This window comes from Zea mays, chromosome 5, assembly GCF_902167145.1.
Source record: "Zea mays cultivar B73 chromosome 5, Zm-B73-REFERENCE-NAM-5.0, whole genome shotgun sequence".
In the NCBI taxonomy this organism is placed as follows: domain Eukaryota; kingdom Viridiplantae; phylum Streptophyta; class Magnoliopsida; order Poales; family Poaceae; genus Zea; species Zea mays.
The window spans coordinates 210,078,230-210,148,178 of NC_050100.1; the positions used below are offsets into that span (position 1 = coordinate 210,078,230).

The 69,949-nt window shown below is 48.3% G+C and overlaps 5 protein-coding genes across 23 annotated transcripts; 3 read left to right on the forward strand and 2 right to left on the reverse strand.

Moving 5' to 3' along the window:
• Positions 1-12,423: 12,423 nt before the first annotated feature.
• On the forward strand, positions 12,424-20,958 carry LOC100279899 (Heat shock 70 kDa protein 17). Its single transcript, NM_001152851.1, is given in 14 exon segments — positions 12,424-13,305; positions 13,510-13,742; positions 14,762-14,921; positions 15,658-15,903; positions 16,010-16,146; positions 16,400-16,730; positions 16,807-16,968; positions 18,387-18,461; positions 18,549-18,649; positions 18,726-18,795; positions 19,976-20,032; positions 20,119-20,180; positions 20,255-20,327; positions 20,415-20,958. Coding segments are annotated over 14 exon segments (2,694 nt in total). The 5' UTR covers positions 12,424-12,540; the 3' UTR covers positions 20,637-20,958.
• Positions 20,959-21,510: 552 nt separating this feature from the next.
• LOC100279898 (uncharacterized) lies at positions 21,511-26,988 on the reverse strand. Of its 9 annotated transcripts, none has more exons than XM_008645268.3 (10): positions 26,587-26,988; positions 25,317-25,456; positions 24,906-25,192; positions 24,593-24,826; positions 24,364-24,507; positions 24,151-24,278; positions 23,964-24,061; positions 23,754-23,845; positions 22,876-23,012; positions 21,511-21,828 (listed from the first exon to the last, which is right to left on the reverse strand). In XM_008645268.3, the coding sequence occupies exons 2-10, from the start codon at positions 25,432-25,434 to the stop codon at positions 21,759-21,761; spliced, it is 1,308 nt and encodes a 435-aa protein (XP_008643490.1). In that variant the 5' UTR covers positions 25,435-25,456; positions 26,587-26,988; the 3' UTR covers positions 21,511-21,758. The 9 variants fall into 9 exon arrangements, 7 of the variants coding, with proteins under 7 accessions (XP_008643490.1, XP_008643491.1, XP_008643495.1 ...); XM_008645269.3 differs by having other exon boundaries at positions 26,620-26,987; XM_008645273.2 differs by having other exon boundaries at positions 25,369-25,456; positions 26,587-26,982.
• Positions 26,989-43,343: 16,355 nt separating this feature from the next.
• On the reverse strand, positions 43,344-45,340 carry LOC100277643 (uncharacterized). The gene has a single exon (NM_001151153.2). It carries the CDS (start codon positions 45,276-45,278, stop codon positions 43,800-43,802), a length of 1,479 nt encoding a protein of 492 aa, NP_001144625.2. The 5' UTR covers positions 45,279-45,340; the 3' UTR covers positions 43,344-43,799.
• On the forward strand, positions 44,479-54,457 carry LOC100278165 (P-loop containing nucleoside triphosphate hydrolase superfamily protein). Of its 11 annotated transcripts, none has more exons than XM_008647930.4 (7): positions 44,479-45,798; positions 46,188-46,331; positions 46,434-46,508; positions 46,584-46,771; positions 46,877-47,042; positions 47,123-47,524; positions 53,973-54,457. In XM_008647930.4, exons 1-7 carry the CDS (start codon positions 45,766-45,768, stop codon positions 54,102-54,104), a joined length of 1,140 nt encoding a protein of 379 aa, XP_008646152.1. In that variant the 5' UTR covers positions 44,479-45,765; the 3' UTR covers positions 54,105-54,457. The 11 variants fall into 11 exon arrangements, 10 of the variants coding, with proteins under 10 accessions (XP_008646152.1, XP_008646150.1, XP_035815153.1 ...); XR_004849695.1 differs by having other exon boundaries at positions 44,481-45,648; positions 46,873-47,042; positions 53,973-54,455; XM_008647928.4 differs by having other exon boundaries at positions 45,334-45,648; positions 53,973-54,455.
• Positions 54,458-55,577: 1,120 nt separating this feature from the next.
• On the forward strand, positions 55,578-56,264 carry LOC100285269 (17.4 kDa class I heat shock protein 3). Its single transcript, NM_001158163.2, has one exon. The coding sequence runs from the start codon at positions 55,618-55,620 to the stop codon at positions 56,089-56,091; it is 474 nt and encodes a 157-aa protein (NP_001151635.2). The 5' UTR covers positions 55,578-55,617; the 3' UTR covers positions 56,092-56,264.
• The last annotated feature ends 13,685 nt before the right edge of the window (positions 56,265-69,949 follow it).

The following is a 69,949-nucleotide window of genomic DNA, read 5'->3' on the forward strand; positions in this document are numbered from 1 at the left end:
CAAGTATTATCGCTATATCAACTCCCTCTGCAGGATGACCCTCATTCCAAAAGGGGGAAATCAGATGAACATCCTTGGGGAGAGCAAGGTCTTGCTCTCTTTTATGAAACCAAACAGCTCAGAAAGGATTAATGTCTTTGACATGATTTGGCAGGAGATTATTCATGCAGCCTGCTTTCCTTTGAAGGGGTGTCTTCATGCCCCATTCATTATGAAGATGATTGAGGTCGTGACCCAATTCAGATTTGAGAAAGGCACCCGACATCAGTCATACACTCCCTTCTGGATTGATCCCAACAATCCAGCTGGGCGTCTCAGGAAAGCTCCCTCCAGTTCTCGTGGTCCTACATCTGCTGGTCCGTCTGCCGGTGCTGGTGCTGCGGCTGCTGCTGCTGGTGCCTCGCGCCCTTCCCCTGGCCGCGGATCTCCCACACCACGTGGTCGTGGTCGTGGTCGAGGTCATGGACGTGGGATGGGTGCCCGCCTGGCCCACGGATTTGCGTCCTTCTTCTCCATGTGCCGAAATATTGCTGCAGATGTCCATGAGGTGGCTCGACGTCAGCGGGAGACCGACGACAACCTTCGTCGTCAAGCTTCTGCTTTGGGTACTCCCTTCGCCCCTCGCTCTCCTGATGTACCTCTTCACCCTCCTCCTCCAGATGTCAACGAGTGGTACCAGCAGGCGTATGGGGTACCTTTTTCTACAGCTGATGACGTCGAAGAGGAAGAAACTTACTTTGATGATCCGGAGCAGTTTGACCCACCCCCATATCGCGGGGATCCGGGTCAATCGTCCTCTTACCCTCCGCCCCAGGACCCGTCTGGCAGTGCTCCTCCTCCAGCCCAGTCTGGAGAGGAACATTTTGCCTACGACCTGGCGCAACACCTCTTTGCTCCTCATCAACCTCCTCCCCACTGGTGATCCTTGGCTTGACGCGTCTCTCTCTCTCTCTTTTTGGTTCTTGGTGCCAAAAAGGGGGAGAACGTTTATTATTCAGCACTTTATTTTTGTAATGAACACTTGGTCTGTAATAACTATTGGCTGCATGCATGGCTTGAAAGCCATAAACACTTGATGATGTGATGAGACGAGCTCTCATTATTGTAATAGCTGTAGAACTTTTTCATATCATATGCTATGCGATGATGAGCTTGAATGTGCTTTTACTCTTTATATTCAATTATGTTTCATATCTCATCATTTTTGTGTATTGTGTTGATTGTTCTCTCTCTAAATATGTTGCAAATTGACATATCAAGTCAATGTTAATATCGCAAAACTCATGCACATATTTAGGGGGAGCTACACATACACAAAAGACTTTTATCACAAGTATTTGTAACTTTTAATTATTATTTCCATTCTAGTTTGTTTTGGCATCAATCACCAAAAAGGGGGAGATTGTAAGTGCAATCAACCCTAATTGAGGGTTTTGGTGATTATTGACAAAACAAACTATGATTCTAACAAGTTTGCTCCTAGTATGTACACAGTATTTCTACAGACAGGAGAAGCACAGATCCTACGAGAATAAAAGTATAAAGCACAGCGGATTTAAAATTCCACATCAAATGGCGTGCTCCAAGTGCTATGAAACAAAGGCGGTGCTAAGTTTATAATTCTTGAGTCATAGGAATCGCCGTACAATTAAGAGGGATCCGAGACGGTTAAGTAAGTTGTGAAACGAGCCAAGTTCAATTCTTTTGCAAACTCCTTTGAGATCATTTTTTCCCAGATCATGAATGCTCTTGAGAAAAACAAATTTCACTTCCCACAAAGTCTCCACCTATGTTCTCTTCAAAATTCTCAAAGATTGGTTTTGGCCCCCAAAACCGGTTCAACCGGTCCTGAAACCGGTTCAACCGGTTTTGGTACTGTTCACCCTGCCACCTCTGCTCTGACCTGTCTGACAGTCAGAGCTGTCAGAAAAGTCGCAGCAGATATTTTTCTGAAACCGGTTGAGCCGAATTTTGACCCTACTCAGCCGGTTTTGAAACCGGTCCAGTGTCCGGCTGAGTAGACCAGTGGACCGGGATCCCCCTGGTAGAAACCGGTTCAACCGGTTTGAAAACCGGTTCAACCGGTTTTTGCCCACTTTCTCCCAACGGCTGCCAGCTTTTGGGGGATCCTTTATATACCCCCTCACACTCTCTCTCTCATTTACTTCTGCCTCTCCCACGAATCTTTGGCTGACCAACCCTCAAACAAGAGCATTCACTTCACCTCTCACACCCGCAATCGCATCTCCTTCAATCATTTGAAGGACCCTTGGTGTGAGGTGAACTCGATCGAACTCGCTGTCAATTTCATCTCGAATCTCCCATTCTTTTGTTCTTGAGCTCGTTGCAAACTTAACCGTGTGCGGATTTGTTACTCTTGGAACCTCGTGTTCCTTGACGGTTAGAGGTTGCTTGGGAGTCTCCAAATTTGTGGACGACCCCAAGAAGTTTGTATCACCCGCTCCTTGAGCAGATTTGAGAAGAGATTGCCTTGACCTTTGTGGTCGGCTTGTGGAGGATTAGGGTTGGAAAAGACCCGGCCCTTTGTGGGTTCCTCAACGAGGAGTAGGACACCTTTGTGGTGGTTGCCGAACCTCGGGTTATATCGCGTGTTCTTGTGTGTTCTTGTTAAGCACTTCATATTCGGTGGTTGGTTCATATTATTCATTTAAGTAGTTCTTGTGTAGGGCAAATCTTTAGCTATTTTCTTTACTACTTCGCATTTGTTCAATAGATTATTAAATTTAAGTTGAGTGGGTTCAAACTTGTTCAGTTGTGATTAAAATCGACTGAACCGGTTTGCACCTGTGCAACTTTAATTTAACCTATTTCGAAGTTTTTAGTGAAAATTTTCAGGTGTAGCCTATTCACCCCCCTCTAGGCTACTTTCAGCCATCGACAAATTCTCCAAGTGGATCGAGGTCCGGCCTCTGAACAGCATCAGGTCCGAGCAGGCGGTGGCGTTCTTCACCAACATCATCCATCGCTTTGGGGTCCCGAACTCCATCATCACCGACAACGGCACCCAGTTCACCGGCAGAAAATTCTTGGACTTCTTTGAGGATCACCACATCCGGGTGGACTGGGCCGCCGTGGCTCATCCCATGTCGAATGGGCAAGTAGAGCGTGCCAACGGCATGATTCTACGAGGGCTCAAGCCTCGGATTTACAACGACCTCAACAAGTTCGGCAAGCGATGGATGAAGGAACTCCCCTCGGTGGTCTGGAGCCTGAGAACAACGCCGAGCCGAGCCACGGGTTTCACGTCGTTCTTCCTGGTCTACAGGGCCGAGGCCGTCTTGCCCACTGACCTGGAATACGGCTCCCCGAGGACGAGGGCCTACAGCGATCAAAGCAACCAAGTTAGCCGAGAAGACTCGCTGGACCAGCTGGAAGAAGCTCGGGACAAGGCCTTACTACACTCGGCGCGGTACCAGCAGTCCATGCGACGCTACCACGCCCGAGGGGTCTAGCCCCGAGACCTCCAGGTGGGCGACCTGGTGCTTCGGCTGCGGCAAGACGCCCGAGGGAGGCACAAGCTCACGCCCCCCTGGGAGGGGCCTTTCGTCATCGCCAAAGTTCTGAAGCCCGGAACGTACAAGCTGGCCAACAGTCAAGGCGAGGTCTACGGCAACGCTTGGAACATCCAACAGCTACGTCGTTTCTACCCTTAAGATGTTTTCAAGTTGTTCATATACCTCGCACCCACGCAAAGTTTAGTCATCAAGGAAGGGTCGGCCTCGCCTCGGCAAAGCCCGACCCTCCCTCGGGGGCTAAAAGGGGGGGGACCCCCTCTGCGTTGAAATTTTCCTCGAAAAAAGATCTCTTCTGCCAGAATGTCTTTCGTGCTTTCTGACTACTTCGAAAAGTGGATCCTGAAAACGACGGAGTACACGTAAGCAGCCAAGGCTGACCGAGCCGAGGGACTCCTACGCCTCTGGGATACGGATACCTCACTCATCACCTTCTGCGATAAGTAACTCGCGTTCAGATAAAGTGATTCCGCGGACCGAACAAGTCTTTACGTTCGGAAGCTCTTCTGCCGAAGCGATCCTTCGAGCCTTCTCGACTGAGTCGGTGACAGGGCCTCATGGACGGGTGAAAGTACGTGTAAGCGGCAAGGCCGACCGAGCCGAGGGACTCCCACGCCTCCGGGATACGGATACCTCACTCATCACCTTCCGCGAGAAGCAACTCTTGCTCGCACAAACATCCCTGTTACCGACGAAAAAATCCAGATACTCGAAACAAGAGGAAAAGAGACGCAGCTTTACAACGCAGCGAGGGTGTGTGTTCTGGCCTCGGCGGCCGCAGAAGGCACACGCTACAAGACAATCTGATCCTGCAGGCTCAGGTCTTGACGCTGGAAGGGGGCAGCAGCACCCTCGGCATCGACGACAACTTCGGCGAGGTTCGACCTAGCCTCGGATGGTGACGCGGTCCGAAGACCTCCACTCCGAAGGACGACGTCATCACCACGCCCGGGCCATTGCTGCCAGGGTCTTCTCCGGGAATCCAGCCCGGGCAGGTGGCTCGGCCGGTCACCTCTGGGCCTCGGCCGACCATCTTCCAAGGGCGCCAGCCCGACCCGAGGCCTCGGCTGGTCAACTCCGGCGTCGGTCCCGCTAACGGACAACCCGGCTAGGCTCCGGCCAACCAGGTTTTCATTTTCGAGCCAACTCCGCCTCTGTTCGTGCTGATATGGCTACCCCTAGCCTCGGCTCGTCGAAGAGCGGCCAAGGGGTCCCTTTAACTAAGCTAGAGGAGCCTCAGACAACAAGGCCGACCGAGCCGAGGGACTCCTACGCCTCCGGGATACGGATACCTCACTCGTCACCTTGACACGGGGCGACTCATGCTTGGTGAAGCGGTTCAGATAATCAACAGGCGAGTCTTAGTGCTCGAAAATGAGGAAAAAACAAGGCTCCGTGCCAAAATTACATACATGTTCAGGCCTCGACAGCCATAATGAACAAAAACACTGGCATTCAAAGTGCCCTTACAAACGGAACTCCGGTTCCCCCTCCGCAGGTACGAACAACCCCACTCCATGGGGGAGGGCCTGCGGAGCAACAGAAGACTGACGAGCGGCTCGCCGCCGCCCGCTCTGACTACGACGACAACGACCCCCGCTCCGGGTGGCTGAACTACCGCAGCGCAGGCCTCAGGGTGGGCGCTGCTGCAATCTTGTCCTCGCCCACGCCGACGCTCGAGGGGCGAGGACAAGTACAAAGAGCCGGAGGCCCGAAGCGCGGATGGTGGCGGTGATCCCGTCGGCGACGGGGACTTCTCGAACCGTCGCCGCCTCAGCACCGACAGCAGGGGCCATCAGCCCTCCGGCAGATCCCCACTCAAATCCTCCCGGACGAGTGGGGCACCGGCCTCCGCGTGCAGATGCCACGCCGGTGCAAAGGCAGGACCACCGCAGAACACGAACGCCGCCCTAGCAGCGCGCGGCGTCTGGGGTGGCCCTCCCGTGCACACGGTGAGGCAGCCGCCCTCCGGCAGGAGGAGCCGCCGGGAGCCCAGCCGACGAGCCCGACACGCTGGAGGTGACGACGCCCGCCGTCGACCAGCCCCGCTTTGTCGAAGTCCGGGCCGCCCGCGGGGCCAGTGAGCGCCCTATCCCTCGAACGCCGCGGGAGAGGGTGACTCACGAACCCGCGCGGGAGGTAGAGCGCCGGCTCAGCCCGGCCCCCACCCCAGCGAGGATGATGAACATCCTTGAAGCTGAGGGTGGGACCAAGATCGCAGCCCGGCTTGCTTCTCCCCACCCAGGAACTGGTGGTCACCGTCTTGGGTGTCCGCCGGCGGGGGAGTACAGTCGGGCTGGCTGATGAAAATCCTTGAAGCCGAGCGATGGCTGAAAGGTACCAACTCCCACGGAGTTGCATTCCTCCAACGATGAGGCGAAAAGACGGCGGGTATCCCCCATCCGGGGGCTTGGAAGGTGGGAAGACGCGATGCATAAGGGAGCGAGAAGACATGGTCGCCTTCCGAAAGGGGTCGCCCTCCTTTTAAAGGCAACTCTCCCTGCTTACGCCCCCAACCGTCACGGGCTGAGTCTTCTCCAACACGCTCTAAGGCCCTCCCCTGCGGCGCGGGGGCTGGGTCCCGCATGTCATGCAAGCCGGCTCGGGGCAGAAGAAGCCAAACCGCCGCACGTGGTGCACTCAACCGCCCAGCGGTTGCAAGTGACCCTCCACTTCTGCCCAGACCAACGGGCGAGAGAGGCGGGCAGCCATGCAGGCGGCATGCAACTGCGCCAAGTGGACACGCTTCTCCGACTCCCAACGCGCCCAGCCTGGAGGCCCAGGCCCACGCGTCACGCAACCGGCGCGCCGGATGCTGCATGCAAGCAATCGCACCGCCACTTGCGCCACCACCACGCCTCTTCGGTTGCGGAACTAATACCGCGACTCGAGGCGACCCAGCGCACGACCCAGCAGCGCCAGCCTAGCGCGACGGTCAATGCAGCCGAAAGTGGGACGGCAGTAATGACGGTGGCAGGCGGGCGGGAGCAGCGGTCACGTCGTCAGCCAAGCTCACGTCCCATCCAGGGGCAGCAGGAGAACCCCCTCTCACGGCGTGAAGACGACGCGCCCGTGATCCGTTACTCGAACGGCTCGCGCACGCGCGACGACCGCCCCGCCAACCACTCGCCCCGTCGCATTAACTCCGCGGCGGGACAGGCGGCGCTTCTGGCAGGAGAAGCGGGCGACGCTTCGCCTTCGCCGTAATAACCGCGCCAAAAAAGGTACGCCACGTCGTTCGATTTCGTATCCTTTTCCTTTTTTCCTCTTTCTCTACCTCTTGCAACAGGGACCGAGAAAGGGGGATACCCCGAAAAGGATCCTTCCCCGTGAAGGAACCGGGCTCCGAGCCCCCTACTGATCAGAGGTTCGAAGGCTGGCCCCCCGAAGGGTTCAACAGCCGCCTCAGATCGCGTGGGCCCTACACCCACTACTGGTCAGAGGTTCGAAGGCCGGCCCCCCGAAGGGTTCCACGGCCGCCTCAGGCTACTCGGGCTCCGCGCCCATTACTGATCAGGGGTTCGAAGGCTGGCCCCCGAAGGGTTCACAGTCGCCTCAGACGCCGAGCGAGGGATGACCAGGGGTACGTTCGATACATAACCAAGGCTCGGGCTACGCTCCCGAGGTACCCTAGGACATTTCCGAGACCAGCGGGAGCGATCTTGTAACGGAATCCCATCAGAGGGAGGCATCGAGCCCTTGGACCCCGTCGCCAGGGGACCGGGTCCGGCAGATCACCCGTAGGTACTTTTGGGCGTGCCTCTGGGGACCGGGTCCGGCAGAACACTCCCTTCGAGGCTCGGGGGCTACTGTCGGGGACCATAATTAGGGGTACCCTCAAGACGCCTAATTCTCAGCTGGTAACCCCCATCAGCATAAAGCTGCAAAGGCCTGATGGGTGCGATTAAGTCAGGGATCAGTCCGTATGAGCGACTCGATCGTGCCTCGCCCGAGCCTAGCCTCGGACAAGGGCAGCCGACCCCGGAGGATTTCCGTCTCGCCCGAGGCCCCCCTCCAACGGCGGACACATCTCCGGCTCGCCCGAGGCCCTGCCTTCGCTAAGAAGCAACCCTGACTAAATCGCCGCACCGACCGACCGAATCGCAGGAGCAATTAACGCAAAGGTGGCCTGACACCTTTATCCTGACGCGCGCCCCCCGGCAGAGCCGAAGTGACCGCCGTCACTTCGCCGCTCCACTGACCGGCCTGACAGAAGGACAGCGCCGCCTGCGCCACTCCGACTGCAGTGCCCCTTGACAGAGTGAGACTGACAGGCAGTCAGGCCCTGCCAAAGGCACCACGGGAAACTCCGCTCCGCCCGACCCAGGGCTCGGACTCAGGCTCTGCCCCGGAAGACGACGAACTCCGCTCCGCCCGACCCAGGGCTCGGACTCGGGCTAAGTCCCGGAAGACGACGAACTCCGCTCCGCCCAACCCAGGGCTCGGACTCGGGCTAAGTCCCGGAAGACGGCGAACTCCGCTCCGCCCGACCCAGGGCTCGGACTCGAGCTAAGCCCCGGAAGACGGCGAACTCCGCTCCGCACGACCCAGGGCTCGGACTCGGGCTCCGCCCCAGAAGACGACGAACTCCGCTTCGCCCGACCCTAGGGCTCGGACTCCGCCCTGGCCTCTGCCGAACGACCTCCGCCTCGCCCTACCCAGGGGCTCGGACTCGGCCTCGGCCATGGAAGACAGACTCGACCTCGGCTTCGGAGGAGCCTCCACATCGCCCGACTTAGGGCGTAGGCCAGCCACGTCAACAGGAAGCGCCATCATCACCCTACCCCGAGCCGACTCGGGCCGCAGAGAACAAGACCGGTGTCCCATCTGGCTAGCTCCGCCAGATAGGCAATGATGGCGCCCCGCAAGCCCTGTGACGACGGCGGCTCTCAGCTCTCTTACGAAAGCAGGAGGGCGTCAGCAAGGACTCAACCGCTCCGACAGCTATCCCTCCGCCAGGCTCCGTTGCTCCTCCGACGGCCACGACATCACACCAGCTGAGTGCCAAGATCTCTCCGGCTGCCACATCGGCATGTACTTAGGGCGCTAGCTCTCCCCCGCTAGACACGTAGCACTCCACTACACCCCCATTGTACACCTGGATCCTCTCCTTACGCCTATAAAAGGAAGGACCAGGGCCCTCTTAGAGAAGGTTGGCCGCGCGGGGACGAGGACGGGACAGGCGCTCTCTTGGGGCCGCTCGCTGCCCTCACCCGCGTAGACGCTTGTAACCCCCTACTGCAAGCGCACCCGACCTGGGCGCGGGACGAACACGAAGGCCGCGGGATTTCCACCTCTCTCACGCCCGTCTCCGGCCACCTCGCTTCCCCCCTTCGCGCTCGCCCACGCGCTCGACCCATCTGGGCTGGGGCACGCAGCGACATTCACTCGTCGGCTTAGGGACCCCCCGGTCTCGAAACGCCGACAATATGATTCATGATTATGTTTTATTATTGTTACTATATTATTTATTGTTCATGATAAGATTATGATGTTAATTGGAACATGGAGATTAACTTGAGATATCAGTGCTACCAGAAGGGTGGAATATGACGCCCTTGACAGACTAATTAGGAAAGCTAATGTGAGTTAATCCTTTACCGAAAGATACAAGCAGGGTGGAGGAGTGTAGTTGTAGGGAGTTCCTCGGTTCGGACTGTCTTTTTAGCTTTTCGGGTGAGGGATTCCTATATCGCCTTCGGCTCGAAATCCGTAGTGGGTTCTCTCCGCTAGTGGAACTTTGTAAAGGTCTCGTAGTGCTACCCTATCTCGTCTCATCGGTAGATATGAATGGGATTCGAGACCCCTTGACAAATAGGTAACATGGCTTGTGGGTAAAGATGTGCTACCTCTGCAGAGTGTAAAACTGGTATACCAGTCGTGCTCGCGGTTAAGAGCGACTTAGGACTCTCGCATGATTAACTTATGTAATTAAACTTAATCTGTCATATACATTGCATTGTGTGATTCATTAGCAATGGTGATCTCTTATTTTATTGGGATTGTATACACTTATACTTAGTAACTGCTAATAAATTTTTGACCAACTTATTAAAAGCAATGCTCAACCTTAACCATTATTTGTTGATCATCCTTACACTACACATGAGCCCCCACCGTAAGTGAGTTCATGCACATTATTAATCACACTTGTTGAGAGATGAACATCTGTGAGCTCACCCTTGCAATAATCCCCCCAGTTGAAGAGCAGGTACCACCGAAGTAGGACTATTATGATGAGTTCGACGAGATCTAGGTGTCGTCTCACAGTCAGCCGTTGGTGCCAAAGAATAATTATCTTAGTTCAATTTATTTATTATCAGTTATTTTGTAATATATTTTTGTTACGTAATAAAGATTAAGACATTTGAGTCTATACACTGAGTTATTGTATGTATTAATCTTGTTTGGCGCATATATGATATGCACCCTGGTTTTCCCTTAAAATCGGGTGTGACAAGGATATTGATAAAAAATATTAGAAATAGATTTAAAGTAGGGTAGATGAAGTGGCACCAATCATATGATATTCTATATGACAAGAGTGTACCACAAAAGCTAATATAGCAAGTTTTATAGGACAATGATTGGACCTACTATGTTGTACAGTGCAAAATATTGGCCTATAAAAATACGATATATTCACCATATAATTGTTGAGAAATGTAAATGATGTGTTGATTTATGACCATATAAGAAGGGATCGAATCTGGAATGATGTACATGATAAACTATAGATAGCACCGATTTGAATCAAAGCGTGTTCAGATAAACTATAGATAGCACCGATTGAATCAAAGCGTGTTCAACAATTGTTTAGATAATCTGGACATGTTCAAACGAGACGTCCAGAGACTTAGGTGTATAGTAAGTTTCTAAGGTTGATAGCAATGTAAAGAAAGGCAATAGAAGATCAAAGTTGATATGTAAGAGCTATTTATCTTTTTATAAATATTACATTTTTATATGTTGCATCTCATTCAAAGAGACTATCTATTTAGAGCATCTGCAAGAGACTCCTCATTTTAGCTCTATATCTGACTATCTATTTAACTTTTCATAAAGATTACACTCTATATGTAGCATCTCACTCCAACAGACTATCTATCTAGTTTGGCTAGTGAGAGAGTCAATTTAAAGAGCCGGATAGCTTGGCGAGTCAGATAGCTAATCTGTTGGAGAGTTATTTTGCTATTGAGTAGTCAAAATTTGGCTTGACGAGTTATTTAGCTAGTCTCTTGGAGATGCTCTTAGTTTGATTAGTCAGAGTGGCTATCCAAATTTGGCTAGTGGAGGAGCCAATTTGAAGAGTCGAATAGCTTGGTGAGTCATATAGCTAGTGTTGGGGACTTGTTCTCAAATGCTATGAATTAAGAACAAGGCAACACAAAGTGTTAAATGTAGATGCCCTTCGTCCAATGAAGCATTATTCCCTTAAGGACTAATGAACTTTGGACGAAGGTTAAAGGCAATACAATTACGAAGGTTAAATCTTCGTAAAAGATTGAATAATGTAATATAGAATACGAAGCGTCAAAGGTGAATAAATTACAAATGAACAACATTACTTTCATATTAAATTGATTTAATATATTTAAGCATTGAATACAATTATACCTTTGCCTTGACAAAGATTGATTCCCGAATGATGCGGTTGCAATTACAGGAATTCGTGAACAGTAAAGGAATACTGTTCACTATTTATAGGCATGGGATACAGCCTGTGAGGAATTACAATTATGTCCCTCATAAGGAATTACAACAGCGACTCAAACATTTATGAACTAAAACATCATTCTACTCCTAAGTCGGTTTGTAATCCCGAAGCTTCATACAGAGGAACCCTCGGTCATCACATGCGGACAGCTTCAGCCGAAGCTGTTTCTCCCTACAAGACCTTCGGCGACGAAGCATAGTCCCAACAGTTAGTTTGTTGGGGAGTTATTTTGGTGTTGGATAGCCAAAATTTGGCTCGATGAGCCATTTACCTAGTCTATTGGAAATGCTATATGGAGACGGTAAAAAGAAACATGAAAGAATATAATAATATACTCTAAAATTTAGTCTTAAACACGAGTGTATGAAAAATAACTATACTATATGTGGCTGAATTTTTTCATGTGGTTCAATTTTATTGTTGTTGTTTTTAAAATTCGGCAATTTCAGGTGCAAATCGCACTTTACACTCATGGTTTATATCGTCTATCCATATTTCAATTTTTTAATCTCTAACAGGCAATGAGTCTAATTATATGAAAAATATAAAATTCATTTAAATATGTTTGGCATTAATTAGTCTTATCGTATGAGAAATTTATTATTATACTACAAAAGCGGTAACATTGGATTTCTACTTAGATATACAAAATTAGCGACGAAAGTTGTACTTAAAATACAAAATTGGTGATAAAATATAATTTTGAAGATCACACAAGCACTTTTTATTTTAAGATAGAGAGTATGTTTCATTTCATCAATCTTAAACTTTGATTGGTCGAATTTTCTCTGTCTTAAAGCCATTTATAACCGTTTTTCAGTAAAAAATAGAGAAAACCCGGGAGAAAATCTTCCAAACACACTTTTTAGAGCCTTGGAGGCTCCAGAACAGGCATGGTCGACTTGTCAGTTTCGAGGAGCCGTACTGAAAGTAGCACGGCGGTTGTCTCGCGCGTCCAACGCACCGCGCTCGCCGTGAAACGCCACGTGGATGTCTTGCCACGTGGCCTGTTTTCATTGGATTGATGACTCAATTCGCGCCGGTCCTGCTCGGTCCGTAACCAAAATCAGTAATTGCAATAAATAAAGGACAATGAAAAAGAAAAAGAAAAATCGGAACCCGAAATATAGCAGGAGCACGCCCTCTTCACCTCCTTCCCGTCCTCGAGATCGTTCTGAGTTTCTGACCTCCTTCCCCCGCGTGCTCCTCCAGCCACTCCGCACCCCAGATCTCCGAACCCTAACCCCTTGCACATGTTATTGCACTGAACGCAGCTGGTAGCCACAAGCCATGTCGCAGCCCCGCAGTTACGGAATCCTCGTCGCCGTCCTTGTCGCGGCGGCCGTCGCCGTCCCGCCGGCGACCGCGGCGGTGGCGAGCATCGACCTCGGCTCAGAGTGGCTCAAGGTCGCTGCTGTGCATCTTGCCCCAGGCCGTGCTCCAATCGCTGTTGCCATCAACGAGATGTCCAAGCGTAAGTCCCCGGCACTCGCCTCGCTCGCCGACGGCAACCGTCTCTCTGGGGAGGAGGCGGCAGGCATCACGGCGCGGCACCCGTCCAAGGTGTTCGCCCGCGCGCGGGACCTCTTGGCCAAGCCCTTGTCCTACGTGCAGTCCGTCACGGACTCGCTCTTCCTCCCCTACGATCTCGTCCCCGACGCGCGCGGCGCCGCCGCGGTTCGCGCTGATGACGGGCAGGTATACTCCCTCGAGGAGATCGTCGCCATGGTGCTCCACTACGCCGCGGGGCTCGCCGATGCGCACGTTGGGGCGCCCGTGCGGGACGCGGTGATCGCCGTGCCGCCCTACTTTGGGCAGGCCGAGCGCCGGGCGTTGACGCAGGCTGCGCAGCTGGCTGGAATCAACGTGCTTTCTCTCATCAACGAGCACGCTGGGGCCGCGCTTCAGTACGGGATTGACAAGGACTTCTCCAATGCGTCGCGGCATGTCATCTTTTACGACATGGGCGCTGGTAGCACTTACGCTGCATTAGTGTACTACTCTGCATACAACGCCAAGGAGTTCGGAAAGACAGTGTCCGTTAACCAGTTCCAGGTGAAATCCCTCTCTTGACATTTCTGGTAGTTGTTCAATTGCGCCTCTCTCAGATGTCTGATGGCAATCTTAGATGTGGGTATTTCTCATGCCTAGTATGATAGATCTGGTGAAAATATCCTTCTCTTTTCTTGAGCCGTGCTGCTATGTGATATGATGAGTGACAACTCCAGAATACTATATTGATAACACTAATCTCTGCAGGTTAAGGACGTAAGATGGAACTCTGAGCTTGGAGGCGTTCAAATGGAAATGCGTCTGGTCAACTATTTTGCTGCCCAATTCAATAAGCAGCTCGGTGATGGGGTTGATATCCGTCAGTCTCCCAAGGCAATGGCTAAGTTGAAAAAGCAAGTCAAGCGCACCAAAGAAATTCTTAGTGCAAACACTGCAGCTCCAATTTCAGTAGAATCTCTGTATAATGATGTTGATTTCAGGTGCATCTCTACTCTATCTTATATACTGTAAACACATAACTATTGCTCAAGAAATATGGATGCAGCATGTAAAAAGGTCAAGAATCAAGATCAATGAAAATGCACCCAACATTGCAAAATTTACTGTCAAACCTTATTTGTCAGCTTAAAATTGTTCTGGAAAGAAAAGAATTACAACACATTAATTAAAGGTGTCCTGGAAGCAGACCTGCTAGGTTTGGAGTTTGCATGGATGAAATATATCTTATTTGTCCAAGTGTCTTGACATGTACTCCCTCCATTTTTTTATTTGACGTTTTGCAGTTCATTTTTGCACTATTTGACGTCAAATAAAAAAAGGATTGAGGTAGTGTCAGATTAAAATTTGATTATTTTTCCCTTTTGAAGTACATCGATGCAATCTCATCTAAATAAAGGTTACTAGAATTGCAAACAAAGGTTGTGTATTAGTTCTGGATCACTTGGGCCACTTCTTAATTGGTTGTTAAAGCTTTTTATATGGAGACTGTGTTCTATATAATAATCGGGCCAATTATCCTTTAGCTGAGTTGGTTAGGTGGTCTGAGTAGCACTCCTTAGGTCCTGAGTTCGAATTCCATTGGGAGCGAATTTCAGGCTAAGGTTAAAAAAGGTCATTCGCTGGTTCCCCTGGTTGTGTGCACATGAGATGGACTGACCTATGGGAGCGGATCCTCATGTAGGAGCTGGGAGGGCTCAAAGCACGAGTAAAGATCCGTCCTATAGGGGACGGACCCTCATACTGCACGGGGGCTAGCTTTCGTGACCTTTCTCGGCCGGGACTCTGATTGGGCTTCTTCTTAATATAATACCGTGGGGGCGGTATTTCGCCTACCGACCGAGTTTTTTAATCGCTGAGTTTATCGTTTTTTCCCTAGTTTTTGTTTTCAGCTTCTCTTGGTTTAGACCTTATACATATTGAGCTTGTGGCCTTAAATAATGGTTGGGGCAATTTTCATTGTGTTACCTACTGAGCTTATGCACTATCTTTTTTGTTACAGGAGTACCATAACACGTGAGAAATTTGAAGAGCTGTGTGAGGATTTATGGGAGCAAGCTCTAACTCCAGTTAAAGAAGTGCTGACACATTCTGGCATGAAGATCGATGACATCTATGCTGTAGAACTAATAGGAGGAGCTACCCGGGTTCCAAAACTGCAGGTTAATAAATTTGGTTGTCTTTTTAGATTATTACTTAAACTCTGTCATTGCAGTGCTTTCCAAAACCACTTATATATCTATTAGCTAGAAGTATCTTCGTAGCGTCTGTAATAGATTTTTTTTGTAGAATACGCAAGAGAGCTGCGTATCATTGCATTGAGAAGGAGAAACCAAATAAATTACACACTCACCACGCTCACACAAACACACACTCTTACAAACTTGTACCAGAAACAAACATAATCTTACTGAAGCTAGTAATTATTCCGTTAGCAGACTAGATTTTTGCAGAACCAGCAGAGCAGCCACACACTTTTCCTTAATTCTATTAGCTGTCATGGCATTCAACAAACAAAATACTTGGATTATTTAGTCTTTTGAGCATTTTCTCTGAACTGCTTCTTGCTTATAGAAATTAATCTAGTATTATAACATGGGTACATGCATTGAGGTGACATGTGTTACTGTTTGCTTTATACGTTTTTCCTTCTATTTAACCAATACCTTTTGTTATAACTTTGCATTTGCACTAATCCCTTTTTATGTGATCTTAAAGGATTGTAAACTGTTTCTGGTCACACATATAGAGTTTCATGCCTAATATGTTTGGGGATTTTGTTTTTATACAATATTCAAAATACAAACTATCATTCCTAATTTGGTTACCTTTTCAAATGGGGTATGATCTACAGTTTTTTTACATTTTTGGCTCACTTGCAACAATATTGTTCTGCAGGCTAAGCTGCAGGAATTTCTGGGTAGGCGTGGCCTGGATAAACATCTTGATGCTGATGAAGCAATTGTTCTCGGAGCTTCACTTCATGCTGCTAACCTGAGTGACGGGATTAAGTTGAACCGTAAGTTGGGAATGATTGATGGCTCTACTTATGCTTTTGTACTTGAGATAGATGGCCTAGATTATGTCAAGGATGAAAGTATTGACCAAATTTTGGTTCCAAGAATGAAGAAAATGCCAATAAAGGTTAGTAAAGTCGTTTTCCTGTTGTCTTCAAATTGTGGGTGAACTCTTCATCGTGTATCTGCAAGGATGCATCTAAAATAGCTCAATACCCATTTGTTATCTACAGATGTTTAGATCCATCAGACATACAAAGGACTTCGATGTCTCTCTCAACTATGACAAAGCTTATGAACTGCCTCCAGGCATTCCATCACACAAGTTTGCAGAGTATTCCGTATCAGGACTGACAGATGCCAGTGAAAAGTAAGTGACCATACTTCTTTCTGTATTTTCAAGTTCAAGTCTTGATCATAAGAAACTAAAGTACTAAACATTCTTATTGTAATTCATCCTTTTAAACATATATGGTATTGCCATGCTGGTAACCATTCAAACTAAAGTGCTCAACCTTATAATGAATTAATTGATATTGGTCAATGTTTTTATTGCTATTCTGTTCTTTGTACCCAATACTTATTTTTATTGCATAAACTAAGCATATTCCTTTCTCAACCAGGTATGCAAACCGTAATTTATCTGCACCCATCAAAGCAAATCTACATTTTTCTTTGAGTAGAAGTGGAATTATTGCTCTTGATAGAGCAGAAGCAGTAATTGAGATAACTGAATGGGTTGAAGTTCCAAAGAAGATATTGACTCTAGAGAGTAACATCACCAATCAGAATTCTTCTTCTGAAGTAGGAGCAGCTAATAGCACAACAGATAGTAAGGAAAATCTGAGTTCTGGCAGTAATACTAATTCGAGCACTCCCATTGATGAGAGTAATGCTCAAGAAATTATTACAGAGAAGGTGCTAAAGAAAAGAACTTTTAGGGTTCCATTGAAGGTAAGCTATAGTTGCTCTAGTAATTTGGCGGTAATATTGGCACGTGTAGTTCATTTAGAATGTTAATTATTTATAGGTTGTGGAAAAAACAACTGGTGCTGGAACAATTCTTTCGAAGGAGTTGTATTCTGAAGCAAAAAATAGGTTAGAGGCACTCGATAAGAAGGATGCAGAACGGAGGAAAACTGCTGAACTTAAGAATAACCTAGAGTCATACATATATTCTATGAAGGAGAAGGTATATTTTCGTTTATGCTTTCTTTGTTGACACTTTGCTAAGATGTTTTGGTTTTTAACCTTTCATTTCAGCATTAATGTACATCATGTATTTTTGTCATTATACCCCAAATATTGGGTGATCTATCTACCATTTGTATATGATGGAACAATATAGGGAACAAAAAGACTTAACACATGGTTTTATTGACTTGGAGAAGCCTTATAACAAATATCAAGGAATATTATATGGTAGGCTTTAGACAAACATAAAGTTCCAATGAAGTATGTTGGACTCATTAAGGACATGTACACTGTGACTAGTGTTTGAACAAGTGATAGGGACACGGATGATTTCTTAATTAGAACATGGCTACATTAAGGATCAGCTTTGAGTTTTTAACTTTTTGCCATAGTGTTGAATGAGGTCACAATGGACATAATAAGGGGATATCCCTCGGTGTATGTTTTTTGCGGATGATGTAGTGCTAGTTAATAAAAGTTGAGCATGACTCATGGAACTAAATCTAAATATATGAGATATGAGACACTACTACACATGAGGAAGGAATGTTAGTTTGGAAGGTCAAGTAGTGCTTAGGAAGGACACTTTTAGGTATTTAGGATCAATGTTATAAAGAGACGTGGATATTGATGATGATGTTAATCATAGAATTAAAACAGGATGGATGAAATGGCGTCAGGCCTCTGATGTTCTATATGACAAGAGAGTATCACATAAGCTAAAAGTTAAGTTTTTTAGGATGATGATTAGACCTGCTATGTTGTATGTTTCATAATATTGGTCTACAAAAATACGACATGTCCATCAAATGGGTGTTGCTAAAAATACATATGTTGCATTGGATTTGTGGCCATACAAGAAGAGATTGAGTCCGGAATGATGATATACATGATAGGCTAGGGATAACATCAATTGAAGAAAAACTTATCTCTCATCAGTTGAGATGGTTTAGATATCTCCAACGGAGACCTCTAGAGGCACTAGTACGTAGTGGGATTCTATGACTCAATAGCAATTGGAAGAGAGGAGGACCGAAGTTGACATGAGAAGAGACTTTAGAATATACCCAAAGATTTAGCCTTTATTAGAAGTGAATGGAAAACAGCTATCCACGTGTCCAAAGCATAACTTGTGGGTTCTATTAGGTTTTTAACTCTACCCTACCCTAACTTGCTTGGATCGAAAAGGTTGTGTTGTATTTGTTGTTGTTGTTGTTGTTGATTTTTCACTGAAACTCAATGCTACCCTGATAATCTTTATATGTTGATTTTCACTGAAACTCAATGCTGTCCTGATAATCTTGTTATCTAGATAAACTTGGAAATGCAACAAAGTTGATTGCGATGGTTACTCTTCATTATACATCTTATTTGTATAATATTGACTGCCTGCTGCTGCCATTTAATATATAACAGCTGGAAGAAAGCGCAGATATTTTGACTGTCTCAACTGAACAGGAGAGGGAATCCTTTGCTGAGAAACTTAGTGAGGTTGTTTAAAACTTATCTTGCTCTTAGTCTCAGTTGATGATTAAGTCTTCCGCTGAAGTAGTGAGGTTGTTTGTATGACAATTGCAGGTGCAGGATTGGTTATATATGGACGGTGAAGATGCTCAAGCTAATGAATTCAAAGAGCGTCTTGACCAACTTAAAGCCATTGGTGACCCAATTCTTTTCAGGTAACTAACTGTTTATATTATACCCTTTAGTTCATATGAGTCAATGACTGAGATTGTATTGTTTTCCTTTACCCAGATTGAATGAATTAAAAACCCGACCAACGGCCTGTGAAAATGCTCGATTGTATCTTGATGAGCTGCAAAAGGTATCAATAAGAGAACCTAATAACTATTTTTAATTACAGTAGTTTAAGTTGTTTAGTGCATTTGGAGAACTCCCATAAGAAACAAAATAATCCAATCTCACTCGTATCTAAAGCAAAAACCTTTGGAAGAATGGTGCAATAAACAGAGCTTTGCCACAGTAGCGCAACTTGACACTGCGATTATCTAAACAAAATTCTTTTGTTGAATGTTTTTTGTTTTCTTTTGGAACAGTCTTACTTGATTCTGTCCGGCTATAATTGTTCTAAAGCTATATGTGCAGCCATGCTTCTCCAGCATGGGCTCCTACATGCTTGTCTTATATCGCAAAATTAATTAATCAATAATTTTGTGGAAGCAGGAAAAAGGCTAAATTTACTATACACTGAATTCCACAGCAGGGAACAAATCCGACGCATTACATCCATTGTATCCATGAACGTGTCTCTAGCTCAATCAGGTAGCCAGCCTAAATATTTTGATTCACCGTAAGAGTGAATTTTAGGTTGGAGTTAAAAGAATCCTCTCACCGTACCTCCCTATTTGGAAGCACCCCAGCCTGGGGTAACGGTGCATGTTAAAGTGTAGAAGTGGATTGCCTGCCTTCTTCCAACAGCTTGAGCTTTTGAGTTGAAATGGTTATAGTGTGCACTCTAACATGGTATCAGAGCTAGATATCTCGAGTTCGCATCATTTATGTCTCCACCCATTTATTTCCACATTTATGTCTTTTTCTTTTGTTGCACATGAGTAGGGATGATAAGTGTATAAGTGGATTGCCTACCTTCTCTCAACAACTTAATCTTTTGGGCTGAATTGGTTAGTGCGTCTACTTTAACTATGCGGCCTAGCCTGCTTCTCCCAACGACTTAATCTTTTGGGTTGAACTGGTTAGTGTGTCCATTCTAATTGTGCGGCCGAACCTGGGGTTGTGGAGGACTGGTAGTGATTGTCAGTCCAGGTTATGATCTGCTCCATGGGTGAGGCCTATGTTCAGGGGATTTCTCAGTCAGTGTACCGAGATCTTGTGAAATACTATGGGGCCGTCTTACCCACTGGCCGAGTTTTTTTTACATCCATTTTATCTATGTTGTGGAGTTGCTCAGTATAACAGTTCAACTGATGTAATGCGTGGTTGATGTGTTATTCTGTCCTCAAATCAGTGCACGTTTGATTTTTCAGATTGTTAAGAACTGGGAGACAAACAAACCATGGCTCCCCCAAAAGAGAGTAGATGAGGTAAACCTGTGAGCTTGATGAAATTGACTTGTTTTGAGATTGTGTGTAATGCTCATTTTGTTGGCCGTGTAATGCTCTGCTTCTAGGTTGTAAGTGAAGCAGAGAAAGTGAAAGCTTGGCTGAAGGAGAAGGAAAACCTGCAGAAAAAGTATACTTTTGAGCCAGCTTACTTTTTTTTATTGTCTTGTAAAAGGTGGCTAACTCCCATTGAGCATTTTGCAGTACCCCTGTCTTTAACCCACCAGTTTTCACATCTGAAGAAGTTTCTGAGAAAGTTCTGGACTTACAAGATAAGGTTAGTAATTTGGTAGAAACACCCTATAAAAAATCCCGAGACTGCTCGTGAAAGTAATTACAATGTATATACTCTTTCATTGCGCAGGTCTCAAGTGTCAATAGGATTCCAAAACCAAAACCGAAGGTCGAGAAGAAAACAGCAAAGGAGGAAGAACCTGCTAGCAAGGAGAAAACCACCTATACGGAATCTGCACCCGACGAGGGTGAATACACCGAAACGTCTCAGAAATCTAAGGCTCAAGAAGAGGATCAGTCTGCATCAGCCAACACTAGTGATTCAGAACCTGAACCTCATGACGAGTTGTGAGAAGCAGAATCCATAGGAACAGGTCGGGACGACGCATTACGCATGTACTACAAGAAGGCAGTTTGAGGATAAATTTTGGTTGCTCATTTTTTTCCAAAATTTTATTTGACGACCGAAAGACGAGGCTATGTAGGTGTTGAGGAACACTAGATGCTGTAGGGCCAAAAATATTTTATCGGTAGTTTCTGATTGCTGTATAGCAGCCTCATCGTTGTGTAAGTTACTCGCCTCGAAGGCGTAGTTCAGGATCTAGAATCGCTTTGTTATACTGAACTCATTTCATTTTTTAATGAAGAATGCTATATAGGATTTTACGTCAGTAAGGTATTGTTGTACTGAGCTGATTTGATTTTTTAAATAAATAATTTCATAGATTGTACGTCAATCCTTGCTGTGTTTAAATATATAATTAGATCTATACCCGTCGGTGGAGCAAGAGTTTAATATATAATTAGATGTATACCCGCATAGGTTCAAACTTCCATTTGGCTACATCTGCCCTTTACCTAGATAAATGATTCTTGATTTTTTCCCCATTCATTAAACTTTATATGGAAATGAAAGGAATCCAGAATAACAAATGAAAAAAATAAAAATATATATCACTAGTTTAAAGCCCAGGCCCCGCCTGTTGACATAAGTTTTACATTCTTGCTATTGTTGTAGCAAGTGGGCATAAGTGCTCAGCAATTTCTGATTGTAGAACAAACAGGATAGACCGATAGACACTGCGAATTCACCCACATTATTAGGCTACCAGCCATTCTTGCGGTTGCAATTAAGTAGACATCAACATATGTTGAGGTGGATTGGGATGTAATTTAAACTAAGTTACATATCGATCCACCTCAACACATGTGGATTGGAATCAACATTAGAGAATCCGAACTAGGCCTCAGTAACTTGTGATTGTAAAACAGAAGAGAGACTGCAAGTACATCAGCATTAGGCTATCAGGAACGGTTATGCTTGCGGTCTGCCTATAGCTTTGCAGCCAGTACACTTGTGATTACAAAACAAACAGAATAGACCCTGCGAGTACATCAACATTAAACTGTCAGCAACGGTTATGCTGGCGGTCTGCCTCTAGCTTTGCAGCTAGCACAGAAATATCTCCGAGTATCAAGTCCGGTGGTGGTGCGAGAAGTAGGTGCAAATAATCACATGCTCTTCTTGTATTTTAACTTCCTTCCTGTCAAGGCAATGCAGCAATCTTCTCAACTTTCATGTTACTTGGATAAGCCATGCAAAAAGCCAGATCATATTGTAGCACAAACAAGACTATGGTCATGTTTGGTTTCAATTAGTCCTAGGACTAAACTTTAGTCCCTACATGTTTGGTTCTAGGGACTAAACAGATTCTAAAGTCATTAAATACATTGTCCAAAGACTCAAATGCCCTTAGAATATACTCATAATATTAGTTATCTATAAAAAAGGTAAGGGCAACATGATAATTATGGCCTTTTAGTCTCTTTTAGCATCTATGTGAAGGACTAAAAACTAAATCATTTTAGTCCATATTTTAGTCCTAGTGTTTGGCAAAAAAGGGACTAAATGAGACTAAAAACTAGAGACTAATCTTTAATCCCTCTAGCCAAACACCCCCTACGTTGCTCAAGTTGAATATTTTCCTTGGTATACCTGAATGACTAGGTACTATGTGGTCAAGCCTGACATTTTTTAAAGAGTAAAATCCATGAGCAGTCCCTAAAAACGCACAACGGCCTCATCCGGGTCCCTATTTTGGTATCTGGATCTCCACAATTGTCACAAGCGCTAGCATTGGGACTGAGCATGTCACGCTGATCGTTTGTTGACGCAGACTTGACATGTGGACGTAACATGCCAAGTCAACACCTAGTCAGCATGCCATATCAATGCATGAGCAGGTGCCTGTTTTGACCAGTGCCAACAAAATATCAAAATTCAATATAAGGTCAGGGGCCTAGACATTAAAATTCGATAGTTGGGATTCATGCAAGTTTAGAGACCGCTCATTTGTTATTTTAAACTAATGGTCAATGAGTATGCCCCACAATATTTCTACTTGTAGTACTCTATAAAATCATTTTCATCCCTGCCACTTCGATTCATGATGTCGACTTTTCTTGTTTTTTGAACTTAATTGGTAAAAGTTCAATCTAGCATTAGGTATACATGCCTCTTTGGAACCCAAAAAAGGAGTATAGAACAGAAGCAGGGAAACAAAACACATAAACGAATTAGAGAATCATACCATGGTGGGAAGATATGAATTATGTTTCCAACCAGAAGATCTACATTGTTACATATCTTTGGACTGAAGATAATAGTCCTCCTAGTTCTGCTTTCATCCATGGTGCCGTCTGCTGAGGCATTACTTATAGTGGCATCCTGCATGAAACATAAGTTCCATGAAAACATAACTGTTGCAGAATGCCGGTAAAACATGTCCACATAAGAGCCAGTTAATTAGAAGTTGGTCTAATGTCTACAACAAAGGACATCTTTTGTCTGATCATCTACATGCAGCATAATAACTTTCAAATTTAATTTTGTAGCATTGCATAATTGGGCAATTCAAAAGGGACTTGAAGGAATAGAATATCCCAATAGGCATCATAAGACGAGACAATAATGTGAAGTGAGGTAGAGGACGGCCAAACTTGACATGAGAGAAGACAATCAAAAGGGACTTGAAGGAATGAAATATCCCAATAGAGTTATGTTTGGATAGAAGTGCTTAGAAAAAAGCTATCCACGTGCCCGAACCGTGATTAGGCTTTTTCCCTTTTAGTGCTCTTAAAAGCTTTTTCCCCTCCCGTTTCTCTCGCTTTCTCTTTTTGGTGACATCTTGTTGGGTTTCAACTCTAGCCTACCCCAACTTGCTTGGGAATAAAAGGCTATGTTGTTGTTGTTGCATAATTGGGCAATTCAGTCATTACTTTTCTAAAGAGAACGCTGTTCTGGATAAGCAACTGACAGGCAATCATCTTGAAACATTATTGTTTTTTCTTTTTCCAAAATGTTTGTTCAACTCAGCAGCATGAGAAGCAAAATAATACTCAATTTAAGAAGATTACTGCCACATGAGTAGATAGGAGTTTTTGGAAGATGGAGACATGGATCACAGACATTGCCCTTTTCCTGGAACATGCAGCTGCAGACTGTTAGCTTTCCTTCCAATGACCTTGACATAATCTGAACAGTAGTTCCCTTTAAATCACCTACGAATTTGAACTGTCACTATCTCTGAAATCCATGTATAGTTGTATACAAACAGACAACTGCCTAATCCAAAGCAAAAAGCATTTAAGTTATACCAACTGCTACCAACAGCACCACCTGAATAACTGTGCTCTCTGCTATACTGCCTCGAGAATTCCACATGCCAATCTTTCTCCATGTGCATAATCTGTTGCATTCTTCCATAGTTACCAGCTCTGCCACAGAGCAAGGCTAATAAATAATCAGAATTCCAGTGCAAATGGTCATTTCAATAAGAACTGGCAAGAATTCGAGATTATTATACCCTGTTGATCTCATTGATTTCATGGCACCATCCATGTTTGTTGGATTAAAAACTTCTTGAAATAGGTCAGCCATAGTTTGCTGGTTCTCATCTTTGTTCACCAAACTCAAGTGGTTTTGAGTAGCATCCTATTCCAGGATAAAAGAAAAATCTGTTGAGTATTTCAATTTTCAAGTGAACAATGACTAATATAAAGTGTTTGTGTTACCATACTTCCTCCTCGCTAGATGTTCCGTCAATTACATGCTCCAAGGGGTCCTCACTGTCAATACTCCTGTCTCCTAGAATAGCTATTGTTTTCTTCTCGGAAGAAAGGAACTTTGGCTTCCAATGTTTAGCTCTGGTGTGTTGGTGTGACTGCAATAAAAATTTTACAATATTCAGAGGCAAGCTATCTTGTCTCAGAACCCCAAATCATGAAATGACATCACAAGAAACAAACCAAAGATGCTGTCTCAACATAAGAACCACTTCTACCCTGTAGGTCTTCTAGAAGTTCTGCAACTGAAAATTTTGGTCTCTTGATCGAGCAGGGGAGCTCTGATGGCAACTCTTCAGTTTGTCCATTGTCATTTTCAAACGGTTCATCCATCAAAGCTTGTGAAGCTTTAGTTGGTGGCACTCCGGATGAAACTTCCTGCTCCCTGATTGATATGCTTGGAGCATGTTGGTGCAACTAGATTAAAATATTCAGAAGTAATATAAGTGTTATGTAAGAACTCCAATATGAAAAAATAATGCAAGACAACACACACCAAAGATGGTGTCCTGACAAAAGAACCACCCCTACGCTGTAAATTATCTAGCAGCTCAGAAACTAAAGTATTTGCTTTGGGTGGAAGGGCAAACTCTGGTGCCAAATCTTCAGTTTGTTCCTCAACGTTTTCCAACCGTTCAGCCACCATGGTTTGTGAAGCTTTAGTTGATGGCACTGCAGAAGAACCATCTTGCTCCCCAATGCACAAGTTATCAGTCTTAACATCTAATGGAACAAAATCATATCCTCGTAATGAGAATCTAGGCTTCTTTACACTTTTGCCCCCTGCAGTATGGAAACAGAGGACACGCATTAGATTGTCCACCTGGTATAGTTTAACAAAACAAAGTCCTCCTTTGCTCACAACATTCTCTCTAAGAGGAGAGATGCTGGAAATGAGATAACATACTTCTGCTTGTTCCATAAGAAAGGTACGATGTGCTAATAGGATATTTGCATACACTCGCTAACTCATCTTCTTCTTCCAGAACTTCATCCCACCCATCCAATTTTCCATGGTTCTCCATTTTGCTGCTCTACTCTTTTTGTCTGGAAGTTGACATGCTAATCAGGATCTTGTTGATGCTAGAACATCTTGTTGACACAGACACAGAAACAAAGACACATGTTCAACAAGCATCTGTATGATTCTACAAAGCACGCATACCTCCTACTATTATAACTGCCTACAACAATAAATCGATACAAAGAACAAAGTGAGGTCAATAATCTAGGGGACATGGAGGATCCTCAGAAACCCCAAAAAAACTGAATAAGAGCAATTCCATACCAATAGTGCTCCCCCAAGAAGTTGTTCTATGGGAAGCACCTTAAAACTTTTCCAGCACTTTAGGGTGACACTACCAATGATCCCTTCCCCTATATTTCATTTTCTTATATCTATCTACACTTGTGCACATACTGTATTATAAATCATTTTTCACATCATAATAATTCAAAGTTTATGGGTCCTGCATGTAATTCAACAACATTTGAATTCATAATTTTAAATTCAAGCATACACAAGATTCCAATGCACCAAAAAATGCTTTGTGGTCACTAGGCAAACTCCTACACTTTTTCATTTAATTATAAAGTTTAATTGGGGGAGGGGGTAGTACAAAACATGGTGTATTTGCAACTGATTGCAGGTATGGAACCAGGAGCAGCAAGCTAATGCTGGAAACATTAATCTACAATTTGTGGTGATTGGCGGTTTGGCTGCTTTGGCACAAAAAAGGATAATTAAATAGAGCAGGATCCAGGAGTAGACCCAGTAAAGGTAGACCCAATAACTCTAATGTGAAAGGAGGGAGGTGACAGGAGAAGATACATTCAGGCACCACCGCTTGACAAACCCTACCCAAAATTACATTTTCCTGGAGCCTCTTAAAAACGAAGTTAGTAAGCATGCAGGCCACAAAATCGGATCAGATTTGTTTTTCCTTTTTCCTTCATTATTTTTTGGAATCCAATCCAACGCAATTCTACAGGTATGTGTTTGATTTTTTGCATGATTTCCTGTAATCGATTCAAATGAATTTGGCATCGAATCCCTCATCAAACGATGAACACAGAGACACAAATCACAGATGCGAACAAAATCACCTTAAAAAACCTCACAGCAGAGAACCGAAAATGCCAACAAAGAGAAAACTGACAGGATGAGAGGGAAAAACCGAATTAGCTTGAAGCAGGGGAAGGAACTCCACCCGACGACGCAAGGCACAACGACGAGCCGAAGGGCGGAGGGGCGCACTTCGTCGTTCCTTGCTCACCGCGATGACCAGCCACGCAGATGGCAGACTCCGTCTTACCGGCAAGAAATCGGTCAAGGAATCTCCACGGCACACCACTTCATCAACATAAGGGGACGAGAACGTCGATGACGCCTCCCATCGCCGACTCTGATGTCGCTGCTGATGCACGCCGGACTGGGGAGGCGGCAGAACAGGGGAAGGTGGGCGGGGAGAGAGAAAAGGACAATTGAGAGGTCCAGGATTTCAACGGGCTCTCCTGTTGACCAACAGAAGATGAAGTCAGTTCGATTTTCGATTGGATCTCCACTCGACGCCGGCCCCTGTTTATAAAATTCACTGCTTATTCAAAATTAAATAAGAAAGAGATTTTAGCCCCTCCAATCCTTTTTGTTTGAGGCTCCCAAACTAGCTCTAAACGGTTGGAATCTAAAATTATTTTTTTCATTACTTTTATACAATATTTCACGATATTAAAATAGATATTACCTCTAGATACATCCATGACATAGAAGATGACCTCATAATAAGTGAGCAGTGTTTACCGAGTTTATTTTCTTAGTGTCAAATATTCAATTACCACTTCCGGCCGCTGATCTAGGTGTGTGGGACTAGATTATGCTTAAAGGGATGTTTATTTGGAATTATAATATATTTACATTATATAGTCCAACAAATTTTAAACTCATGTGTTTGTTTGTGATTATAATATATTCATATTATATAATCTAACAAATTAAACTAACACTTATTTTAAAAATTATTGAATTATATAATCTGGATATATTATAATCTCAAACAAACATATCTAAGGATATGAGTGCTTTTTCTAGTGCCAAAAACGATTTATATAGAATTGAAAAGTGGTGGCCTGAGACCGAAGTGGATGTTGTATAAGTGTATGAGTACATTAGTACATTTATTTTTAAATACTAAGTATATATACTTATAATATTAGTTTATATATATATATATATACCCTGGGCTTACAATAACTAGAGCAAGCCCAGTCGAGACGTGTCATCCGGTTGAGACGGACCAGATCCGAGCGTCTATAAAAGCACCCCATGCTGTCATGAATAAGGGTTTTATCGGCAGCGACGATTCCCGAGACATGTGAGCAACGACGATCCCGAGGGCAAGCGACGGTGCCCCGGGGCGGGTAGGCGACGGTTCGCGATCCGGAGGTACGATGGTGGCTCCCCGGTCTGGAGGCGCGTCGGCTTCTGATCCGGAGGCGCACTGGTGGCTCCCTGGTCTGGAGGCACGAAGACGGATCTCGGGAAGCGGTAGATCTGGCTCGTCACAGACAACACATAAGAGGTGTGAGCGGCTGCAGCGGCGAATCCCGAAGGGCATGTGCGTGGCGGCGGTCCCCTGAGACGCACACGACTGCGACACATTCGAGGTGGGAGCGACGACGATGGAATTCCCTAGGCGCGAGCTATGGTGGATCACAGAGGCGAGGCGATGATTATAGGGACGCACAACAATGGTGGCCCACTGGGGTGTGCAACGGCGACGTCATCCGAGGTTCGACGGGTCCCTAGGCACGAGCAACAGACATGTTTTTATGTTATTTTATATACATATTTATGCCAACGTTAATTAGTTTTTGCGACATATATTTCAATTCATGGCTCAGTTTTCTATCTATCGCCTGTTTATGATATATATATATATATATATATATATCATAAACTGATTACAGCGAGCTTATCTGTCTTGTTGTTGCTGTTAGAGCGATCATATATTTATGGATGAAATAAAATATTTAAATAAGTTTTTTGTTTACATTAATGTCAATCAATTTACATTCATCACACATTCCTGTCATTCTAATTTTGTACGCATGAAACAGTAAACAATTTTTTACGCAATGTACCAAGTTACATAAATACTCACATCGTGTAACATAATTAGTGTCAGTATATATCATAAATTGAGGAGGTGTTGGAGCCGATCTTAGATAAAGGGAATCTAACACCTATGTGGGGAGCTCACTGAGGAGGTGTTGGAGTCGATCTTAGATAAAGATAAGATTGAGGTTCCATCTGCCTCATCTACCAGTGAAAGGGAATTAGGCTTACACCTAGTTCCTAAATAATTTTGGTGGTTGAATTGCCCAACACAAATAATCGGACTAACTAGTTTGCCCAAGTGTGTAGATTATACAAGTGTAAAAGGTTCACACTCAGCCAATTAAAAGACCAAGTTTTGGATTCAACAAAGGAGCAAAAGGGGCAACCGAAGGCTCCCCTGGTCTGGCACACCAGACTGTCCGGTGTGCCACCGGACAGTGAACAGTACCGGTCCGGTGCACCAGGGGACTCAGACTCAAACTCGCCACCTTCGGGAATTTCCAGGGCGACTCGGCTATAATTCACCGGACTGTCCGGTGTACATCGGACAGTGTCCGGTGCGCCAAGGGAAGTCGGCCTCAGGAACTCGCCAGCTTCGGGAAACGCCAACGGCTAGCCCGCTAAAATTCACCGGACTGTCCGGTGTGCACCGGACTGTCCGGTGCGACTCCGAAGCAACGGTCATCTCCGCGCCAACGGCTCTCTGCCGCGCATTTAATGCGCGCTCTGCGCGCGCAGAAGTCAGAATCGCCCATGCTGGCACACCGGACATCAAACAGTACCTGTCCGGTGTGCACCGGACACCCAGGCGGGCCCCCAAGTCAGAAGCTCCAACGGTCAGAATCCAACGACAGTGATGACGTGGCAGGGGCACCGGACTGTCCGGTGTGCACCGGACTGTCCGGTGCGCCATCGAACAGACAGAATTCCCAACGGCCACATTTGGTGGTTGGGGCTATAAATACCCCAACCACCCCACCATTCATGGTATCCAAGTTTTCCACTTCTCAACTACTACAAGAGCTCTAGCATTCAATTCTAGACACACTAAAGAGATCAAATCCTCTCCAATTCCACACAAAGCCCTAGTGACTAGTGAGAGTGATTTGCCGTGTTCATTTGAGCTCTTGCGCTTGGATTGCTTCTTTTCTTTCTCACTTGTTCTTGAGATCACAACTCCATTGTAATCAAGGCAAGAGGCACCAATTGTGTGGTGGCCCTTGCAGGGAAGTTTTGTTCCCGGCTTTGATTTGAGAAGAGAAGCTCATTCGGTCCGAGGGACCGTTTGAGAGAGGGAAGGGTTGAAAGAGACCCGGCCTTTGTGGCCTCCTCAACGGGGAGTAGGTTTGCAAGAACCGAACCTCGGTAAAACAAATCTCCGTGTCTCACTTGCTTATTCGCTTGGGATTTGTTTTGCGCCCTCTCTCGCGGACTCGTTTATATTTCTAACGCTAACCCGGCTTGTAGTTGTGTTTATATTTGTAAATTTCAGTTTCGCCCTATTCACCCCCCCCCCTCTAGGCGACTATCAATTGGTATCAGAGCCCGGTGCTTCATTAGAGCCTAACCGCTCGAAGTGATGTCGGGAGATCACGCCAAGAAGGAGATGGAGACCGGCGAAAAGCCCACTACAAGCCAAGGGAGCACTTCATCGGAAGAGTCCCACACCAAGAGGAAGGAGAAGAAGAAGATCTCCTCCAACAAAGGGAAGGAGAAGAAATCTTCTTCTCACCACAAAGAGAAGAAGGAGAAATCTTCTTCCCACAAGCCGCATCGGAAAGGCGACAAGCACAAGAGGATGAGGAAAGTGGTCTACTACGAGACCGACACTTCATCAACATCAACCTCCGACTCCGATGTGCCCTCCGTCACTTCTAAGCGCCAAGAGCGCAAGAAGTATAGTAAGATCCCCCTACACTACCCTCGCATTTCCAAACATACACCTTTACTTTCCGTCCCATTAGGCAAACCACCAACTTTTGATGGTGAAGATTACGCTAGGTGGAGCGATTTAATGCGATTTCATCTAATCTCGCTCCACAAAAGTATATGGGATGTTGTTGAGTTTGGTGCACAGGTATCGTCGGTAGGGGATGAGAACTATGATGAGGATGAGGTGGCCCAAATCGAGCACTTCAACTCTCAAGCAACGACAATACTCCTCGCCTCTCTAAGTAGAGAGGAGTATAACAAAGTACAAGGGTTGAAGAGCGCTAAGGAGATTTGGGATGTGCTCAAAACCGCGCACGAAGGAGATGAGCTCACCAAGATCACCAAGCGGGAAACGATCGAGGGGGAGCTCGGTCGGTTCCGGCTTCGCAAAGGGGAGGAGCCACAACACATGTACAACCGGCTCAAGACCTTGGTGAACCAAGTGCGCAACCTCGGAAGCAAGAAGTGGGATGACCACGAAGTGGTAAATGTTATTTTAAGATCTCTCATTTTTCTTAATCCCACTCAAGTTCAATTGATTCGTGGTAATCCTAGATATACTAAAATGACCCCCGAGGAAGTTATCGGGCATTTTGTAAGTTTTGAGTGCATGATAGAAGGCTCGAGGAAAATCAACGAGCTTGGCGACCCATCCGAAGCCCAACCCATTGCATTTAAGGCAACTGAGGAGAAGAAGGAGGAGTCTACACCAAGTAGACAACCAATAGACGCCTCCAAGCTCGACAATGAGGAAATGGCGCTCGTCATCAAGAGCTTCCGCCAAATCCTCAAGCAAAGGAGGGGGAAGGACTACAAGTCCCGCTCCAAGAAGGTTTGCTACAAGTGTGGTAAGCCCGGTCATTTTATTGCTAAATGTCCTATATCAAGTGACAGTGACCGAGGCGACGACAAGAAGGGGAGAAGAAAGGAGAAGAAAAGGTACTACAAGAAGAAGGGCGGCGATGCTCATGTTTGTCGGGAATGGGATTCCGACGAGAGCTCAAGCGACTCCTCCGACGACGAGGACGCCGCCAACATCGCCGTCACCAAGGGACTTCTCTTCCCCAACGTCGGCCACAAGTGCCTCATGGCAAAGGACGGCAAAAAGAAGAAGGTTAAATCCAACTCCTCCACTAAATATGAATCGTCTAGTGATGATAATGCTAGTGATGAGGAGGATAATTTGCGTATTCTCTTTGCCAATCTTAACATGGAGCAAAAAGAAAAACTAAATGAATTGATTAGTGCTATTCATGAAAAGGATGACCTTTTGGACTCCCAAGAGGATTGTCTAATTAAAGAAAACAAGAAACATGTTAAGGTTAAAAAGGCTTATGCTCTAGAAGTAGAAAAATGTGAAAAATTGTCTAGTGAGCTAAGCACATGCCGTGAGATTATTGACAACCTTAGGAATGAAAATGCTAGTTTAAATGCTAAGGTTGATTCTCATGTTTGTAATGTTTCAATTCCCAATCCTAGAGATAATAATGATGATTCGCTTGCTAGGATTGAAGAATTAAACATTTCTCTTGCTAGCCTTAGATTAGAGAATGAAAATTTGATTGCTAAGGCTAAAGATTTTGATGTTTGCAAAGTTACAATTTCCAATCTTAAAGATAAAAATGATATTCTTCATGCTAAGATTGTGGAACTTGATTCTTGCAAACCCTCTACATCTATTGTTGAGCATGTATCTATTTGTACTAGATGTAGAGATATTGATGTTAATGCTATTCATGATCACATGATCTTACTTAAGCAACAAAATGATCATATAGCTAAACTTGATGCTAAAATTGCCGAGCACAACTTAGAAAATGAGAAATTTAAATTTGCTCGTAGCATGCTTTATAATGGGAGACGCCCTGGCATTAAGGATGGCATTGGCTTCCAAAGGGGAGACAATGTCAAAATTAGTGCCCCTCCTAAAAGATTGTCAAATTTTGTTAAGGGCAAGGCTCCCATGCCTCAGGATAACGAGGGTTACATTTTATACCCTGCCGGTTATCCCGAGGACAAAATTAGGAAAATTCATTCTAGGAAGTCTCACTCTGGCCCTAATCATGCTTTTATGTATAAGGGTGAGACATCTAGCTCTAGGCAACCAACCCGCGCCAAGTTGCCTAGAAAGAAAACTCCTAATGCATCAAATGATCATGCCATTTCATTTAAAACTTTTGATGCTTCTTATGTGCTTACTAACAAATCCGGCAAAGTAGTTGCCAAGTTTGTTGGGGGCAAACACAAGGGTTCCAAGACTTGTGTTTGGGTACCCAAAGTTCTTGTGTCTAATGCCAAAGGACCCAAAACCGTTTGGGTACCTAAAGTCAAGAACTAAAATTGTTTTGTAGGTTTATGCATCCGGGGGCTCAAGTTGGATACTCGACAGCGGGTGCACAAACCATATGACCGGGGAGAAAAGGATGTTCTCCTCATATGAGAAAAACCAAGATCCCCAACGAGCTATCACATTCGGGGATGGAAATCAAGGTTTGGTCAAAGGACTTGGTAAAATTGCTATATCTCCTGACCATTCTATTTCCAATGTTTTTCTTGTTGATTCTTTAGATTACAACTTGCTTTCTGTTTCCCAATTATGTCAAATGGGCTACAACTGTCTCTTTACTGATGTAGGTGTCACTGTCTTTAGAAGAAGTGATGATTCAATAGCATTTAAGGGTGTGTTAGAGGGTCAGCTATACTTAGTAGATTTTGATAGAGCTGAACTCGACACATGCTTAATTGCTAAGACTAACATGGGTTGGCTCTGGCACCGCCGACTAGCCCATGTTGGGATGAAGAATCTTCATAAGCTTCTAAAGGGAGAACACATTTTAGGACTAACAAATGTTCATTTTGAGAAAGACAGGATTTGTAGCGCATGTCAGGCAGGGAAGCAAGTTGGAGTCCATCATCCACACAAGAACATCATGACGACCGACAGGCCGCTTGAGCTACTCCACATGGATCTATTCGGCCCGATTGCTTACATAAGCATCGGCGGGAGTAAGTATTGTCTTGTAATAGTGGATGATTATTCTCGCTTCACTTGGGTATTCTTTTTACAGGAAAAATCTCAAACCCAAGAGACCTTAAAAGGATTCTTGAGACGGGCTCAAAATGAGTTCGCCTTAAGGATCAAGAAAATAAGAAGCGACAATGGAACGGAGTTCAAGAACTCTCAAATTGAAGGCTTCCTTGAGGAGGAGGGCATCAAGCATGAGTTCTCTTCTCCCTACACACCTCAGCAAAATGGTGTAGTGGAGAGGAAGAATCGAACTCTATTGGACATGGCAAGAACCATGCTTGATGAATACAAAACATCGGATCGGTTTTGGGCCGAGGCAGTCAACACCGCCTGCTACGCCATCAACCGATTGTATCTACACCGAATCCTCAAGAAGACATCATATGAACTCCTCACCGGTAAAAAGCCCAACATTTCATACTTTAGAGTTTTTGGTAGCAAATGCTTTATTCTTATTAAAAAGGGTAGAAAATCTAAATTTGCTCCTAAAACTGTAGAAGGCTTTTTACTTGGTTATGACTCAAACACAAGGGCATATAGAGTCTTTAACAAGTCCACTGGACTAGTTGAAGTCTCATGTGACGTTGTGTTTGATGAAACTAACGGCTCTCAAGTAGAGCAAGTTGATCTTGATGAGATAGGTGAAGAACAGGCTCCATGCATAGCGCTAAGGAACATGTCCATTAGGGATGTGTGTCCTAAGGAATCCGAAGAGCCTCCACATGCACAAGATCAACCGTCCTCCTCCATGCAAGCATCTCCACCAACTCAAGATGAGGAAGAGGCTCAAGTCGATGAAGAAGAAGATCAATCAAATGAGCCACCTCAAGATGATGGCAATGATCAAGGGGGAGATGCAAATAATCAAGAAAAGGAGGATGAGCAAGAACCAAGGCCGCCACACCCAAGAGTCCACCAAGCAATCCAACGAGATCACCCCGTCGACACCATCCTTGGCGACATTCATAAGGGGGTAACTACTCGATCTCGTGTTGCACATTTTTGTGAACATTACTCGTTTGTTTCCTCTATTGAGCCACACAGGGTAGAGGAAGCACTTCGAGATTCGGATTGGGTGGTGGCGATGCAAGAGGAGCTCAACAACTTCACAAGAAATGAGGTATGGCATTTAGTTCCACGTCCTAACCAAAATGTTGTAGGAACCAAATGGGTCTTCCGCAACAAGCAAGATGAGCATGGTGTGGTGACAAGGAACAAAGCTCGACTTGTGGCCAAGGGATACTCCCAAGTCGAAGGTTTGGATTTTGGTGAAACCTATGCACCCGTAGCTAGGCTTGAGTCAATTCGTATATTATTAGCCTATGCTACTTACCATGGCTTTAAGCTTTATCAAATGGACGTGAAAAGTGCCTTCCTCAATGGACCAATCAAGGAAGAGGTCTATGTTGAGCAACCTCCCGGCTTTGAAGACAGTGAGTATCCTAACCATGTTTATAGGCTCTCTAAGGCGCTTTATGGGCTCAAGCAAGCCCCAAGAGCATGGTATGAATGCCTAAGAGATTTCCTTATTAATAATGGCTTCAAAGTCGGCAAGGCCGATCCTACACTCTTTACTAAAACTCTTGAAAATGACTTGTTTGTATGCCAAATTTATGTTGATGATATTATATTTGGGTCTACTAACGAGTCTACATGTGAAGAGTTTAGTAGGATCATGACACAGAAATTCGAGATGTCGATGATGGGGGAGTTGAAGTATTTTCTAGGATTCCAAGTCAAGCAACTCCAAGAGGGCACCTTCATTAGCCAAACGAAGTACACTCAAGACATTCTAACCAAGTTTGGAATGAAGGATGCCAAGCCCATCAAGACTCCCATGGGAACCAATGGGCATCTCGACCTCGACACAGGAGGTAAGTCCGTGGATCAAAAGGTATACCGGTCGATGATTGGTTCATTGCTTTATTTATGTGCATCTCGACCGGACATTATGCTTTCCGTATGCATGTGTGCAAGATTCCAAGCCGACCCTAAGGAAGCTCACCTTACGGCCGTAAAACGAATCTTGAGATATCTAGCTTATACTCCTAAGTTTGGGCTTTGGTATCCTAAGGGATCCACATTTAATTTGATTGGTTATTCGGATGCCGATTGGGCGGGGTGCAAAATCAATAGGAAGAGCACATCGGGGACTTGCCAGTTCTTGGGGAGATCCTTGGTGTCTTGGGCTTCAAAGAAGCAAAATTCGGTCGCTCTTTCCACCGCCGAAGCCGAGTACATTGCCGCAGGCCATTGTTGCGCGCAATTACTTTGGATGAGGCAAACCCTGCGGGACTACGGTTACAAATTAACCAAAGTCCCTTTGCTATGTGATAATGAGAGTGCAATCAAAATGGCCGACAATCCCGTCGAGCATAGCCGCACTAAGCACATAGCCATTCGGTATCACTTTTTAAGGGATCACCAACAAAAGGGAGATATCAAGATTTCATACATTAATAATAAAGATCAATTAGCCGATATCTTTACCAAGCCTCTTGATGAACAATCGTTTAACAAACTTAGGCATGAGCTAAATATTCTTGATTCTAGGAATTTCTTTTGTTAACTTGCACTCATAACTCATATGTATACCTTTGATCATCTCTCTTTCATATGCTATGACTAATGTGTTTTCAAGTCTATTTCAAACCAAGTCATAGGTGTATTGAAAGGAATTGGAGTCTTCGGCGAAGACAAAGGCTTCCACTCCGTAACTCATACTTCGCCATCACTCCAAGCAAACTCTCTATTCCTTGGGGAGAAATGAGCATCAAGGAAAAGGACCTCATCTTTGGTATACTCTTCACTCATTCATTTATGACCAAAGGTAAAGAAAGCACTTCAAGGGCTCTAATGATTCCGTTTTTGGCGATTTATGCCAAAAAGGGGGAGAAATGAGCCCAAAGCAAAAGGACCGCACCACCACCAATTTCAAAAACTTAGTACTTTCCAAAAGTATTTTTCAATTGGTATCCTATTGTGTTCAAAAGGGGGAGAAAGTAGTATTTCAAAATGATATATCAAAACCCTCTTGAACACTAAGAGGAGTATCCCATTTAGGGGGAGTTTTGTTTAGTCAAAGGAAACGCATTTGAAACAAGGGGACAAAATTTCAAATCTTGAAAATGCTTTGCAAAATCTTATTCATTTACCTTTGACTATTTGCAAAAGAACTTTGAAATGATTTACAAAAGAGTTTGCAAAAACAAAACTTGTGGTGCAAACGTGGTCCAAAATACTAAATAAGAAAGAAACATTCCATGCATATCTCGTAAGTAGTTATATTGGCTCAAATTCCAAGCAACCTTTACACTTACATTATGCAAACTAATTCAATTATGCACTTCTATATTTGCTTTGGTTTGTGTTGGCATCAATCACCAAAAAGGGGGAGATTGAAAGGGAATTAGGCTTACACCTAGTTCCTAAATAATTTTGGTGGTTGAATTGCCCAACACAAATAATCGGACTAACTAGTTTGCCCAAGTGTGTAGATTATACAAGTGTAAAAGGTTCACACTCAGCCAATTAAAAGACCAAGTTTTGGATTCAACAAAGGAGCAAAAGGGGCAACCGAAGGCTCCCCTGGTCTGGCACACCGGACTGTCCGGTGTGCCACCGGACAGTGAACAGTACCGGTCCGGTGCACCAGGGGACTCAGACTCAAACTCGCCACCTTCGGGAATTTCCAGGGCGACTCGGCTATAATTCACCGGACTGTCCGGTGTACACCGGACAGTGTCCGGTGCGCCAAGGGAAGTCGGCCTCAGGAACTCGCCAGCTTCGGGAAACGCCAACGGCTAGCCCGCTAAAATTCACCGGACTGTCCGGTGTGCACCGGACTGTCCGGTGCGACTCCGAAGCAACGGTCATCTCCGCGCCAACGGCTCTCTGCCGCGCATTTAATGCGCGCTCTGCGCGCGCAGAAGTCAGAATCGCCCATGCTGGCACACCGGACATCAAACAGTACCTGTCCGGTGTGCACCGGACACCCAGGCGGGCCCCCAAGTCAGAAGCTCCAACGGTCAGAATCCAACGACAGTGATGACGTGGCAGGGGCACCGGACTGTCCGGTGTGCACCGGACTGTCCGGTGCGCCATCGAACAGACAGAATTCCCAACGGCCACATTTGGTGGTTGGGGCTATAAATACCCCAACCACCCCACCATTCATGGTATCCAAGTTTTCCACTTCTCAACTACTACAAGAGCTCTAGCATTCAATTCTAGACACACTAAAGAGATCAAATCCTCTCCAATTCCACACAAAGCCCTAGTGACTAGTGAGAGTGATTTGCCGTGTTCATTTGAGCTCTTGCGCTTGGATTGCTTCTTTTCTTTCTCACTTGTTCTTGAGATCACAACTCCATTGTAATCAAGGCAAGAGGCACCAATTGTGTGGTGGCCCTTGCAGGGAAGTTTTGTTCCCGGCTTTGATTTGAGAAGAGAAGCTCATTCGGTCCGAGGGACCGTTTGAGAGAGGGAAGGGTTGAAAGAGACCCGGCCTTTGTGGCCTCCTCAACGGGGAGTAGGTTTGCAAGAACCGAACCTCGGTAAAACAAATCTCCGTGTCTCACTTGCTTATTCGCTTGGGATTTGTTTTGCGCCCTCTCTCGCGGACTCGTTTATATTTCTAACGCTAACCCGGCTTGTAGTTGTGTTTATATTTGTAAATTTCAGTTTCGCCCTATTCACCCCCCCCCTCTAGGCGACTATCAACCAGGAAATCAAAAACTGGGGTGGGGGTGGACGTGTTAGGGGTAAAGGAAGAAGGAAATCCCATTGTATTAAGAATTCAAGATGAAGGGAATCTTTTGGAACACAAACGGGTTTAGAGACCCTGCGAAACACAGATTTGTGTCGAATTTAACCAAGCAACATAATCTCAGTTTTATAGCTATTTCAGAAACCTGTAGAAGGGATTTTACTGACCCCTTCCTCAAAAACCCGAGTGCGGGGAAGAATTTCCTATGGCACGTTAAGGAACCCAATGGAAGGTCAGGTGGAATCCTAATGGGTATTGATTTACAGGTTTTTGATATTGGGGCTATAGAGGATGGGGATTTTTTTGTCAAATTCCACCTAATTACTAAGGGGGTAATTTTAAATGGGCTCTTGTGTGTGTTTATGGTCCGGCGCAGGAGGACCGCAAGGTACGGTTCATGACGGAGCTGGCCAACTTGGGAGCTAGGGAAAGATTGCCCATTCTTATTGGGGGGATTTTAATATCCTAAGGAACCCAAAAGAAAAGAATAAACCCAACTTTAACCTAGATGGTCGTTTTTGTTTAATGCCGTCATTGAAGGCCTGAACCTCCATGAACTGGAGATAACGGGCCGGCAGTTCACCTGGGCGAATGCACTAGCTAATCCGACTTTCGAAAAGCTGGATCGTATTCTTATGTCCATGGAGTGGGAGCTGCATTTCCCGCGTGCCACCACGGTGGCATGTAATAGAGACCTGTCGGACCACACCCCTCTCTTGCTGGACACGGGTGATGGTAGGGGCTCCTCGTGACAGCAAGAATTCAAGTTTGAGCTTGGATGGTTGTTGAGAGCAGGCTTCACGGAGATGGTAACGGAGGTTTGGGAAAATGAGAATGGTGGAAGTAATTCTCTTGAAAGGTGGCAGGCCCGTGTTAGGAGAGTGCGCCAATTCCTGAGGGGCTAGGCTAAAAATGTGGGGGCCATAATAAGAAGGAGAAACAAGCTATCCTTGATAGATTAGATGCTCTGGATAAGAAGGCAGAGCACACTCTTCTATCCCAGTCGAAGATGGATTATAAAAACGTCTTAAAGAAAAGACTGGTGGATATGCTCCGGGAGGAGGAACTGAAGTGGTACCAGAGAGCTAAAGCGAAAAATCTACTTCAGGGAGACGCAAATACTCAATACTTCCACCTCCTGGCTAATGGGAGACATAGGAAAACTAGAATTTTTAAGCTTCAGGATGGTAACAATGTTATCGAGGGAGATGAAAATCTTAAGCGACATATCACTTCTTACTATAAAGATCTCTTTGGACCACCTGAAGCCTCACATATCACTCTGGATGATTCTATTAGAGGGGATATCTCTCAGGTTTCGGTGGAAGAAAACCAAAGGTTCACTAGTAGGTTCTCTAAAGAGGAAGTTAAGGCCGCACTCTTCCAGATGGAAAATAACAAGGCCCCGGGCCCTGATGGGTTTCCAACTGAGTTTTGGCAGGTGTTCTGGGATGTTATTAAGAAGGATTTGATGGCTATGTTCGATAGCTTTTATGATGGCTTGCTTCCTATTCATAGTATTAACTTTGGGATAATCATCTTAATTCCCAAAAGTTCGGAAGCGAGTTCCATCCGGCAGTATAGACCTATCTGTTTGCTTAACGTGAGCTTCAAGATTTTTACTAAGGTGCTTGCTAATAGGTTGACTACTGTGGCCAATAAGGTCATTAGTCCCACACAGTCAGCTTTCCTTCCTGGTAGGAATATCATGGAGGGAGTTGTGGTCCTCCACGAGACCCTTCACGAACTTCATAGGAGGCAGCTGGATGGGGTTGTTTTTAAGATTGACTTCGAAAAAGCGTATGACAAGGTTAAGTGGCCGTTTGTCAGGCAAACTCTTCGAATGAAGGGATTCGATGATAAATGGTGTGCCTGGGTGGACGCTATTATGAAGAAAGGTCATGTAGCCATTAAAGTTAATAATTATACAGGGAATACTTTTGAGACTAAGAAGGGTCTGCGTCAGGGCGACCCGTTGTCTCCGATTCTTTTCAATATAGTGGTTGACATGCTGGCTATTATCGTGAAAAGGGCTGTGTGGAACAATTTGGTGAGAGGGGTGGTTCCGCATCTGGTAGATGATGGTTTGTCCATTTTACAGTACGCTGATGACACAGTGTTGTTCATGGATCATGACCCGGTGAAAGCCGCAAATATGAAAATGATCCTCTGTGCCTTTGAGCAGGTGTCTGGGCTTAAAATTAACTTTCACAAAAGTGAGATTTATTGCTTCGGTAAGGCCAAGGAAGAGGAGGGTGCGTACTCTGGGCTATTTGGATGCAAAGCTGGGGGATTTCCTTTTAAGTATTTAGGAATTCCTATGAATGTTAGAAAGCTCTCGAATGCAGACTAGAGGGTTATTGAAGAAAGGTTTGAGAAGAAGCTGAGTAGTTGGAAAAGTAAGCATTTGTCGGATGGTGGTAGATTGATTTTGATCGAGTCTGTTCTTACTAGTATTGCTCTTTTTATGCTTTCATTCTTTGAAGCTCCAAGAGGGGTGCTAGAGAAGCTCAATTACTTCCGCTCTCGGTTCTTTTGGCAGGCTGATAACCACAAGAAAAAATACCGGCTGGTCAAGTGGAATATTATCTGTCAGCCTAAGGATCAAGGGGGGCTTGGGGTGAAAAATCTGTATGTTCAGAATCAATGCCTCCTGAGCAAATGGCTTTTTAAGCTCATCAATGAGGAGGGGATGTGGCAAACTATGTTACAGCGCAAGTACTTAAAGGACCTACCCATTGGGGCGGTGGACAGAAAATCGGGCGATTCCCAATTTTGGTCGGGTCTAATGAAAGTCAAACATAAGTTCCTGGACTTCATTAGGTTCAGGATCAATAATGGAACCAATACCAGATTTTGGGAGGACCGTTGGGTGGGTAATTTCAAGCTTAAAGATCGCTTTCCTTCTTTGTATAATCTGACTAGGAAAAAAGGGAGTTCGGTGGCTGACGTTTTCAGGTCAGTACCGCTGAATGTTTCTTTTAGGCGAGGTTTGACGGGGGTGAACCTTGAGGCTTGGTTTAGATTGGTGTCGCTGGTGGTGGCAGTTCAGGTTAATAGTGCGAAAGATGTGGGTGAGTGGGATTTACACCAGAATAAGAAGTTCTCGGTTATTTCCATGTATCTGGCGCTTATGTCCAATGGTCTTATAAGACAAAATAATCCTCTCTGGAAATTGAAGTTACCGCTTAAAATTAAGGTTTTTCTGTGGTATCTTGGTAGGGGGGTCATCCTGACTAAAGATAACTTGACGCGTAGGAACTGGAAGGGGAATAAGCTTTGTGTGTTTTGCTCTAATAGTGAAATGATTAGACACTTGTTCTTTGAGTGTCATTTCGCTCGTTTCATTTGGAGGGCGCTGTTAGCCGCTTTTGGTTTGCCGATCCCTCGGGATATGGAGCACGTTGCTGGGAATTGGTTGATGGGTTTCAATTAACATGACAAGTCCCTAATTATGACGGGGGTGGCAGCTATGGTTTGGGCTCTATGGGTTAGCAGGAATGAGGTGGTTTTTGATCATGATAACCCGAAAACTTATATGTAGGTAATCTACAGGGGGACCTACTGGTGCCGTTCCTGGGCGCTGCTTCAAAGGCATGAAGCTGCAAAGGAGAAGCTAGTCCAGGCTTGCAGACATCTGGAGAAAGTGGTGATGATGGTGTTTGCGCATAATGGATGGTGTTTCTCCAATCACATTAATTTGTAGCTTTTTTATGTCTTTGAAGCCCTGCGTGGTTTCCCCTTGTTTCAGTTTCCTGTGTGCTTAACTATGGTGTTCGTGTGGATGTTGTTTATGTAGTTGTTGGCTCGGACCCTCTACGGAGGAGAAGGCCGGAACTCTTTCTCCATTATCTAAAAAATATAACTCCCCTTATAATATTCTATATCTATCGAATTTGTTATCGCTCTCCCTGCAGTCCTAACGCTATGACCCCAAAATGAACCAATACACATAGCAAAAGATAAAAATTATAGGACCAGTTAAGTAATGTATGTTAATAAATATATAAAGTTGACTATTTTTTCCTTCGAAACAATCATTGATGGTTTCAAATTTATAAAGTCAAGCGTTGATCTTGTTTGATAACGAATCATTTTTTTTAGAAATGAAAAGCATCAGTAGATTTTTCATAAATAAATAATTTTAATTTTGTAGACGTTGAGGCATTAAAAAGGGATGATGCTTATCTTTCTTATGGCTGCTCAATAAGGCATAAAACATTTCTTCATCCTCTCTGAATCAATTCAATAAGGATAAGGAAGAAGCAAGAAACTAATATGCTTACTAACATCTTGGCGATGACAATCGTTGCATTATTTTATTATGATTGGACACACTTTAATGGGTGAGGTGTGTCTCGTTAAAGGTTTGTTCGTTTCACCGTTAATCCATGATAACAATCGTTGCATTATTTTATTATGATTGGACACACTTTAATGGGTGAGGTGTGTCTCGTTAAAGGCTTGTTCGTTTCACCGTTAATCCATGTGGATTGAATGATATTGAGGCCTTGTTCGTTTGTGTCGGATTGCACCCGGAATCGTTCCACTTAATCAAAGTTTATATAAATTAGAGAAGCAATCTGATTAGGAATCGTTCCGACCCACCGATCCGGCAGAAACGAACAAGACCGTTGGTTTAAATCTATCGTAAATCAAAATTCATCCACTTCATTTCAATACGCGACCCGTACGGCCTAAAGTGGGATGGTAGGTTGTTAGGGCATTGCGGGCTAATCAGGTACGTCGAATTGCATACCCGTACGGCCTAAAGTGGGATGATCACGGTGCAGGAGGTTAGCGCATCGGGTATCGATTAGGTTGGTCTAGGTGATGGACATTCGGTCCATCACCCTGCTCTCTCTATAACCTGGGATGTTTAATACACTTTATAGAGAAGAGCTTGCCATATATAGATTAAACTTTGATTTAATCACTCACATTCTCACCCAAAGGCAATAATGGAACAACCGCGAGTAATTTTCAATAAGCAAACTGCGTCATAAGGGGAAAAAGAAAGAACTGCCGAAACCATGCCAAACGGAAGACGTGCTGGGAGCTTAAAATGTCAAGAAACCAAACAATTTTTACCTGGTACGTCAGAATGCACTTTTACGCCTAGAATGTTGCATTGATAATTATGCAAATACATAAAAGAAACAGCTACCTAAATTGCAGCCAGACAGCTGCAAGCAACAAAATTCATGAAACAAAAAAAGGACACAAAAGATATTAAAAAAGACCACAACTGACGCTCTAGTCATTCTTCAAGGAAATATTTCTTCTATGCTCTATGGATAACCTGGGCAAACTCTTTCTTGAAAAAGGCTTAGCCATTTGATACAGACGGTAGAATTTCTTGGAAGATGTTCCAGCTCACTCCTTGAGACCCAAATGCTCCAGCTGATTAATATGATAATTTCAATGTAGAAACTAGAAAGGGACTTCCAACTGTTGTTTGAAACGTTGCAGAGTGATAAAAGGCTCAACCTCATTGTCAACACTGAGATCGCACCAGGTTACCCATACGAGGGAGCACAACAAACTAATGTGCCTTCCATTTTGCAAGCAGGTGATCATGGATCTCTCCTTTCTTAATCCTCTGCAGGCGCTGCTTCAGCTTGGACAGTGTCGCTGAACTCAACTTGATACCCCGATCAATCATGTCTTCTGCATATTTGCATGCCTCAGGTAGCCTGTCATCCTTCAGCTTTGCTACAAGCATGTTCCCACACTCCTGTAAAGGTGGCAAGCCATTCTCCACCATGCAGCACCAGACTTTGATCCCAGTCTCCCAATAGTGTGTATCCAAAAACATGCGAAGTGCAAGTGAACAATTTCCCTCGTTTGGCCAACATTCGTTCTTGACCATCTCGCTAAATATTGCGGCTGCCTCTCGGTGCTTCTTTCCCTTCAACAAAAGCTGGAGGACCACATTGTATGTGTTGGTATCAGGGAAGACTCCATTGGAGATCATGTCGTCGAGATAACCCACTATCAGCTCAGCATGCCCGAGACTGCCCTGCAGCTTGATCATTGTGTTGTACATTTCCATATCTGGGACGAGTCCTCGACGCCCAACAAAGTCATCCCAGAGATTCATGGCTCCGCGCAATTGTCGTGCATCAAGGTGTGCAGCAAGAGCAGCACGGAAGAACTTCTCTCCTGGCGAACAGCCGTGCCTGCTCAAGACATTTAGGTACTCCATTGCTTCCGGTAGCGCCGTGGAGGAGTCACTTGAAACAAGCGTAGTGAGGAAGGAGTCATAGGCAGGCACGTTGTCAGGATAAAATCCAATGGCCTGCACCATTTCGTCGAACACCTCGCGCGCAACCCGCAGGTCGGCGGCGGCCTCGCTGCCCTCGAGGAGGATGGCGTAGGAGTCGGCATCCGGGCGCGTGCCAGCCTCGGCGCGGGCTACTGGGATCGCGGCGCGAGCGTCGTCGAGGCGGTTGGCACGACACAGCGCGGAGAGGAGCGAGTTGAGCGCCGGCGTGTCGCGGGTCATGCCGTAGCGGGGCATGTCCATGAACGCCTTGAGCGGGGAACCGCCGGGGGTCGCCGCCAGGGAGGAGAATATGGAGGCGAAAGTGGCGAGCGAGAGCAGCTGCTGCGACTGCATAGATTTGACTGTGTCCCACATGGGCTCGAAGAGGCGATTCTTACCGAGGATGTCGACGAGGAGGTTCCACGAGTAGGGGGAGTGCTCGTGGCCGAGGTACCGGTATCCCGCCCAGCGAAAGAAGGCGGCGGCGGCGCGCGGGTGCGCGTAGGAGAAGCGGAGCACCTGCTCGACGTCAGCGATGCTTACGCGGATGTCGGCCTTGTCGAGCTCGGCATTCAGTTCCTCGTCGTCGGCGCGGGAGGCCAGGATGTCGCAGAAGATGCGGGTCTTGGGGGCCATGTCGGGAGCTTCCTTGTTCGTGGGTAACGCCGGCGCGGGCGGGTCGCGGGCGCGCTTCGCCGCCGGCGATGCCACAGTGGCTGCGCCGTCGGACGGCCGCTTCGCTCGGTGATCGGACATCGCGGCGGGGAGCTCGCGTGATCGGTGGGATTCAGGAGAGGTTGCAAGTCGGACGGGGAGGGGATACTGGAGTGGAGATCTTTATGTCCTGACCCTGACCCTTATCCTAATAACTAAGGCGGAGTCGAGTCGACCCGAACAGGAACCTCCGAAACCCTGACCAAATCGCGAGGCAAAGCCGCGTCGGCGGCGGATGGCGCCGTCCTTGGTCGTCTCGGCGAGGCATGCCCACGCTGTGCCCCACCGGAGAGGTCGCAGGCAGCGTGTGGTCGTCGCCAGTTCCGGTGGCGCCGGTCCGCCGCCGAAGCTGGTGACCTTCCTCGGGAAGGGCGGCTCCGGCAAGACTACCGCGGCCACCATCGCCGCTCAGGTGGCAAATTTGCTCCGTGACTCTATCCCTTGATCGTATTTGTCATTATTTTGATGACAAATCTTAGTTTTGGTGTGAACTCGCTGCCGCGTCGAGGACTTCGACTGGAAATCTGCAATGTTGCTCTGGGGAACAGCAATGATGCTGTGGGTAAAAGCTTTGAGCTGAATATATCTATTGTAAAAATTAAAGCCTTTGTCTTATTAGAGCGTGGTTCTGATATGTTGTAATGCACTTTCCTTTATTCTAAATTGTAAGACGTTTTGGAATTGTTTGATTCTTAGTTTTTACTATAAATCTAGATATAACATATACATGTATCTAGACATGACATATATTTGTAAAAGCTATGACTTTTAAAAAGACAAAACATCTTGTACTCCTTCCGTTCTTTTTTTTGTCACGTTTTAATTCAAAAATGAACTAGCAGGCGACAAATATTCATGAACTGATGTAGTAATTTGGAACGAAGGGAGTATGAGTCATCCACTATGTTGGTCATGAACAAATTGCCTCTGTTTTGTTCTCTCATATTGTAGTATTATGCAAGTGAAGGCTTCAAGACATGCCTGGTTGTTCAGTCCCAAGATCCTACTGCGGAGCACTTGATGGGCAGTAAAATTGGGAATTCTCTGACCGAGTGTGTGGCCAATCTCTCGGCCATAAAGCTGGAGACTGGTAAGGTAAAATACTTTGTTGAAAAAAAATCACATGTTTAGAATTTAAACTTGTGCTATTCTGGAATATGTATCGATATTGAAGAATGTTTTCTTGTTGAATCATAGTTGCTGCTTGAACCCCTAGACCGACTGAAGAAGGTAGACGCCCAGGTCAATTTTACTCAAGGAATCCTTGAAGGGGTAGGTTATTACTTTGCTATAACATGTCTGGTGAGGATAAAACATTCATTTTGGTTGATGTTTTCCTTGTGACAGATTGTAGGAGAGGAGCTTGGAGTTTTACCTGGAATGGATTCGATCTGTTTAGTCTTAGCTCTTCAGAAGCTCCTTAATTTCTTTTCATCTGGAAGGAGTAATTCACAATCAGAATTTGATGTGATCGTGTATGATTGCAACAATACAGAGGAAATTCTACGGCTGATAGGTGCTGCTGACCGGGCAAGGTATATGTTCTCCTAGTTTGGCCATAATCTTGACTTCAATCAGGATTCTGAATTCCCTTAAAAAGGCTGGATTCTAAATTTAGTTTTATGCTCCACAAAAGTCAGATCTTACTTGAGGTATGTGAGGGACCTTGCTGAGAAGACTGACATCGGAAGACTTGCTTCTCCTTCATTACTGAAACTAATATATGATTCTGCAAGGCCAAATGGCAAAATTAGTGAGGGGAGACTTAGTACAGAGATATGGAATGAAATTGAACAACTACTTGAGGTAAATTTTCCTGGTTTCATTTAACTAAATACAATGCATTTAATTTGTGATATTACTTAAAAAGTTGCTAAATTTTGTAGAAAATCTCAGTATGGTTTGCCGATCCTTCAAAACTTGCATGCTTCCTTATCATGGATCCTAGGACATCAATCTCTGTATCCTCTGCATTGCGGTATTGGGGTTGTACCACTCAAGCTGGCGGTCAAATATGTGGGGCATTTGGATACACTGAAGACCCTTCTGAAATGCACCGAGAAGTTGCTCAAAAGTTCGTGCCGTTGTCTTTGTCTTTTCTGCCATTTCTCCCGAATGATTCTTCCGTGGATTGGAGCAGAGCACTAAGCTCATTGAGCCAAAATACAAAGGAACAGCTGAGGAATGCGTCCACCTGGGTGTACCCTTCAGTCAGTTTTGATTCTGTTCAGAAATCTGTAACCCTCTTCATGCCAGGCTTTGATAAGTCTGAAATCAAGCTATATCAAGTAAGACGACCTCTCTCTCTCTCTCTCATATGTTGTGTAACCATCAGAAGTCTAGTAGTTTTAATTATCCATAAATCATGTTTTCTTGCTGTAAAATTTTAGCCTTCACTCGAGCATAAAGACAACAGACAAGACAAGAAGTTTTTCGATCTGAACATCTTGAATAATATTTAGATGAGACCACACGAGCAGCCACATTGGTACATTCAAATTGTCTTCACGTGATTGTATCAACAGTACTTTAGCGAGTAATGAGTATTAAGTGGCGTAATGGTTCTTGCAACCGGACCTTCTCAAGCCACTGATGGATTATAATTGAGAGACAATGAATTGGCAGAAAATATGATGATGATTAATGGGAGCAAGGCTCAAGTACATATAGGCAAGGATGTCTCTAGAAAAGGAAACAATCCTACACAATTAGAGGTATAGGAAACAATCCTACACAATTCTATCAGGGAGATCCTTGCCTATTGAGACCAATTAACCAAAATAAGGATCAGGCACACAAGGCAACAAGCCAATGTAGTGCCACCTAAACTGCCTAAAATGGCACATGCTAACACCCCCGCAATCAGATCGTCAGCCACTGTGCACGTTCAGACTGGTCCTGAATTCGGTGAAGACAGAGGATGGAAGGCCCTTGGTGAAGATGTCGGCATACTGTGATGTCATTGACACATGTAGGACATGAAGATCACCAGCGGCAACCCGTTCTCTGACGAAGTGTAGATCAATCTCAATGTGTTTGGTGCGTTGATGCTGGATGGGTTCAGAGGTCATGTAGACGACACTGATGTTGTCACAATACACCAGTGTTGCGCGGCGAAGAGGAGCATGGAGTTCCAGGAGGAGCTGGCGCAGCCATGTGGCTTCTGGAACTCCATTAGCCACAATGTGATACTCGGCTTCAGCATTAGACCTAGAGACGGTGTTTTGACGCTTGGAGGACCAGGAGATGAGATTGTCACCATGAACGCAGTATAGCCCGAGGTTGACCTGCGCGTATCCGAGCAACCAGCCCAATCAACATCAATGTAGACCACAAGATCAGTCGTTGTAGATGGGCACAACAGGAGGCCAAGATAAAGGGTGCCACAAATGTATCATAGAATTCGTTTCAGCGTGGCAAGGTGTGGTTCCCGGGGAGAGTGCATGTGAAGGAAACTTGTTGAACAACATAGGCAATATCAGGTCGGGTGAATGTCAACCACTGCAAAGCACCAACAAGACTGCGAAAATCCGAAGCGTCAGTTACCGGCGCACCATCTGCTGAAGCAACCTTCAGATTTGTATCAACCAGAGTGAGGCAAGGCTTGCACTCTGACATCCCTACACGATCAAGAAGTTCCACCATGTACTGCTTCTGAGAGAGAAGGCCATCACCTGAGGGCTGAACATGCATACCAAAGAAGTGATGTAGCACACCAAGATCCTTCATGGAGAACTCCTGTTGTAGGGCCGAAATGATCCGACACAGAAGGGTCGGTGAGGAAGCAGTGAGGACGATGTCATCAACATAGAGCAGCAAATAGGCAGTGTCAGATCCACGCTGGAAGACAAATAGTGATGTGTCAAACTTGGCCTCAACAAATCCAAGGGAGAGCAAATATGTGGCAAACCGATTGAACCATGTGCGAGGAGCCTGCTTCAATCTGTAGAGGGGCTTGTTCGGTCGACAAACGAGATCTAGGTGTGCATGGTCTTCAAATCTAGACGACTGAACGCAGTACACTGTCTCAGACAAGGTTCCATGCAGAAAGACATTCTTTACATCAAGCTAGTGTACACGCCATTTCTGGGAGAGGACCGTGCGAACCGTAGCTGGCTTTACCACTGGGCTGAATGTTTCAGAAAAATCCACACCTAGGCACTTGGTGAATCCTCAAAGAACCCAACGCGCCTTGTACTGCTCCAATGTCCCATCGGCATTGAACTTGTGCTTAAAGATCCATTTGCCTGTTACCACGTTGGCATGAGGTGGTGGAGGCATGTGATCCCAAGTGTGATTCTGCAGAAGGGCAACATGCTCTTCCTCCATGGCAGCGCCAACTCGGGTCAGTGAGGCCACCACGGTTGGTCTTGGGCACCACGGTGGTCCAATAAGATCAGATACAATGTTAGGATCATCAAGAAATTCAAACGTTGCAGGAGAGCTTGGTCCATCGCGATCAGCAAAGGGAAAGGCAGATTCATCAAAGATGACATGCCTCGAGATGATGATGCGATTGGAAGAGAGGTCGAAGCAGTGAAAGGGAAATGTGCCCTTGGGCCATTTCTAAGTATTTTGGTGATTGAGTGCCAACTCAAGTGCTTAAATGTGAATTTATGCCATGGATGAATAAAGTGCAAATCAAGAGCAAAGGTATGTTTCTAAGTCTTAGTACATTGGTTTTGTGTACTAATATACTTGTCTAAGTATTGGAAACAGGAAGAAAAAGAAAAGAAAAGAGTTGGCTGTGTACAGCCAAGAGGCTGTTTCGGTCTGGGGCACCGGACAGTGTCTGGTGCGCCAGGCTGCCTCGGCCGAAGTAGCCGCTCTCGGGAATTCGCTGACGGCGTACGGCTAAAATTCACCGGACTGTCCGGTGTGCACCGGACTGTCCGGTGAGCCAACGGTCGGCCGGGCCAACGGTCGGCCGCGGATTCTGCGCGCGACACGTGGCCAAGCCAACGGTCGGAAGAGGGCACCGGACTGTCCGGTGTGCACCGGACATGTCCGGTGCGCCAACGGCTCCCAGATCTGCAACGGTCGGCTTCGCCATTTAAGGAAAGGAATCGGGCACCGGACACTGTCCGGTGTGCACCGGACTGTCCGGTGCGCCCGATTACAGAAGGCAAGGATGGCCTTCCAGATTTGTTCTCACCGGCTCCTAGCTGCCTTGGGGCTATAAAAGGGACCCCTAGGCGCATGGAGGAGCACACCAAGCATTCCTACAACATTCCTAAGCACCAAGACATCGATCTCACGCATTCGTTTCATTGTGATAGCATCTAGAGCTCTTGTTGAGTTGCGAACTCTTTGAGTTGTGTTGCGAGCTCTTGTTGCGACTTGTGTGCGTGTTGTTGCTATGATCTTTTGAAGTCTTGTGTGCGTTGCTCATTCCCCCTTTGCTCTGTGTTCTTTGTGAACTTCAATTGTAAGGGCGAGAGACTCCAAGTTGTGGAGATTCCTCGCAAACGGGATTGAGAAAAAGCAAGCAAAACACCGTGGTATTCAAGTGGGTCTTTGGACCGCTTGAGAGGGGTTGATTGCAACCCTCGTCCGTTGGGACGCCACAACGTGGAGTAGGCAAGCGTTGGTCTTGGCCGAACCACGGGATAAACCACTGTGTCATCTCTGTGATTGATCTCTTGTGGTATTGTGTTTTGTTGAGACTCCTTTCTAGCCACTTGGCATTTATTGTGCTAACACTTAACAAGTTTTTGTGGCTATAAGCTTAAGTTTTACAGGATCACCTATTCACCCCCCCTCTAGGTGCTCTCAAGCAGCGGTGTCCTTTTTTGGTTGGAATAGCCAAGGAATACGCATAGGGCAGACCTAGGTGCGAGTTTGTGAGGAGCTGCGGCAGACAAGTTCGGGTAGTATTTGCAGCCGAACACCCGTAGATGCTCATACGCCGAAGGAGTGCCATGCATGGCAAGGTGCGGCGTAGAGAAGGCAAGGGTCTTGGTTGGCAGGATGTTAAGCAGTCCTGTTGCTGTGGAGAGTGCCTCAACCCAATACGAGGGGGCATAGATGCCTGGAACAGAAGGGAGCGAACAACATTATTAATGGACCGAATGATGTGTTCAACTTTACCGTTCTGAGGTGAGGTGTAGGGCAGTACATGCGAAGGTGGATGCCCTGGCAGAGAAGAAAGGTATGAGCACTGGAGTTGTCAAACTCGCACCCGTTGTCACACTGGATGACCTTCAAAGTGGTGCCGAACTGGGTAGAGGCGTAGGTAATGAAGGTCGCTAGCGTGCTGAAAGTGTCAGATTTAACACGAAGAGGAAAAGTCTACATATAATAAGTGCAATAGTCAAGAATGACCAAATAATATTTGTAACCAGACACACTAACCACTGGAGATGTCCACATGTCACATTGTATAAGATCAAACTTATTAGGCGCACGAGAATGAGAAGCATGGAAAGGCAGTCGAACGTGACGCCCAAGTTGACAAGCATGACATAAAGTTGAACAATCCTCTAAATTGAAAGTGACACTTGATGCGAGCTTCGACAGAGCTTCATGACTGGGATGACCAAGACGGCGGTGCCACAAGGGGGACGCGGTCTTGGTGACAAAAGACTGAACTGGAGGAAGATGCAAGGGGTATAGGGCCCCTAAGCTATTGCACCTGACGATCATGTTCCGAGTTCGCAGATCCTTCACAGAACAACCAGCAGGGTCAAACTCAACAGAGCAATTGTTGTCGATAGTAAATTGACGGACCGAAATAAGATTCTTAATAGTTTGTGGGGACACAAGAATATTATTAACAAATAAGGAATGAGGTAGTTCAGTAGAGCTCGTGCCGACCATAGGAAGCAGGGAACCATTTACTGACGACAATTAATGAAGGAGTAGGATACCACGGGGAAAAAATATGTGAAAGATTGTTGGAAAAGGATGTCATGTGGGAAGTAGCACCTGAGTCAGTACCATTCGGTGGATGGGGGTTGCTGCAGCGTCTCCGTGCTGAATGCAGAGGCCAGCGACTGAGTGTCCCAGGAAGGCAGGTTGTCCATGGGGTGGTAGAACCCTGGTGGAGCCCACTGTTCGGCCCCTTCAGTCAGTGTAACAGGAGCCGTAGGTGGCTGCTGCTGGACGACGAGGCTGCTATGTACGAGCCAGAGGGGGACGTGCGTCGGGCCACATATGAATGGTACCCGTGCACGGGTTGTAGACAGATGGCCAAGAGCTGGCCGGTGGCGCAACTGCTTTGGGCTGCTGCTGTTGCTGACCGCCGCTAGGGCGGTGCTGCTGCCGGCCGAAGCCACGCTTGCTGTGACGACTGCTGTTCTTGGAGTGGTTCCCGTTGGCACCTCCCCCCCCCCCCGAGTTGAACTTGGAGGGCTACTACAGGGACTTGGTGGTGGCGGCGAGAGCAGTGGCCAGAGGAGGTTGCTGTGTTCGCCAGGGTTAGGGCTGAGCGCGACGAAGCAGGGCGTCGACGTGGGTGAAGCGCTCGTTGAGGCCGCTGATCACATTGAGGACGAGGGTGCGGTCCGAGACGACGTCCCCGAGGGCGTCGAGGTCATCGGCCGTCTTCTTGAGGCGACGACAATACTCGGTGATAGTGAGTTTCCCTGGACGAAGTTGTGGAACCTCGTTTCAAGCTGGATGGTGCGTATTTCCCGGTTCCCGGGGAACTAGGACTTGACGACGAGCCAGGTGTCTCGGGCAGTGTCTCCCTAGGAGGAGACGATCTCGGCGGGGTCATCAGCGAGGGAGCCGAGGATCCAAGACTTGACGACACAATCCATCTGATCCCAATCCGGAGAGGGAACAGGGGCGTCAAGGTGGACGTGATCCTGTAGGGAGAACTTGCCAAGGGTCGGTAAGAACTGGGCACACTAGCGGTTGTAGTGGCCAGAGTCGATGTCGAGGACAATGTGGACAAGGCTCCGGATGTTGCTGACGGCGACGACCTGGGCATGAAGGTGGAGGAGGGCAGCGACCTCCTGCAGTAGCATGGCGCCATGGATGTCCGTGGGCGCAGGAGCAGAGGAGTCGCCCTCATGGAGCAGGGGAGCGAGGGCGGCGGCGGTAGCCTCCGATCTGTGCACCAGGGCGACGTCGCGGGTGCTGGCAGCGGCGCGGGCCTCCTCTTCTGCCTTGGCGAGGCGGGCAAGGGCTGCGTCGTAGGCTTGCTGCCACTCCAGGGTAGCGGTGCGGGCCTCCTCTTCTGCCAAGGGCTGCGTCGTAGGCTTGCTGGCGCTCCAGGTATCAAGAGTCCGAGGTAGAACCTGGACTCTTGATACCATGAGAGACAATGAATTGGCAGAAAATATGATGATGATTAATGGGAGCAAAGGCTCAAGTATATATAGGCAAGGAGGCATAGCAAACAATCCTACACAATCCTATCAGGGAGATCATTGCCTATTGGGACCAATTAACCAAATAAGGAGCAGGCGCACAAGGTAACAAGCCTGTGCAGTCGTGCCACTTAAACTGCCTAAAATAGCATACACTGACAATAATATTTGGCGTAATGGTTCTTGCTACCGGTTTGGACCACTGTTAATTATAATATTTGGTTTTCAATATGTTCTGCACAGGGAATGTTAAACAAGGCTATTAGTCTTTTTTTTTAGAAAAAGAGAAGATATCTGCTTTTATTGAAAGCAATTAAGGGACAGGGCTAATAGTCATTAAGTTTAATTGGCTATGATTGTTCCTGCAGACACTGTGGAGTTATTGGTCTGTTGTCTTTTTTTTTTTCTGAAAATGCAGTATAGAGGTGGATCAGAACTGTTGATCGAAGCTGGAGATCAGAGGCGCGTCATAAAATTGCCACTTACGATGCAGGGAAAGGTCCAAGGTGCCAAATTCGTTGACAGGAACCTCGTTGTTAGCATCCGGTAGCAGAATCGCTGGCGCCGGCTGCCGGCTGGGATTGGAGCACCCCACTTCAGATTGGCAGTTTACTGCCGACTAATGAGCAGGACCATCGGGATTGCATGTCTGTTTCTGTTCGTAGCCTGAATTTTGTGGTGCTGTTCGTTTCAACTTTCAACCAGAGTGAAGCTGCATAGTCCTACTATTTTTGAAGGGGTTCGCGATACTCGAGTAAATAGTAAACTGGCAGTTTTTTGCACTGCTTTTGTGATCAGGAAAGAACGGTGTTCTAGGGGATTCTCTTTCCAAAAAAAAAATGTTCCCCTCCCCCACTTTATTATCAGCAAAGCGTTTAACAAGACTGAAGAGTTCCAAGCTTACAGACTTGCAGCACATTTTAGGCTCGACCGCCATACATCAACGGAAGCCAAAAGTTTTCAAAACGACTAATTTCCTCCCTCACGTGGTTGCATGGGTGGATTCCAACACCAAATGCCGACTCCCCTGATCGTGCCGAATCTGATTGGATAATTACCTTCCAAGCCCGTCAACCACGTGAGGTTTATCCTTCTTCCCAATTCTCCAGAGAACTCCACAAGCACTTGCATAGTTGCATTTCATGACTGAACATTGTCAACTTGCATTACATGTCAATAATATTTCTCCTGCAACTGATCATGGCGTCACCTCCCTAGGAGACGTCAGCACTATAATTTCAGCATTTAGTAGTTTTGGTGTTTAATGATAACACAAAATTATTATGGCTATCTTTGTATATATAGACCTCTTGCTATTGAACGTTTACCCTAAACGCTCATTAGCGTTCTCATGAATCGTGATTTTCTCTTTTGTCATTTGCTCAATAGCTAGTTTGCCTTCCTATGTGGCTGCTCAGCCCTCATCAAAACCGGCCAGGCAAGTTTGGGACCTGGGGAGGCCAGTATCCCCGTCCTATTTTGAGCTAATTGCTTTCCAAATCGAAGCCATTTTGACCGTAGAAAACTTGGAGATTACGATTTGGAGTTGGTTTTGATTAGGATAAGACCACCCCATCTATATAAATAAGAGGTTCATGGACAATTGAGATTTGAGATCATCCAACATCCAATCGATATTTTTCACTTCCAGGCAGAGCCCACACTCCTGGTCCCTGCGCCGAACTGGAACGGTATCGACAGCGCTGGGAGCCCTCGTCAGGCACTGCACTCATCTGAAAATGAGATGAGATGCTTCCCGAAGGAGCTCGAACTCGCAGGCGCAGGCGGGTTGTGCCCTGTGGCGACTTGCACTACTACGCTCTAGAGACAACCAGACGAACCAGCGCAGGATGAGAAGCCTGACTGTGCGCGCGTTCTGCATCTTTCTCGCGCATTCCCGCTACCGCGCTGGCGCCTAGTAGGAGTATAAAGCAAGCGCTCTGTAAATTTGACGAGGCAGACTGGCAGAGGAGTAAGCAACTTGTTAGCCGAGCTCCCTACACTTGTCCGTCGTCAATCCAACAGGGCAACAGACCCCGGCGAGAGAAGACGAAGAAACTAGCATGTCGCTGGCGCTGTCTCGCATGATGCTCGACAGGTTCTTCCCCGACGCCGCCGGGGGCGCGCGGCCGCCCACGGACTGGAAGGAGACGCGGGACGCGCACGTGTTCAGGATGGACGTCCCGGGGCTGGCCAGGGAGCAGGTGGCCGTGGAGCTGGTGGACGGCCGCGTCCTCCGCGTCCGCGGCGGCGGTGGCAAGCAGGACGGCGACGGCGCGGCGGCGGGCCACGAGGAAGAGGAGGGGGGCGGCGACGGAGGCGGCGACGCGAGCGTGAGGTGGCACTGCAGGGAGAGGGCCGGCGCGCGCGCGTTCGAGACGCAGTTCCGGGTTCCGGACGACGCGGCCGCGGACGAGGCGCGCGCGGCCATGGCGGACGGGGTGCTCACGGTGACCGTGCCCAAGCGGAAGGGCGGCAGCGGCAAGAAGCGGCGCCACGGCGGCAGCGGGCCCGTGTGCTGCAAGTTCTGGCCATGAGCGTGTAACAGTGTAATGGTATTTGTTCTCGGTCTCCGCAAGGCTTGCATGGCTTTGTGCAATTGTGTGTGCGTGCGTCCGCGTCAAAAACCTGCAGCTTGTACATAGCTCCTCTTCTTTGCATCGAAGACTGACTGTATCCGACCGTGCGTGCAATTGGCAGATCTCTCGTCTCTGTACAGTCGTTTTCCTGTGCTTGTCGCAGCCACCCGAAACATTGTGATGTGACTCGCAAATTCTCTCTTGTTGAGAAGCTGAGGTTTCCGTTTCGCGAGCAGTTGGGTAGCTCCGAGTAGCCTTTGGGTGTCTGAGAACAGAATCGCGTACCACAGTTGACGATCGGAGAGGAGGAAGATGAAGGACGGATGAGCGGAATGATGGGCAGGGCAGGTACCGCATTGAACTCTCTTCTTCAATTGCTTTCCATCTCCGGCTCTGGCTCCTGACGTCTCGCCTGCAGGCTGCGGCCTGGAAGCCCCAGCAGGTTTGTTCGGCCGTACTGGGCCGGGCGACTGCCATGACAGTGATGAGACGGTTGGCGATTGCGCCATGCCACATGTGAGATCCTTGTGGGTAGGGGCGCCATCATTTTCTTCCGAATTATTATTTTTATTTGCCCCTTGGCCATTTTCCCTGCCGCCAAAATAACCAGATACACGGCCACTGGTCGCTGGTCGCTGCGTTCTATCGAGCGAGCATACCTGTGATTTCAAGCTTCCGCAATGTCTACTCCGCTCCAAAGAACAGCTGTAGGCATAATGAGGATTTTGGTGTTTCTGCCGTCCTTATCGTCCAAGTTTTGTGCTTTCTCGACTCTCGTACCGCGTCTTATGATAGTTTTGTGCTTTCTCGACTCTCGTACCGCGTTGACGGGTTAGTCTTTCGGGTGACACAGTGTTGGGATCCAAATTGAGCGGACGGTCCGATTCTTTGGCTCAGATAGTCCACGTGCCTCGAGATTAGATTAACTCGGTGTTTATCCCTATCTCGTATGTGGTTATCTATCTAATCGCGTGAAAGTTGTTGTCTATCTCTTAGAAAAAGATCCAGACCTCCTCCCATATAAATATAAAGGGGTACGTCCGATTGGAAACCTCCGAACATATTCCAATCGAACCAATTACTTTACTTACTTTTCCTGCCCTAAGAGTAGATGTAGCGTAGTTTTAGTTGTAGCCTTCCGCATATCCACCTCCACCCCTATTCAACTCTACGTCGTCTAGATCCGTCTTGGGTGGCCTGCCGATCCCAAGACGACCCTAGGATCTCACCTCTCCCGGGGGCAAGATCTAGTTATCCACTCAAGACCTCTTCCTCGAATTGATCTCTTAATTCCTAGGCGACTCCATGTCGTCTGAGGACGCCCCGGGTGACCTGTCGACCCGGAGCACCTAAAGATCTCTTTCCCCAGGGGACGAGATCTAAATTCCAGCAAGGAGGAGGAAGACGACCCTGTCGCCAGGTCACGGACCGTCCGGCCCAGAGCTGCGGACCATCCGGTGTGACGCAGGGAAGACACCGCTCCTGCGCCCAGGTCGTAGAGGGCACCACCAGGCGGTACACCACCTAGTGATTGGCGCTGCTCAGCGCCAACATACTTTTTGGCGACTCCGCTAGGGAAGAGGTTGCAGATCTACAAAATCAGGTTTACATGGCCGATTCTAAAGATCTCAACGGTGCTTCTCCAAACAGCAACATAAGGCTGACTAATTTATTGGCCGTTGAACATGAAAGATTAAAAGATGATATGAAGAAAATAGACGAGGAGGTCCAGCGGCAAACAGATCAGGTGCTCAAGGTGGCGGATAAGTGGTTCCTCTCGCACTTCAGGGTAGATTGCCCCAGAAGGTCGTCCAAGAGAGGAAGATAAACACCGAGTACATGTCAGTCGTGCTGCAACAGCTCCCCACGATAGGTGATGTCAGGTCAGCCGATGATATTCCATCTATTAAAATTTCTTTTGATAATCGGATTAAAAGTATCACAGAGGATATAGAGAGGATGGCGCATGCATTAGGAAAAACTCACATGTCTAATTTTTTATCATATAAATTAGGCGTCGAAAGAATTGCGCCAAACACATCGGCAATAAATGGGTTTCCCCAGCCATATTCTGGTGTGCTGATGGACTCATATCTAGGACGACCTTTGCCGCCATCTCCACTAAATGGTAGGTCAACTCTGAGCATGGCCGGATCGTCCGCCAACAATCCCAGACCGTCTGGCCCTCCGTCAGACCGCTCGGCACCCTACGCCGGACAGTCCGGAATCACACAGAGCCCACCGCAAGGGTCGCAGGCGTTGCCCGACGCGGCCGAACAGTTCGGGAATAGTACCGAACCGTCCGGTCCACTCGCAGACCGTCCGACTGCACAGGTCAGACCGTCCAGAGCACCTGAAATCACCCGTGATCCCCCTAGTGCGGAAGGCCGGTATATAGTTGGCCACCCAATCCCCAAGAGCCGAAAAAGTCACCTATCGCTGAGCTTGTTTGGCCTTCCAAGGCCAAATCTTCTGTTTGCTCTCACCCGCACTCAACACAAAAGGAGAAAGTTGAGTTCACATTTAATATTGCTAAGTGTGATAAAATATTTGATGAGTTACTTAAGCATGGTAATATTAAATTATCACATATAATTCCTCCGGTTGAAGAATTAAAAGGGCGTATATATTGTAAATGGTATGGCTCCTTTCTTCATAACACCAATGATTGTGTTGTCTTTCGTCGGCAAATACAATCGGCTATAAACGAAGGTCGGTTGAGGTTTCAAAAGGAGGTGAGGATTGACAGGCCACCTGTCCCTGCCACCACATTAGAGCCGACAAACAAAAAAGTCATAGCTCGGCCTTGTGTGGCCGATAAAAGCAAAGATAAAAATGTCATCATTGGTGATCCTCGCACACCAAATATGTTACGCAGAGTGGTTACTCGGAAGGCTCCAGACAAAAGAAAGACCGGAGGCGCCGGGGGGCAAGCATGATCGGACACCCGATCATGGTCACCTATCCTGCGTACGCCGGACGATCTAGGTACTAAGGTCGGACAGTCCAAGACAGGCGCGGACAGTCCGGCTATGATGGCCGGACGGTCCGCAGGTGGTCAGAAGCAGCAACCTTAGACCATCGGACCACAACGTTCCAACACAAGTGTTAGGAAACAAAATACTACTAAGACGTCTGGACGACTCAGTAGAGTCGGTCCTACTTTTGGTCAGTTGCTTGCCAAATATATGAAGAAGGCCGTTCCACACAACCGGCCAATAAAACAAACGAAGTCAAAAGGGCGATCTGTGCGAAAGCAAAAGCCGACTAAACAGACCCAAAAGGTAGCACAACCAAGATCACCTTGTCATCCTCCTCCAGGGATAGCATGGTGCATCCCGTTCTATCCATCGCCGATGTGTTGTCATGTTCATGTGTGGGGTGGTACGACGATGAAATCGTATTACTGGCCCAATCCGTTTGTTTATTTGGGCTGGGGGGCACCACAAGTTTTTGCCTATTGATAGGGTAATCAGGCAGACATGACCGAAGAGGATGCAATCCGAAACGGCCTCTATGCATTAAAGTTTCATCAAGTATTTATATTATCTGATCGCAAGAGCCGATGACTTGCAACGAGCTGAGTCCTTACTTCGGGAACAAAGTAGCTCATGAAGTCAATTGTTTCCGAAGTTTTCGCTAGTGCTTTTGGTTCGCCAAGCTCCACCAAAAGACAGGGGGCATATGTTGGGATCCAAATTGAGCGGACGGTCCGACCCTTAGGCCCGGACAGTCTGCGTGCCCCGAGATTAGATTAACTTGAGTGTTTATCCTTATCCCGTGCGTGGTTATCCATCTAATCACATGGGAGTTATTGGCTATCTCTTAGGAAAAGGTCTAGACCTCCTCCCCTATAAATATAAAGGGGTACGATCGATTGAAAACCCCCGAACACATTCCAATCGAACCAATTACTTTACTTACTTTTCCTGCCTTAGGAGTAGGTGTAGCGTAGTTCTAGTTGTAGCCTTCTGCATATCCACCTCCACCCTTATTCGACTCTATGTCGTCTAGATCCGTCTTGGGTGGCCTGCCGATCCCAAGACGGCCCTAGGATCTCACCCCTCCTGGAGGGCAAGATCCAGTTATCCACTCAAGACCTCTTCCTCGAATTGATCTCTTAATTCCTAGGCGACTCCACGTCGTCTAGGGATGCCTCGGGTGACCTGTCGACTCAAAGCACCTTAAGATCTCTTCCCCCCAGGGGACGAGATCTAGATTCCAGCAAGGAGGAGGAAGACGACCCTGTCGCCAGGTCGCGGACCGTACTGCCCCTAGAGTTACGGACCGTTCGGTGTGACGCAGGGAAGACACCTGTCGGCGTTTCGACCCCAGGGGGTCCCTGGACCGATGAGTAAATTGTCGCTGCGTGTCCCAGCCCAGATGGGTCGGCGCGAGACGGAACACAAGGGGGAAACAATAAGGGGAACCGCGGCTCGTGTTGTCCTGCGCCCAGGGCGGATGCGCTTGCAGTAGGGGGTTACAAGCGTTCACGAGGGAGAGAGAGAGAGCCTGCTCGTCAGCCCATCCTCCCGCGCGGCCACCTTTTTCGTACGAGGGCCCTGGACCTTCCTTTTATAGACGTAAGGAGAGGGCCCAGGTGTACAATGGGGGGTGTAGCAGTGTGCTAACGTGTCCGGCAGAGAGGAGCCAGAGTCCTATGTACATGCCGACGTGGCTGTCGGAGAGGTGTTGGTGCCCTGTTCATGTGATGTCGTGGCCGTCGGAGGAGCGCTTAAACCCCGTAGAAGCACAACTGTCGGGGCTGTCGGGACCTTGCTGACGTCTCCTTGCTTCCGTAGGGGGCTGAGAACCACGGTCGTCATGGAGCACGCGGGGTGTCATCATTACTTGTTTTACCAGGGCGAGCCAGATGGGACGCCGGTCTTGTTCCCCGTAGCCTAAGCTAGCTAGGGGTAGGGTAATGATGTACCCATTGCGACGTGGTCGGTCCAAGCCCAAGGTCGGGCGAGGCGGAGGCTCCTCTGAGGTCGAGGCTGAATCCGAGCCCTGGGGTCGGGCGAGGCAGAGACCGTCGTCCGATGTCGAGACTGAGTCCGAGCCCTGGGGTCGGGCGAGGCGGAGACCGTCGTTTGAGGTCGAGGTTGAGTCCGAGCCCTGGGGTCGGGCGAGGCGGAGACCGTCGTCCGAGGTCGAGGCTAAGTCCGAGCCCTAGGGTCGGGCGAGGCGGAGACCGTCGTCCGAGGTCGAGGTTGAGTCCGAGCCCTGGGGTCAGGCGAGGCAAAGTCCATCCTCCGGGGTCGAGGTTGAGTCCGAGCCCTAGGGTCGGGCGAGGCGGAGCTTCCTATGGCGCCCGAGGCTGGACTTGGCTGCTGTCAGCCTCACCCTGGCGGGTGGCACAACAGTCGGAGCAGTGCAGGCGACGCTGTTTTCCTGTCAGGTCGGTCAGTGGAGGGGCGAAGTGACTGCGGTCACTTTGGCCTTGTCGACTGAGGAGCCCGCGTCAGGATAAGGTGTTAGGCGATCCTTGCATTGAATGCTCCTGCGATGCGGTCAGTTGGCGCGGTGATCTGGCCAAGGTTGCTTCACTGCGAAGCCTGCCCGAGTTGGGCCTCGGGCGAGTCGAAGGTGCGCCCGTTACTTGAGGATGCCCTCGGGCGAGGCGTGAATCTGCCTTGGTCTATTGTTCCTGCCCGAGGCTGGGCTCGGGCGAGGCGAGATCATGTCCCTTGAGTGGATGGAGCCTTGACCTGAATTGCGTCCATCAGGCCTTTGCAGCTTTGTGCTGATGGTGGTTACCAGCCGAGTTTAGGAGTCTTGGGGGTACCCCTAATTATGGTCCCCGACAGTAGCCCCCGAGCCTCAAAGGGAGTGTTGGTACTCGCTTGGAGGCTTTGTCGCACTTTTTTGCAAGGGGACCAGCCTTTCTCGGTGACACTTCGTTCCGGTGGGTGCGCGCGAGCGCACCCGCCGGGTGTAGCCCTTGAGGCCTCGGAGGAGTGGTTTGACTCCTCCAAGGTCTTAGTGCCTTTCGTGATGCCTCGGTCGGTCTGTTTGTTCCCTCATGCGATCTGATCGTAGTCCTGGTGCATGGTCAGGTTTTGAGTTCTCGGGTTGGTATGTTGACGCTGTCAACTATTTGGCCGGAGCCGGGTTCATGAGAGCAGCCCCCGAGCCTCTGCACAGGACGAGAGGACGGTCAGAGACTGACTCGGCTTTTTTCATACGCCCCTTCGTCGCCTTTCCACAAGGAGGAGAGGGGAAAGCGCCATGTTGCCCTCGGAGGGCGCCGAACATGGTGTCTCTAGTGAGTTGCTAACGGGTGATCAGAGTGGACGCCCGTGCCCCGCTCGATAAGGGTTGGCTAGTGGCCCAAAGGCGCGCTCCAAAAGTACCTGCAGGTGATTTGCCGGACCCGGTCCTGTTTGTTAGGGTCCGAGGGCTCGATGCCTCCCTCTGATGGGATTCTGTTACAGAATCGCTCTTGCTGGTCTCGGAAATGTCCTAGGGTACCTCGGGAGCGTAGCATGAGCCTCGGCCATGTATCGGACGTACCCAGAGTCATCCCTCGCTCTGCGTGTTCTGAGGCAGTTGTCGAACCCTTCGGGGGGCCAGCCTACGAACCCCTGATCAGTAGTGGGCGCGGAGCCCGAGTGGCCTGAGGCGGCTGTCGAACCCTTCCGAGGGGCCAGCCTTCGAACCTCTGACCAGTAGTGGGCGCGGAGCCCAAGTGCTCTGAGGCGGCTGTCGAACCCTTCCGAGGGGCCAGCCTTCGAACCTCTGATCAGTAGGAGGGCTCGGGGCCCGCTTCCTTCGCAGAGAAGGATCCCTTTTGGAGTGTCCTCTTTCTCGGTCCCTATAGCAAGAGAGAGAAAGGGGAAGAGGAAAAGGATACGAAATTGAACGACGTGGCACACCTTTTTTTGACGCGGTCATTATGGCGAAGGTGAAGCGTCGCCCGCTTCGCCTGCCAAAGGTGTCGCCTGCCCTGCCACGGATTTAATGCGATGGGACGAGTGGTTCGCGGGGCAGCCGTTGTGCATGCGCGAGCCGTTCGAGGAACAGAACACGGGCGTGTCGTCTTCACGCCGTGGGAGAGGGCTCTCCTGCTGCTCCAGGAGGGGACGTGAGCCTGCAGACGATTTGACCGCCGCTTCCGCTCGCCTGCTGCCGCCATTACTGTCGGCTCACTTCTGGCCATATCGACCGTTGCGCCTTCTCCCGCGGCTGACTGACCCATGACCGGCATGTTTGGCTGGCACTATTGGTCCATGCGCAGGGTTGCCTTGAATCGCGGCACCGGTTCCGTAGTCGAGAAGGCGCGGTACTGGCGCAAGTGGCGGTGCAATTTTTCGCACGTAGTAACCGGCGCACCGGTTACATGACGTGTGGGCCTAGGACTCCATGCTGGATGCGTCGAAGTCGAAAGGGTGCATCCCCGTGGCGCGGTTGCATGCTGCCTGCATGGCGGTCCGCCCTTTCACCCGCTGGTTTAGGCGAAGACGGAGGAGTGCTTGTAACCGCTGGGCGGTTACACGCTCCGCGCGCGGCGGTTTAGCTTCTTCTGTCCTGGGCCAGCTTGCATGTCGTGTGGGACCCAGCCCCCGTGTCGTAGGGGGAGGACCTTTGAGCGCGTTGGTGAAGACTTAGCCCGCAACGCCTGAGGACGCGAGTGGGGTGAGTTGCCTTTTAAAAGGGAATGGCTCCCTGGGTGGCAGTCACGCCTTCGCACTCTCTTCATGCATCGCGCCCTTCCACCTTCCGAGCCCCCAGATGGGGTGCCCCAGCGTTGCCTTGCTCTTGCTGTCGTTGGAGGAGCGCAACTTTGCGGAAGTTGGCACCTTTCAGCCATCGCTCGGCTTCAAGGATTTTCATCAGGCAGCCCGACTGCATCTCCTCACCAATGGTCACCCAAGACGGGGGCCACCAGTTCGATGGTGGGGAGAAGCAAGCCGGGCTGCGGCCTCTGCCCCGCCCTCAGCTTCAAGGATCTTCATCATCCTTGCTGGGGCGGAGGGCGAGCTGAGCCGGAGCTCTACCTCCCGCACGGGTCGGTGGGCCACCTTCTCCTTCAGCCTTCAGGGGAGAGGGCGCCCATCGGTCTAGCGGAGGGGGCGGACTTCGACAACGCAGGGCTGGTCGGCCGCGAGCGTCGTCAGCTTCAGCGCGTTGGGCTCGCTGGCTCGGCTGGCTCTGGCTCAGCTTCCGGTGCCCCCTCCCGCCGTCGGGCGGAGTGTGGCTATCTAGCCGCTGTACGGGCAGCTGTCGCGCCGCACGTACCGGGAAACCGTCCAAGATGTCGCGCGCTGCTAGGGCGGCGTTCGTGTTCTTGGGCTGTCCTGTCCGTGCTCTGGCACGACGCCTCCGCGCGGAGGTCGGTGCTCGCCCGTCCGGGAGGACTTGAGTGGGGATCTGCCGGTAGGCAGGTGGCTGCCGTCGTCGGTGCCGTCTGCGCACCGGGCCTCCGGCTCTTTGGCTTTGATAGCTTGTCTTCGCCCCTCGAGTGGGGACGTGGGCGAGGGCCTTGTCGCAGCAGCGTCTGCCCTAAGGTCATCGCTGCTGCTGTTTGGCCGCCCGGAGCGGAGGTCGTTGTCGCTGCTGCAGGAGTGGGCGGCGGCGAGCCACCTGGAAGTTGTCGTCCCGCAGGCCCTCCGATGTGGAGGTTGTTCGTACCCGTGGGAACAAAACCGGAGTCCCGTCTGTAATGGCATCTTGAGTGCCGGTGTATGTTCATTGCGGCTGTCGGGGCCTGAACATCTGTGTATTTGGGCGTAAAGCTGTGTTTCTTCCTCATTTCGAGCACCAGGTCTCGCCTGTCGGCTAGCTGAACCGCTTAACCAAGTGTGAGTTGCCCTGCGCAGAAGGTGACGAGTGAGGTATCCGTATCCCGGAGGCATAGGAGTCCCTCGGCTCGGTCGGCCTTGCCACTCAAGGCTTCTCTTGCCCAGTTAAAGAAACCCTCGTCCGCTCTGCGATGAGCCGGGGCCGGAGGCAGCGGTGTCAGCATGGACAGAGGCGAAGTTGGCTCGAAAAGGGGGCTTCGTCGGCCCAGGCCAAGGAGGCGTAGCAGCGGTGGCCGGAGCCTGGCCGGGTCGTCCACTGGCGGGATCAACCCTAGAGTCAGGCTGCCGAGGCCATGAGCCGGGCTGGTGTCCTCGGGGGACAGCTGGCTGAGGCCACGGAGCGGCCGGACAAGCCGTCTGCTTGAGCCGAGTTCCTGGAGGAGACCCTGGCGGCGATGGCCCAGGCGCAGTGCTGACATCTTCCTTCGAGGTGGAGATCCTTCACCCGTGTTGCCGTTCGAGGCCGGGTCAGATTCCGCCGAAGGTGGAGACGATGCCGAGGGTGCTGCTGCTCCCCCTGCCGATGCCAGAACCTGCAGGAACAGTTTGTCTGTAGCATGCGCATGCTTTTTTTGTGGCCGCCGAGGCCCAAACATGTCATTATCGTGTTATAAAGCCACGTTTCTTTTCCTCTTGTTTCGAGTATCAGGACTTGCTTTTCGGTAGCAGAATCGCTTATCCGAGCGAGAGTTACTTATCGCGGAAGGTGATGAGTGAGGTATCCGTATCCCGGAGGCGTAGGAGTCCCTCGGCTCGGTCGACCTTCGCCGCTTACGTGTACTCTTGCTCGTCCGCGGGATTCTGTTATCGATATAGTCGAGAAGGCACGAAAAATCGTTTCGGCAGAGAAGTTTTCGAGCGTTAAGACTTGTTCGGTTAGCAGAATCGCTTATCCGATCGTGAGTTACTTATCGCAGAAGGTGATGAGTGAGGTATTCGTATCCCGGAGGCGTAGGAATCCCTCGGCTCGGTCGGCCTTGCCGCTTACGTGTACTCCGTCGTTTTCAGGATCCCACTATCGACGTAGTTGAAAAGCGCGAAAGATGTTCTGGCCGAAAGACTTTTTCCGAGGAAAATTTTGACGCAGAGGGGGTTCCCCCCTTCTAGCCCCCGAGGGAGGGTCGGGCTTTGCCGAGGCAAGGCTGACCCTTCCTTGATGGTTAGACTTTACTTGTGTATGTAAACGAGGTATACGAACGACTTGAAAACATCTTAAGGGTAGAAGCGACGTAGCTATTGGATGTTCCAAGCATTGCTGTAGACCTCACCTTGACTGTTGGCCAGCTTGTATGTTCCGGGCTTCAAAGTCTTGGCGATGATGAATGGCCCTTCCCAGGGAGGTGTGAGCTTGTGGCGCCCTTGGGCGTCTTGTCGTAGCCGAAGCACCAAGTCGCCCACCTGGAGGTCTCAGGACCGAACCCCTCAGGCGTGGAAGCGTCGCAGGGACTGCTGATACCGCACCAAGTGTAGTAAGGCCATGTCCCGAGCCTCTTCCAGCTGGTCCAGTGAGTCTTCTTGGTTGGTCTGGTTGCTTCGGGCATCGTATGCCCTCGTCCTCGGGGAGCCGTATTCTAAGTCTGTGGGCAAGATAGCCTCGGCCCCATAGACTAGAAAAAACGGCGTGAAGCCCGTGGCCCGGCTTGGCGTCGTCCTCAGACTCCAGACCACCGAGGGGAGTTCCTTCATCCATCGCCTGCCGAACTTGTTGAGGTCGTTGTAGATCCTCGGCTTGAGTCCCTGTAGAATCATGTCGTTGGTATGCTCTACCTGCCCATTCGTCATGGGGTGAGCTACGGCGGCCCAGTCCACCCGGATGTGGTGGTCCTCGCAGAAGTCCAGGAACTTCCTGCCGGTGAACTGGGTGCCGTTGTCGGTGATGATGGAGTTCGGGACTCCAAAGCGATGGATGATGTTGGTGAAGAACGCCACCGCCTGTTCGGACCTGATGCTGTTTAGGGGTCAGACCTCAATCCACTTGGAGAATTTGTCGATAGCGACCAGCAGGTGCGTGAAGCCCCCGGGTGCCTTCTGCAAGGGACCAACGAGGTCCAGACCCCACACAGCAAACGGCTAGGTGATGGGTATTGTTTGCAGAGCCTGAGCGGGCAGGTGGGTCTGCCTTGCGTAGAATTGACACCCTTGGCAGGTGCGTACAATCCTAGTGGCGTCGGCCACCGCGGTTGGCCAGTAGAAACCTTGTTGGAAGGTGTTTCCAACAAGGGCTCGAGGCGCTGCGTGGTGACCGCAAGCCCCCGAGTGTATTTCTTGTAATAACTGCTGACCTTCGGCGATGGATATGCATCGCTGGAGGATGCCTGAGGGGCTGCGGTGGTAGAGCTCCTTTCTGTCACCCAGCAAGACGAATGACTTGGCGCGCCGCACCAATCGTCGAGCATCGGTTCCGTCGAGGGGTAGCTCTCCTCGGTGGAGATATTGCAGGTACGGGGTCTACCAGTTTCGATTGGGTGGGACCCCATTCCGCTCCTCCTTGACGCGCAGTGCCTCACCCTCGGCGGCGGAGGATGCCTCTGGTTGAGCCGAGGGTGCCTTGGGCTGAGTCGAGGGTGCCTCGGGCAGGGCCGAGGCCTTCTCGGGCTCGGGCGTGTCGTCGGTCTTGACGGAGGGTTGATGTAGGTCTCGGGAGAAGACGTCCGGGGGGTCCGTTGTCCGCCTCGAGGCTATTTTAGCCAGCTCGTCCGCAGTCTCGTTGTACCGTCGGGCGATGTGGTTGAGCTCGAGCCCGTAGAACTTGTCTTCCAGGCACCGAACCTCGTCGCAGTAGGCTTCCATCTTCGCGTCGCGGCAGTGGGAGTTCTTCATGACTTGGTCGATGACAAGCTGCGAGTCGCCACGAGCGTCGAGGCGCCGAACCCCTAGCTCGATGGCGATGCGCAACCTGTTAACCAGAGCCTCGTACTCGGCCACGTTGTTGGACGCCAGGAAATGGAGGCGCAGCACGTAGCGGAGGTGCTTCCCGAGGGGTGAGATGAAGAGCAGGCCCGCGCCCGCTCCTGTTTTCATCAGCGACCCGTCGAAAAACATGGTCCAGAGTTCTGGTTGGATCGGAGCTGCTGGAAGCTGAGTGTCGACCAATTCTGCCATGAAATCCGCCAAGACTTGGGACTTGATGGCCTTCCGAGGGGCGAACGAGATTGTCTCACCCATGATCTCCACCGCCCACTTTGTAATCCTACCCGAGGCCTTTCGGCACTGGATGATCTCCCCCAGAGGGAAGGATGACTCCACAGTCACCGGATGAGACTCGAAGTAGTGTCGCAACTTTCGTCGCGTCAGAATTACCGCGTACAGTAGCTTCTGAATTTGCGGGTAGCGGATTTTGGTCTCGAACAGTACCTCACTGATGAAGTAGACCGGCCTCTGGACAAGCAATGCGTGCCCTTCTTCTCGTCTCTCGAGTACGATCGCGGCGCTGGCCACCTGAGTGGTTGCGGCTACGTAGATCAGGAGAGCTTCTCCGGCAGCGAGGGGCACCAGGATGGGCGCGCTTGTAAGGAGTACCTTTAAGTTCTCGAGGGCTTCCTCGGCCTCAGGGGTCCAAGTGAAGCGCTCGGTCTTCCTTAAGAGGCGGTACAGGGACAGGCCTCTTTCGCCGAGGCGCGAGATGAAGCGGCTCAGAGCTGCAAGGCATCCCATGACCCTCTGTACTCCTTTCAAGTCCTTGATAGGCCCCATGTTGGAGATGGCCGCGATTTTCTCCGGGTTGGCCTCGATGCCCCGCTCGGAGACGATGAACCCCAGGAGCATGCCTCGGGGGACTCCGAAGACACACTTCTCAGGATTGAGTTTTACGCCTTTCGCTTTGAGACACTTGAATGTCGTTTCAAGGTCAGAGAGGAGGTCAGAGGCTTTCCTCGTCTTGACTACGATGTCATCGACGTAAGCCTCGACCGTTCGGCCAATGTGCTGTCCGAACACGTGGTTCATGCACCTTTGGTATGTCGCGCCTGCATTCCTTAAACCAAATGGCATAGTAATATAACAGTACATGCCAAAGGGTGTGATGAAAGAAGTCGCGAGCTGGTCGGTCTCTTTCATCCTGATTTGGTGATACCCTGAGTAGGCATCAAGGAATGATAGGGTTTTGCACCCAGCAGTGGAATCCACGATTTGATCGATGCGAGGCAGAGGGTAGGGAACCTTTGGACATGCTTTGTTTAGACCAGTGTAGTCTACACACATCCGCCATTTCCCACCTTTCTTTTTCACAAGCACAGGGTTGGCTAGCCATTCAGGATGGAATACCTCTTTGATGAGCCCTGCAGCCATCAGCTTGTGGATCTCATCACCTATGGCTCTGCGCTTTTCTTTGTCGAATCGACGCAGAGGCTGCTTCACGGGTCGGGCTCCAGCTCGGATATCCAGCGAGTGCTTGGCGACATCCCTCGGTACGCCAGGCATGTCCGAGGGACTCCATGCAAAAATCTCAGCGTTTGCGCGGAGAAAGTCGACGAGCACTGCTTCCTATTTGGGGTCGAGCTCGGAGCCGATCCGGACTTGCTTGGAGGCGTCGTTGCTGAGGTCGAGGGGGACGGACTTAACTGCCTCTGCTGGCTCGAAGTTGCTGGCGTGGCGTTTCACATCTGGCACCTCCTTGGAGAGGCTCTCCAGGTCGGCGATGAGGGCCTCGGACTCGGCGATGGCCTCAGCGTACTCCACACACTCCACGTCGCATTCATACGCGTGTCGGTATGTGGATCCGATGGTGATGACCCCGTTGGGGCCCGGTATCTTGAGCTTGAGGTAGGTGTAGTTGGGGACGACCATGAACTTGGCGTAGCATGGTCTCCCCAGCACTGCGTGGTAGGTTCCTCGGAGCAAACGGGCAGATCGAGTTGCCCAAGGGGTTGGACGCGCTTCCCGGGGATGATCCCATGAAAGGGCGCCGCACCGGCCCGGATCGTGGACAAATCGATCTCCAAGAGCCCGAGGGTCTTGGCGTAGATGATGTTGAGGTTGCTGCCTCCGTCCATGAGGACCTTGGTAAGCCTGAC

Coding starts and splice junctions, on each gene's coding strand:
- LOC100277643 (NM_001151153.2), bottom strand. CDS start 45,278: ATGTCCGATCACCGAGCGAAGCGGCCGTCCGACGGCGCAGCCACTGTG.
- LOC100279898 (XM_008645265.3), bottom strand. CDS start 25,331: ATGGAACAAGCAGAAGTATGTTATCTCATTTCCAGCATCTCTCCTCTT. Junction 24,827..24,905: donor TTGTCAGGACACCATCTTTG/GTGTGTGTTGTC, acceptor ATTTTAATCTAG/TTGCACCAACATGCTCCAAG. Junction 21,829..22,875: donor ATTCATATCTTCCCACCATG/GTATGATTCTCT, acceptor TTGCCTTGACAG/GAAGGAAGTTAAAATACAAG.
- LOC100285269 (NM_001158163.2), top strand. CDS start 55,618: ATGTCGCTGGCGCTGTCTCGCATGATGCTCGACAGGTTCTTCCCCGAC.
- LOC100278165 (XM_008647928.4), top strand. CDS start 45,472: ATGGCGCCGTCCTTGGTCGTCTCGGCGAGGCATGCCCACGCTGTGCCC. Junction 46,509..46,583: donor CTCAAGGAATCCTTGAAGGG/GTAGGTTATTAC, acceptor TCCTTGTGACAG/ATTGTAGGAGAGGAGCTTGG. Junction 47,043..47,122: donor AAATTGAACAACTACTTGAG/GTAAATTTTCCT, acceptor TAAATTTTGTAG/AAAATCTCAGTATGGTTTGC.